Source organism: Lepisosteus platostomus, chromosome 13 (assembly GCF_059453375.1).
Source record: "Lepisosteus platostomus isolate fLepPlt1 chromosome 13, fLepPlt1.hap1, whole genome shotgun sequence".
NCBI classification, from domain to species: Eukaryota; Metazoa; Chordata; class Actinopteri; order Semionotiformes; family Lepisosteidae; genus Lepisosteus; species Lepisosteus platostomus.
In genome coordinates, this window is record NC_142623.1 from 29190775 (window position 1) to 29262863 (window position 72089).

The 72089-nt window shown below is 35.5% G+C and overlaps 1 protein-coding gene across 3 annotated transcripts; it reads right to left on the reverse strand.

Annotated features, from left to right (window-relative positions):
- Positions 1–11310: 11310 nt before the first annotated feature.
- gabrg2 (gamma-aminobutyric acid type A receptor subunit gamma2) lies at positions 11311–54429 on the reverse strand. Of its 3 annotated transcripts, XM_088604052.1 has the most exons (10): positions 53608–54306; positions 43354–43502; positions 39712–39779; positions 33027–33242; positions 32530–32617; positions 30781–30918; positions 19253–19405; positions 16751–16956; positions 15163–15186; positions 11311–12180 (listed from the first exon to the last, which is right to left on the reverse strand). In XM_088604052.1, the coding sequence occupies exons 1-10, from the start codon at positions 53721–53723 to the stop codon at positions 11902–11904; spliced, it is 1437 nt and encodes a 478-aa protein (XP_088460178.1). In that variant the 5' UTR covers positions 53724–54306; the 3' UTR covers positions 11311–11901. The 3 variants fall into 3 exon arrangements, with proteins under 3 accessions (XP_088460178.1, XP_088460180.1, XP_088460179.1); XM_088604054.1 differs by lacking the exon at positions 19253–19405 and having other exon boundaries at positions 53608–54429; XM_088604053.1 differs by lacking the exon at positions 15163–15186 and having other exon boundaries at positions 53608–54397.
- Positions 54430–72089: the final 17660 nt, after the last annotated feature.

A 72089-nucleotide genomic window follows, 5' to 3' on the forward strand; every position in this document is an offset into this window, starting at 1 on the left:
CAAGAAGATCCCTGGAGTTGTGCTGGAGTCAAGAGTCAGGAGAAAATCCTTCAGTGACAATAACTTGAAGCTGAGGCACCAGGGAGCCAATGTTAGTGTTTTGTTGGGAATCATCAGTTCTATTATCAAATGGATGCTGTCCAATATCACTGAACCATATTAGGTCCAGAACCTAACAGAAGTTAGTAATCTATTGTCTACAAAAAATAGCTGGTTTGCTTAAAAGTACAGTGCATTATGGAAAACAAGTGTATGATCTTGTATAAGTGTGGAAAAGAAAACAGCCTACTGATTTGGATGAGGGCCTTGGTTTGTTCAAATGTGGGTTTATGGTAAAATTAAAACCTCATCCTAGAACGATAATATGAGTACATTTTAATGGCAAAACAAAACAGAAAACTAAAAAATCATCAGCCCAATTTGATGCACATGAAACAGGATGAATGGAGTGTTATAAGGTTTGCTACTTACAATAGCATAACCATTTTCCTCTATCATTATTTGAGTGGGGATGGATGGAATTACAGGTAATGTATTCATTTGGATCACAGAAACTGTGGCCTGAGAAATAAAAACAGAATAGCTGCCCTTCCCTGAAGTGGTCAGGGGTTTCTAAAGATGTCTCTCGGAGAAAAAAAATCCACCAAATACAGGCATAATTTCCAGGCATCATGTCTAAAATATGCTAACTATTTTAAAATACTGATTCTCCAACATCCCAGAATCCTTCACAAGTGCACTAAGGCTCTTTATAAAAAGGCTTTATCCAGGATCGCTGTCTCATTGCATATTGAAAAGACCTCTATCACATCAATTACAGTAAACAAACCTTAATAGAACAGGGATCAAACAGTGATTTACTGAGCTTCTTTCTAGTTACTTTCAGGATCAAGGGAAGCTCAACAGAAGAAGTCAAGCCAGCAGACCTGGAGGTTTTGTTTAATATCCACTTTTTGACGTTATTGAACACGCTTTACACGGATGAATGTTGTTCAATGCTTTGGAACCTTTGGAAGTTATTTAGGCCACAGATTATTGTCTAGAATAAGATGTGCTGATATCCAAAGTAAATTATTCATTTTACATTGATACAAGAATTTCATTAATCAAATAAATACACAGCCTCCTGAACTGAGAACTAAATTCCTCTTAGGAATTTATAACTGTCTTTACGCATATACCAAGAGTCATTAAAAACACAACAAATTAGGATTGAAACCAATGGCATTTTCTGTGTTTTAATATGTGTCAGTATATACTACAGTATACAGTATGTGCAAATACTGCACATATACTGCAAATGAAAGATACACTTCCCTCAAGCTATATAAAATACAGTATTAATGACTTCAGATACAGTACCTAAAGAAGGTGAAGAAGAGTATACAGTAAAGCATACTGATTTAAAGTTAACAAAAAATCTAATATTTGGACTAATATGAAACCACGAACACATTTTGCAATTACAAGCATGGAGAAAATGCTAATTTATTTGTCAATAAATAAAAACAGAGCTGTTTCAATAAAACACAATGATGTCAATGAGTATATTGTTTAGTTCTGTACCTTTATTAGCATGCTAGTACACAATTAATACAGTATATGCTCGTGATTGCTGCTAGAATACTTGGAACACTTTGCCATATTATATTATGAAGACTGATAAACTGGGGCCATTTGAATACTTACAGTACTGTGTAAAATGAAACATGGATGTCAGTGAGTGTAGAAACCATTGATAATATAGTGAGAGAGAAAGGGTTTCCATCAGCCAACTGTCCTTTTCTCTATTGATTGCAATTTATATAACAATTTTGCATCTTTTTCAACAAACCAACACCAGATATTTTTATTGTATGAATACTCAATATCTACAGTAACCATCTACACAAACTGTACATCCATTGAATTTTTTTCATCCAATTCAGGGTCGAGGGGGAGCCAGTGCCTATCCTTACAATCAACGGGGGCAAGACAGGGTACACCCTGGATGGGACACCAGTCCATCACAGAATAGACATGCGCATACACTCACATCAGTGCTGATTTTCCTAGAAGCCAGTTAACCTTCCAATGGGGTGGAGTGGTGGCACTGTGTCTAAGGATCTGTGCCTGTAACTGGAAGGTTGCTGGTTCAAATCCTGTGGCTGGCTGAGGAATCTTACTCTGTTGGGCCCCTGAGCAAAACCCTTAACCCCAACTGCTCCAGGGGTGCTGTACAATGGCTGACCCTGTATTTTGACCCCAAGCTTCTCTCCCTGTCTGTGATTAATGGAGAGCAAGCTGGAGTTTGCAAAAAGATGAATTTCTAATGCAAGAAATCGTATACGGCTAATAAAGTGATCTTATCTTATACAGTATGTCTTTGTACTGTGGGGAGCACCCGGTTTCAATTTAAAACATATTCAAACACAGGAATAAGTTTTCTGGAGGAAATGCATGTGAATAGGAGGAGAACAAATGAGTTCCAAACAGATAGAACCCCAGGTCTGGAATTGAACCCATTGCCCCTGCACTGTGACACAGCAATATACTGCTGTGCCATTCTTACTCAAACTAAAATTACTTAAATTTTGGAAACAATGTCACTCAGGTGGCATTATGTTCAGTATATCTTCCAATTCTCTCCATTATGGTACATTTAAAAGTTTCACTCTTTACATTCTTAGCATCAAAAGAAACTTATTGGCAAATTTTAGCACGTGTGTTTTTTTAATAATGTATATAGATGTTGTATACTGATTAAATGTTTTGGTTTGATTTTGATTAATTACACATGACTGACTGTGACATGTAACTTTGTTACACTTAGTGCCTTTGAAACACTAAATCAGCACTACTGTAAATCATTCCCTCTTTTCCTTAAGTCTGAACATTTAGAAGATTATTTAATCTTGCTTTTTTCAGTATTAACTTTTTAGACATGAATAAAACAGAAGGATGAACTGAATATGTTCAGTAGAAGCTTGCACAGTCATGTTTACTAGGGAATAAAGGTTGAACTAGACGAAGCAGATCCTGTTTCCACTATAAGTCCCCTGTAAGTCTGGAGATAGTCTGACAAAAGCTTGAGAAAATTAATCTTGACTGTCCATTTACTGTACATGCCTGTTTTTATACAGAGGTTTTAAATCCTAAACTTTGTAACACAACCCACATTTTGAGCTCACCTTAAACAGACACATTTACAAACAGCACCTATGACATTTGTAGTGCATACATCTCTGTATGATTGATGACACTGTGGTTAAACTTTCCAATTTATCTGAGTGTGATTCTCATGGAGATAATACTAAGCTCTGCAGCAGATATTTTAAGAAGAATGGCATCCTTAGAATTGTTTTCACTCTTTCTTTTAAGTCATCATCGTCACTATGTGTCATGGCTACAGCTGCTAATGATGAAGGCTGCAATGGAAGAATACAATTTTTACATATTTATATTTATTTTATTAAAGATGCCCTGAACTCCATGCATGGAAGCACCAGTTCTTTGTCCCTTATCAAATCTTCTTTTTTTAATATTCTCCCAATTGACATTTTTAAAAGTACTGCAAAAAATGCCTCCTCCATTGCCAAGTCTAATTCAAATTATTGGTATCTGAGTGGAGTTTTAGTAAGAGCCTGCAGGGTTTAACTGGCACTCACCAGAAGTGCTGAATCTCTTTATTAATTCAAAAATTTGGAGGACAAAACTCTCCAAACTCCTTGATTGCCCATATTCTTCAGTCGTTAAACTCCTACATCATGCCCCAAAGATCTGAGGATAATGAACTGCAATATGTGGCAGAACATTGAGATAAGGCTGCTACATGTCTTGTAGACTTTCTGCTTCTTTAAAGATACAAAATAATGAGCTTTACCGTGCATGCTACCTTAAATAATGCATAACGGATGTCATTTTCCATCATTACTGACTGGTAAGATTGTAAAAGAAGTTTATTATATACAGTACACTTTAAATCTTTCGATGGAATTTCTTACATCTTCAGAGAATATCAATGTGATGAATTCGATTTCCTTTTACAGGGTATCAGGTGAATTAAAACCATTAGTCATTTTAATATTTACATCAATAAAATGTTGTAAAAACAATGTTTTTAAGTATCCTAGTCATATATTGATTTACAATTCCAAAGAGGACATACAGTCAAGCACAGTGTACAGTATGTTTTGTATACAGTATACAATATAGTTTGACAATTGAGGTAGTCACATCAAAATAATTAACAGTATAATAAATGGAAAACACACTTTTATGTATTTTACATACAACATGTATATGTTTTTCACACTGCCATTTAAATATAATCTCAAAATATTATTAATAAAGGTCAATGTACTGTACATCACCCTTAAGGAACTCTTAACATTTTGACAAAGCTGCTAATCTGACAGTGAAACTGTTGGCTTTAAATTGTAAAGCAGCACAGTGATGTGAAGCACTTATAATCCTTTGGGGACCCATAGTTTTTTAACAAAGAGAGCACAGATTTGTCAGATTTTGCCTGGTCACTGGATAAACAGTAGGCTGTGTGCAGCACTGTGGACCCCAGCAGGAGTCTTGTGAAGCTGGCAACACTGTGTAAAATGTGCGAAGTGAGGCCTAAGGGATCACTGCACAGTGTTCCTCGTTGGATGCCCTGTTAGGGCCTGTGAGGTCTTCTACACTCTTAAAAGTAAATGTCTATTCATTTTAGAGGCCTTCCAGTACAAGGCACTGTTTAGACAGAGCATGCTTCATGCTTCATAGTCTGCTCACAACAACAGGCAATATCCCTTTGGGGAGGAAGGCTGGGTTGGTCTACAGGTTCAATTAAAATGTATGTGGCCCAAAGTTTCTACAAGCCCTGTCAATGGATATTGTACAGTATGTGTAGTTTTCTAAAGTGGTGGACTGAGGTAATGGTGAGAATGCTCTCTTCATGAAAAGTAATAGAGGAAACAGAATCCAGTGACACATGAGGTTCAGTTACAGGTCTAGTGAACAAAGGGAAAGGTAGCATTCTGTGGAGGACACAACCTCCTTGCCCTGGGGAGAAACTGCCCAGCTGATGAGTGGTTCATGCCAGCAGTCTAAGTGTACCAACCATGTGTTGTTAGAATAGATGGAAGCCTCCCTTGGCCATGGAGGAGCTATGGAAGTTGTAAGATGGTCAACACAGGGCAAGGGACTGGTCCCAGTCATGAGCCACAATACTAATGCTGGGCACATACTAGGTGATGTGCCATAGTCACCTATTTATACTTGCAATATGCTTGTCAGTGACCCATGTGTTAAAGAAAGAAACCACACAGTGTTGGTCCAGAGACATATTAGAGGGTGAGAGTTGTTGCTTTTGTACAGGAGCGATAACAGGAGCTAGCACAGGACTGAATTGTCTGGGGGAGTCTGTCACAGGAGCAACCCTAGAGTGTTTGCTTCATTACCCTGTTCTGGCCAGTAAATACAGTACACCACCTCTGATTATCCCCACCGATCCTTCTGTTGCTTGTAGTTGTTTCTGAGAAAATGTATGCAGCTTGTCAAGGTCCCACTTCACATATTTAATATATACAGTATACTGTATATTTAATAACTTCACATATCACTAATAAATGAGATGGACCAACTCGTCTGCTGTCCTTTATAACCCTTCTTATGTGTTCTTATTGTGATGAAGGGCTGTGTCATGCCTTTGTTGAATGGATTCTTATGTGGTCTTTCATAATCATTCGTTGTTAACTCACCTGTTTGCTTCTGTTGATGCATGGGCTCACAATCATCTACTAGGACATTTTATTTGGTATATTTTCATTCTTCTCATTACAAGTAATTAATGTTGTTACTTGAACTATTATGAATTGTAATAATATAATTACATTGTATAACACTGTATCCCATCTGCTCCACCATTTTGTGTTGGGTTACATATCCTGACTCACCAATGGTTTAAACTGAGTCTTACCTGTACATCAAGAATACAAGAATAAATGGGGGTGCGGCTTAAGATACTGTATGTAACCTGTTACCCATGATGTAGCCATTAATATTGTCTGATCGTTGTGTTTGTACACATCTAGTCAGTGTAACCTTGTCTATGTGTTGTACTACAACATAGTTTTTATTTCTGGTAATTTTTAACTTTTAGTGGTGAATTGCTTGTAAAGCTACAGTTTGGCTACTTCTTGTCTTCATTTTTGATTATTTTTCTTGCACGAGAGCGCTTAGTAAATGGACACTTGTTTTGCGCTTCATTTTTGTTTTATCACTTCTGTCACTACCCCTTGACTAACTTCATGATGGTTTAGTCGCTTATGTATGCATTTACAATTGAAAGTATAAGGTGATACATCTAATCTACTTATCATTTTGATAATACTTAATATGAAGATACAATTTGGCTGCATTTGATACCAAGACCTGCATTCCTTTGACATGGTTCTCAGTTTTAAGCTGCATGACTCATACAGTACAGTATATTCTCAAAACTCACAGAGGATCCAACACATAAAACACTTCCTTAATTGCGTGCAAATTGTTTCTGTAGGCAAGTATAACTATACTGGGATTAAGTATCCAAAATCACTGCACAGATAGCCATCTTCAAACCCAAGAGATCCCTAAAGATCTTAACTATAACAGACATACAGTACATTTTTATTTATTTATGCATTAATAGATATGCATGTATTTAGGTTTTAGCATCATAGAAAGGTCAAATCAAAAGTAATTTTTGGTAATCATCAAACAGGGCATGAAGTTGGAATAGAATGTAGAATGGAGTAAACACTGTAGCTGTTGAGATACATTATGTAATTAACACATTTACAACTGAATAAAAGAAGAGTTCAATTATTATTTACAGAAGGAACAAACTTGTATCTTTTTTTGTGACTTTTTAAAAAAAACTTATATTTACTTATACTGTATTGATATATTTTCCAGACCACTTGACACAAGGTTTGCAATGTCTTGTATACTGTACATGCCCCTACGGTCTAACAGCTGTGTTAAGTGGTTTATTTCACATTATTTTTATGGTCCTATGTCTGAATAACATGTTTAATTGGTTTTATTTTTCTTAAAATGCTCAGGGAATTAATGGCTTCACCATATGCCCACTTTCCAATGGCCTGTGCATACTGATGTCTCGTTACTCTCAAGGAATTTGTATTCAGGTCCTGATTACTTTGCAGGATGCTCCAAGGAATTTAAATACAAACACATTCAATTTTAAACTGTGCCATATCTTGGAAATGTATTTTTACGCATAAATGAATTATGCACATTATTTCATATATTAAATTGGATAATGATAGAAATACAAAGCAATTACATTATTCCCAAATAAAAGTGCTATTTGTTTGCAACATCCGTCATTTTCCTTCATTTGTGTGATAAAACTACTGTAACAACATGTTACTTATTCATAGAAGTGACACAAAAGTCAATTCAGGAAGGTATCCACATAATAATCTGAAAACTAGCACAACATTGCATAATTTATGAAAGGCCTTTGCACTCTCAGGTTTTCTCTGAAGAGACTGCACCTCAGCAGATGAAATGTTACCTTTGATACCACATCCTGTATTCGCCAGGGGACTCTACTGCCATTCCTGCCCCTCCAGCTGCTTCTCTGTGTAGGGGACATGTTTGTGCCAGCAGAGTGCATTTTCTAGAGCTCTATGCTAAAACATCAAAAGCCTGGCATTTCAAAGACAAACAGTACCACTAATGTATGCATATGAAATACCCTTGTTCAGATTTATTAAAGTGAATTTGCCCAGATGTTTTGATATCCTCTTACCAAGGCTTAAAATAAACAATTTACTCCTCTTTAAAGTTATGGTTATCCTAACAATGCACTACCACTCTTTGGTTCAGCTGTGATTATAAAAAATTGTAATGGACACTGATATGAAGTGCATCATTATACTACTACTACAGTAGCAATATACTGTATGCTAGTGGGATCACAGATCATTGTGTTTAAGTGGACTGAAGTGTTTAAAATTTGCAAAGACATCTCCTTCTGTAAGTGTTGTAGTACTATTTTATTCCAGCGTATATTTCCAGATGGTTTGTCTTTTACTGTATATTAAGCAATGATATAAAATGCATTGCAGATATGTAATTGTACTGGTGACATACTGTATATATACAGTACACAACAAAAGAACAAAGCCCTTTAGCATGAGTCCAAGTTCACCAAAACAGGTTTTGTTAAATGCAATAATTTTATTGTAAAATTCAACAGTTGTGTGCAGTTCCCTTATGAAAAGGTTTTTTTAAGTACATACAATTACAATGAAGACCTGAACAATCATTTATCAGTGTCCTTTTATAGACTGTTCAAGAATTATACATTGATAGCAAACAGCTAACATATTCAGATTAAGAATTAGTCTTTTCTTTTTTTAACTAATTGCCCAACACTGTAATGACAGTGAGATATGTTCTATATATTTTTTTCTTCTGACAATAATATCTGTAACAGTAGAAATTATTTACATGTGCTCCACACTTAATGCTTTGAAAACTTCACAAGCCAATTTAATTTGCAAATGCAAAGGCTCAATTTTGTCCACTGAAAGTGTGCGATACTCCATCAGCAAACATCATCACAAGTACATTAGATTTTGGCACTTTAGGATCTACCCTTTACGTGTAAAATCCCACTTTAGGATCTACCCTTTATGCTTATAATCCCCTATGTTCTGAAAAATATAAAGCAATAATGGCTGAAACAAGCTAGAATACACTTAACTATTTACAAACATCAGTACAGAAGACACTCTTTAGCTGAGATTCTGAAAAAAAGATATTTTGTAAGACAGGACATTCCTGGGTTAAAGAGTGAACAATGGAATTGTAATATAAAGGACATTGATATACTATAAAGGGCCAACAGTGAAAGCCAGGGAGAATGTTTCCTGGTGAAGTTTCCTTCCTCATAATTACAGAATTTGTGTAAGATTTAAGTTAGTTTTCTAAAGATGATCCGACACATTTTTAGGAATATATGGGGCAAAAAATGGCACTGTACATGAGCTACAGTTTATGCAAGTCTTGAAATGATGTTGCAATAATGTAGTCTCTTGGACTGGGTCTCATGCATAAGGTAGTGACATCATGCCAAGAATTCTTCAAAAGCCATCACACAGATGAAGTCATACAGTATAAAGCCATGGACCTACACATTGCTAGAGATTTCATTAACAAAGACCTAACTAAGGATGGACGTAACTTCCATATTAAACAGTTCTATACAGTACGAACACAAGAGTGTTTTGGTTAATTGTTTGCTGACAGAACACACTGCAAAACAAATGCTTTTTAAACAAAATGATGAAATACTGGTCCATGTGCAAACAGTATTTCCCATGCAGACTACAACATTACAAAATACAAAATATAATAAGATTTCTTATCAAGCAACAAAAAATATATCTAGAGTTAAGTGATCCAGGACATTTTCTATTCCAATACCTCTGTGAATATTATAAAAGTAAAATCTATACATTGAGTATACACATCTATTTTCTGTGGAAATACAAAAACCTTCCATAAAAATCCTAATGTCTTTTTTAGGGATATATCGTTTAAATTTGAATTTGCAGTCGAAAGGTGAAAACAGTTGCGGAAATGCACAACAAAGGCACTAATATTTATGCCTTTTTGATTTTAAGCGTTCTCTCACCCTGCAATAATCTTAGGAAATGTGACTGAAGGTATTATAAACTCCAGAATTGTCCAGGAAAATAATTACTTAAAAACTAAATTTCTTTAGAAAAAAAATAGATTTGCCCTACACTTGTGTTCCATTATTTACAGTGATATACTATGTAGTTCTGTGATTGTTTTTCCATGGTATTTTCCTCAGGAAGAATGAGGTAAATATATCCATCCTGTTTCCTGCAGATATTTTCATATACTGTACCAATAAAACCAACAAAATTGACTAGATTTCATATGGGGGAATGATGTATAAAAAAACAACAAAGAAGACAGAGACAGATATTACACGTGAACAGGTTGTGAGTGTATGGAACAACCTACCCAGTCATGCTGTTTTCCTTCAAGATATGGCTAGATGAGATCATTTGATTAATTAGATTAATTAGTTTCTAACTACCAGATGTGTTAGATGGGCCCAATGGCTTCATCATGGTGTAACCCCTCTTAGGTTCTTATGTTCTAAAACGTAACTGTCCTTGTGATATTTAATTTCTATTTCTGGGCAGGAGTAATATGACAGTTTATCTTTCTATTATTTTGTTGCTAAGGTACACAGGCCACCTATGGCCATTCACTCAATCCCTTAAAGTAGAGACATGCAACGTGTATGTGATGCATTGGTATGCAACATGCCACAGTGAATGATCTTCAATTCTGCATGTTGAAAGATGGAGGCAAAAAAGAACATGCTTGTGGCAAGTTCATTTGAAGGACACAAACTGAATACAGGGAACTTTATCATTTATTTTTTGTTGTAAAAAAAACCCAACAACATTCTCTTTTTCTCTATGCAGTAACAGACCAAAAATATGATTTGATGCACCAGGATAATATTCTGAATTTCCTTGAAATACTGGAAAGCAAACATAAAAACACAGACTACAAGAGAAGTACCCTCACTTCTACATGATGCTGTCTACAAATTGTTTTGCTTTACCACTTTTAGCAGTCGAAATATGATCTCTCTCCATCTACAGCTGGCTTTAATCCCAGCGTAGATCTCATGCACATGGGATAGCTAAGCATTTTAAGTTTTTTTTCCAATTAAATCTTCTCCTTTTCTTTAAAAAAAAGAAAATTAAGTCCATTTTCATTTACAGTGTTTTTTCATAGACAACAGAATAAGACCGTAATACATATTTTCATTTTTGGCCTCATGGATGCATGCAATAAATGTAATCCACTACAGTATATTCAAATATTTACATTTGTGTTTTTACAATTGATCTGAGACCATATGTTTTTCTAGCCTCTTCAATACATTTAACAGCAACACTGTTCCTATGATTCTGTAATTCAAATTCGAATTTTTTAAATACACTTGCTGTGTAAATGTGCATCACACTTTTAAAGTGCTCATTCACATTACTTAAGTGGTATACATATTATATCCATTTTCTCTTCCTCTTCAGTGATGTATGGTTATTCATTCATTATCGTGCAATACATTATTTCAATCAGAAATACTATTTCAGAAGCCATAGTGTTCAGAAACACAGTGGGATCATAGATACGAATTGACACCCGGCTTCATTATACAAACAAATCAAGACAGTGAATGATTAAATGTTTTTGAAAAGATCTTCTTACTGTATATGCAATAATCAGTCTGACAGCCAGAAATTGTCTGCTGACTTCTGAAACTGGTTTTATGAACCTTGTTATGTGCATACCATGGCCACTGTCTGGACTAATTTGCTTCAGCACCTTTGAGAAGGGGTATCTGGGATAGGAAAAATCCCATTAAAGTATGCTTAAAACCCCAAAGAAAAATCTCTTGGCTATCATGTTAGAGCTGTATCATGATACAAAACAGTGCTGCCTCTGTTTTAGTTCTTGCAACCCTCAATTCAGGTTACAATACTCTAAACCCCAAGACATCAAGGTATTCATAGGACTGCACAACAGTCCAGCTGTGACTGTAAAATGTCCCAGAAACTCACTGTAGTCCTCTCTATTTTTTGGTTCATTTTAAGAACAAAAACCCATTCACTAACCTTTCTGTTGGAATATGCTACAACTTTTGCTTAATCAATCTGAACCGATGCTTCTTAAAAAAAAATGACACATAAAAAAAGAAAAACAAATACAGATGGCAAGCCTTTTTGTTGCGTTCATTTTCAGTAGGCCAAAAAAGATATGGTCTTGTAATTGTGCATTAAGGCCAGCTACATATTCAATCTAAAGATAGAGATATGAGACCCAGTATACTAGGTTAAACAAACCAAAAGCAGTAGGGAAGAAAATACGAGCATAGGAGTCTATTTTAGAGACGCGGATGTGCAATCGACCATGTCGCCAGGCTCCTGACCGACAATCTTCGAAACAGCAGAAGAAGCTGGTGCAGTCCTTGCCGTCTAGACACTCGTAGCCATACTCCTCATCTCTCTCCTGGAGGTGCGTAGCATTGTTCATCTGAATGGCTGTCGCAGAGCGAGGACGAATATCCACAGTGGGCGTCTGTTTAATTTCGCAAAGAGAGAAAAGATTACTGTCAGTGTCTTCTTCAAAAGCGGGCGTTCTTTTCTCATCTATCCCCCCCCCCCTTCAAAATGCAATTTGCACCCTAACTTGTGAATGGTAAACATGAACCAGGTAAAAGAAAAAAGATTCTTATTTCAAGACGTTTACAACTTACATGGTGATTATTTTCCCTTTCACAGCAAGTGATGCAAATTACACCTTTGGGTGAAATTAATCTGTCTTTTGAGCTGAAAAGAAATATTTACTTTTCTTTTCTTTAGCAAGTGGATGTTTGCTCTAGTGCTGGGCAACCCTTCTACACATTTTTAAGTGCTAGATAACAAATCAGGAAAACTGACAATAGTATGCTTCACAACTGCACTAACTACAGTATAACACTTAGGCATGGTTTCCTCTGTGGTTTTAATTGTTAAGGCTGGTATACAGTAAATTGAAGAAACTGGCATCACACCATCTCATCAATCTGTACACTTTGGGAGTTAACGTTTCAAGAGAATTAACACTTGTAATCTGGACATCATGAATTGGCGTGAGTGAATTGTTCTTTCTGTATTTCCTACTGTAACATTTCAAACTTTGCACATCCATTAATATTTTTAGCCTCTTTCAAATTAAACCCTCAAGATTAGTTGCTAAGCAACATTAGCAATTCTTAATGTTTCATGAATGCTTTACATTTCATTACATTTTTTCAAGATGAATGTTTTCCATCCACTCTTTTGTCTAATCACCTGATAAGCCCCATTTTCTGTATTATGCATTTAACTGTATGCATTTTTTACAGGTGGAAAAGTGAAGTAGTCCTCCATAAATTAGTTTGATTGACACAACTGCTTAGTTACATTTTGAAGGCATTTATAAAGGATACTGATGTAGGGTAGGACATAGAGATTTAAATTTATAACTTGCCAAAGAAAGAATAAAAGATGACTGTCTGATTCAACTAGACAGCAGGACCAGGCACCCAAGGCGTCACAACATATAGTAGGCCAGTGAAAATCAGTGGTCAGGTCAGAGATGTTGGAAGATTATCAGATATAGGTCTCATTCACTTAACTAAGAAATATGGCCTTTGCACAGATTGTGGCCAACAAGTAATGTACTGTATATAAGCCATAGGAAAGTTGTACTCTGTAGCTATCATGCTGTGGTAACTGCAACATGTTATAAAACTGTCAGTTTTTGGAAGCTTTGCCTCTACACAGCTGCAGAAATAAAACCAATTCTGTATATCACTGTCCTGAGAGTTATCTTCCCCACTACAACAAGATTTTAGTTTTACAAAGTAGACATCACTTCAATACAAAACAGATGCTGAACAAGTAATGCAGGCTTCTATATACAGGTACTCAATTATCTTCAGAAAATGTAAATGTTTTCACAATTGTACTCCCAAAACCTCACAAAGACCTCCATCTCAGGCAATGGTGCACCAAAACACAAATTCTACCAGCATCTTGTTCTATTACATATTCCTAATCTTGGCTGCTATGAGAACTGCGAGAAAGATGATGATCTGTTACTGACAAAACCCAGTATTTCAGATTGAGAGTGTTTTACAGGCTGGATATTATCCTCACAAATAAACTGTTTCAAAGTGAATGCCATTTGGATCCCTTTTGCTTCATATAATGCATAATGAAAATAAATGTATATTGATTGTTATTTTTTAAAATATTTGTCTTACATAGAATTGTGAATGTTTTATTTTCATGACAAATACAATAGGATTTCATTTAGTGAGCACCCAACAGTCAGAATTGATTCCTAACATTTACACAGGATAAAAATGTTTTATACTTCTCTTCATTATGCCCAGCACTAGCTCAAGGTGCACTTAAACTCCCTTTGAAAACTAAACATCACATCCCAGTTAAAATCTTCATGTGTTTATTTACACTTAGGATTTCTTTAGCACTCCGATTTAAAACACATCCTGGGATTTCAAGTTGCTTCTGCACAGCAGATATCACACAAATCAGTTCTCAAAGGGTTACACAGAAAGCGTGTGAAAAACCAAGCACATACTGTAGCACAAACAGACCAGCTGCATGTACTGTATTCACAAACAACACAGCATAATCTGCAGCTTTAACCGGATGAAAGTAGACAACCTTCAGAATGTAGCAGCAGTGAAGACAAGACACTCTACCTTCTGATGTAACCTGATTCAAAGACTGCTGGAATGTTTTTGAAAAACACTACAAAGTGAATGCTGGAATTAGTTCCTTTCAGGTCATTCTGAATAAATTTCAAATTTTCACTATGGGCAGTCTTTAAATACAATATTCATTTAGCTGCATGGGAAAGGATTAATTAATTTGTAATAATTTCTGGATATTTAAAAATATGTAACAAATATACATTTTTTACTTCCCCAGATACTTTGATTGTGGACACCGACTAAAGGTTGTACACTCGATTTTTGAAAAGTGACCTAAGCTAAACATGCAATCGAGAAAAGTTGGGATTCAGCACTTTGTATGGTTGTCTATTTCAATCTGTTAATGCTCTGCTGACTGTGCAGAAAGGATCAGTTTTAGAGCCTCCAAAAGACACAGACAGGTATGCTTTAAGATGAGCTATAGAGCAAGTGCTGTCACTGTTTGTGGCAAAATATGGAATAGTGGAGGATCCATGTAGTGATTAAATAAAATACTTTTACCTTTTACCAAAAGGATCCAATAAGTACTACAGTATGTTGACCAATTCTATGTTTAATTATAAATTATGCCATAATAAGATTAAGAACTGCTGAATTAACTCAAACTGGAAGCTTTTTCCACTTTACCAATAGAGAAATCATGCTTTTATTGTCTTTAGATACTTTGTCGTTAGTCATTTTAAAGCTTCTAAAATACAGCTTATAAAAAGAAGTGGAGTGTGTGCTTGGCTAAAGCAGCTGAATGCAGCAGACACATGCAGTCAGTTTTTTTTTTCCAGACACAAGCAATATACCTTTGAGGAAAACAGCCGAAGGAGCTTTTATCCAAACAGGAAACAAAGAAAATGTTACAAGAAAACAAAAAGAGAACAGATGTAAAACAAACAAAACTTAAAGACAACAGTTATTTCTGGATTAAGAAGTTAACAGAAGGTGAAAAGTAAGGATTGCACATGATCACGAGGAAAATGTAACAGGTACACTGGAATCTAATCAAAGTTTACTTTGAAGTCTTACTTCATAACTTAAACAGCTTTGCTATGACTCCTTCAGTCTTGTTTTGTGCACTGTAATTCTGTTAACTATTTACAGGTGAAGTAAACCTGTTTTTCTTTTTGCCACAGAATCTTTGCTTGGTTTTGAGTGGAAAGAAATATAGTAAACCTAGTTCTGGTTATGGTTTAATCAACTTGGTATCGCTAACACAATATTTCTATGTTAAAGATATACTGTAGTTCAGACATTTTTGTAAACAAGAATGGTTGGAAATGCTTCACTCTTTATACTGTATGAGAAGAAAATGTTCTGACACATTCATACTGACAAAATAAAAAAGAGCAATATAATTTCTGTGTTAAAAAAATGGAAAATAATATGAACAACTTTATTTTTACTTCTGACCATGGTTTGAAAAAGTTTTTTGACAGGGGGTTCTTTAGAGATTCACAGAGCATCCCACGTCAGTCACATCATTTTTATGGCCTGGGAAATGAAAAATCAGCAGAGGCAGATACTGGCTCAAAAAAGAAGGTGCTCATGATGGGAAAACATACATAGTACCAGACCTCCATCACTGTTCAGACCTTTAGACTTTGATTTGCAGTTAAGGGAAACAGATATTATATGATGAATTACAAAACACTACAAAAACATCGAATTAGACATGCTGGGCTTACATTAGAAAACAGAAAGGAAAAGAATTAAAGTGTTATGTTCTGAAAACCCAGTTAAACAACGAATCTACAATAATTTTACTGTAAGTGTATTCAAAGGAATTCTAATTGGACCAACTTTCTCCCTAAATAATAAAAACCTTATATTGAATACAGTTTAAGTTTCTTGTCAAAAGCAGTATTTCACAAACATTATAAGCAACTTTGTTCACTTAATTTCTAAATGTATTATCATTTTAATACATAAAAAGTAGAAAACCTGTCTTAATGAAAAAATCCAATTCAATAATATTAGAAAGCAGTAAATATGACAATTTCACATTTGTTCCATTTAAAGCAGTTTTTTTAAAGAAAAAAAGACATTGCTTTTAAAATACCAGGTTAAAATTGCACTGTCTCAAATGTATATCATTACATGATAATAATTTCTATAGCATCATTGTGTTACTGTTAAGAGACTTACTCAATACTCTCAATATGTAAAATACTGTATATAAAATGTATGACACTTGTATTTACAGTATGCCTCTAAATTTTGTATACAGTATAACACACAAATACATTATATTTATATATATACTTCAAATACTTTCTTATTCAACATTCTGTAATTGTTTTTTTGTTTTCCATTTTAATTTCTTATATAGTTTTAGAAATATCAACATGTACAGTGTACACGTACTAAATATTACTACACTTGGGTACTCACGGGATTTTTTTTCTTCTTGTCTTTGTCTTTGCTTGGTTTTCTGTTGCTGACAAAGTAGTGCAGCGTTCCATATTCAATCAAGGCAGCAAATACGAAAATAAAGCAAACAGACACAAACAAATCCATCGCAGTCACATAGGAAACTTTGGGCAGGGACTTGCGAGCAATGGTACTCAGAGTGGTCATTGTCAGAACAGTCGTGATACCTGTGGATGGACAAACAGTTCCAGTTAAATTCCAATGAAGGTTATACATTAACAGGGCAAAATTTCAATTACACGTCCTTAGGGAGTCTGAAGAGAGCTTAGAAGATGGCATGAGTGCAACTGATATTACTGTAGCTGCCTCAGAAAATAGCTTGTACTTTTTAAATAATGACATTTAGATGGAAACTAAAGGATTGGTCATTTCTAATGTCTCCAATAACCTTATCAGACTTCATTAATCTTGGGACAACTCTTTTTAACCTGAAATCACTGAGCTGAGGGTGTCAAGAGTGGTGCAGTGGTTAGCATTGCTGCTTCACAGCGCTGGGATTCTGGGTTCAGTTCTGGACCTGGGGTGCTATTAGGGTGGAGTTTATATGTTCTCCCTGTGGTCACATAGGTTTGTTCCTGTTGTTCTGGTTTCATCCTACAGTTAAAAAAACATACAGGTTAATTGGCTGTGAGTGTGTACTTGTCTGTGTCACATTAAGTGTCTATCCTGCTTTGTGCCCATTGCCTGCTGGGATAGGCTCTGGGTCCCCCATGGCCCTGTACTGGAAGAAGTGATTACAAAATGGACGGATGGATCATTGAGCTGCTTATGTACTGTATGAGATGCTTCTAAAATTATGGCCATTTAAATTTACATTCAATAATTGTTGCCTACTAGTATACAGTATTTTATTTTTTCTAAAAACGACAGACACATAAAGCAGAACTGGATTTACAACAGAATCCAAAACAATGTGATCAAGAGACATATTCAGTCAAAATTGCTATAGTGAAAAAGTTAGGAAGATTTAAAACACAAATTAACATTACACAATATATGCCTATCACTGCATACAACATTTGCATGCATTAGACAAACAGAATGGAAAGGATGGGGGATTTGTGTTTGAAAAAGGTTACAGCCTGGGATTTTCCCAAAGGGGTAAACTGACCAACTGCTGTGGTTGTCTTGATCCGTGTTTCAGTCACGTAAAGGTAAACCCAAGAGGAATTACTGGAGGCCATCTGGTGTTTACATGGTAATGTGTAAAAGAGAGTACGTGGCCATATCAGTTTTTTTTTTTTTAGAGAAAGTGATCTCCCCATTAGACAGCAAATGAAATTCAGTGAGGCAGTGGACAAACAGTTAGGACAAATTCCTTTTTTGGATAGCATTTGTTCAATTTGACACTTACTGTAGTTAAAAGGATGATTTTTGTCATGGAACATCCAAGATCATTTCCTAAAACTTGATTTGTTTTTAATGGAGGAATTGTGAATGCAACACCAGAAACCAGAATTCATGCCGTAATATTCATGTTATTGTGTGATTTGAGTCTGCCTGATAGCACTACGGATTAAAAATTGTTATGTCACAGTCATTAATCCTCCATGATAAGTCATTTACTCCCCTACAATCTTCAGAAGGAAATTACGCTATTTTTATTCAATGCTGATGTCTTCTGTCAGTTAATACCAAAATTATTAAGCAAAGACAAATTTAAAATGAAAATGAAACGGATAGAAAAACAACAACCAAACTCATAAGGTGACAGAAGAACTCAAAAACATTACAGAAACCATGACATAACTGTGCAGATATATTTTTCTAGCTTTCAGAAAACAATGACAATTTTTTCAAAGGTAAACTATATTTTACTCGGCAAAATATGTTATTGAAAATGTCATGCGACTACCAATTTATGTTTGCCAGAGTAGAAGAAAAATGAAAAGCACATTAAAATTGGATACCAAACTGAAGGCTCTCATTGTTATTACCTGAGAAAAAATAATTAAGCTAATGGCTTGTATTTTTAAAGAATATTTGAAAACTTGAGACAGTTCTAGTAAAGGGTTAAGATCCTCTGGGCTACAGGGATGCTAAAGTTCTTTGAAGAAAGTTCCCTTTGGAAACCAATATGGGTTTCGGAATCTTGAAACCCCTTAAATTCCATTAAGCAGCTTTGCCTTCGGCTAAGGGTACACTAGCATTTAAATGCTGAACAAGCAACTCCTGCTGTGTTGCATATTAATGTCTAATTAAAATATGCATAAAAAATATTTACCAGAGAGAGCTCAATCAAGGCTGACTTTATTATAAATCATCAAGGCTTTGTTCTCAAAGAGGGTCATCTCACACCAGTGGTATTCCAGCATCATTAAAAGAAAGATTAATTACCAGCAACTCAGTTCATAAATTCCACTGATGTCTATTGTAGGTTTGTTTGGATGTAGTTCATTGATTGTAAAAAATGAAGCATTTGGCAAAACATCAAAGAAAAACAGGCATAGCACAATGGTTTACCTAAGGATGTTCGGGCTGGTACTGCATCCTTATTAATCCAGAAGGATACCCAGGAAAGCACAACAATTAGAGTGCAGGGAATGTAGGTTTGAATGGTAAAGTAGCCCATCCTCCTGCTTAGCTCAAAGAAGACTGTCAACACAACATAATCTCCTGAAAGAAAGACAGAATGCAGTGGAAAGAAAATAAGAACAATCGGCTCTACAAGAAATCACAATCAAACCAGCCGCTCAACCTCCTGTCATAATTAAAGCAGTGTACATGAGTGTTCTATTTGCTGTAAGTGTTGACCTTGACGCTCACACTTTTATTCCAGATGTCTGTTCTTACTCCAATGCGCACACACGTGTCCTTTGTAAAGGGGAAGAACTAAAAGTTCTGCAAGAAAATAATTCTGCATCTAGGCAGCAAAGTTGTTCAAGTTGTTCAGTTGGGTAGGGGTATACCTCAGTTCACACATCTGACGACTTTGATCACATTGATGAGCAATGTGTGTTCTTTAATGATAATGGTGTGAGTGACATAAAATGACATTGGCTACAGCTGTGTTGCTACTGTCATGCAGCTGTAGAGTGAGCCTGGAAACATAATGAGATCCCAGTTTAAGAGAGAGAATGGTGTTAAATAAGACAAATGTAAGTAATGAAAAAGGGATTAAATTAAATACCTTTTTTAAAACCTAAAAGGAGAATTAAAAACATTTGGATGCCAGCACAAGTGCACGGTGTGTAGATTGCTTCTCTGGATTTCCTTAAAAGCCCTAACAATTTTAATATGACTTTCAGAATTCAATACTAAATAAATAAAAACTACATTTCATATCCTCTTCCTTGCTATATTGATGCCAGAGAAACTAGTGTAATTTTCATGCAGAGCTATAGCAAAACATCTGTTTTCATCAACGCTAAATTACTGGAGCCTGTATAAATGCACAAAGAGCCCTTGCCAACTGAAATGGCAGGTTAATGCACTTATTCAGCCTTGTCAGCAAGACTGCAGACATGCTGTATTGTTCGTTGCAATTAATAATATTGAGTATTTCCTACAGGGCCTATTGCCGTGCTGTAGACATCTCTCCTATAGCACTCCAGCAGTTTGCCAGAAGCCAGTGGATGTACTGTATCTAAAAAGAGTAATAGCTCCCACTCCACATAATGACTTAAGCTTTTATCCAGTAGGGGACATAAATTGTGGAGGCAAACATGTATTTGTGCGTGTATGTCTCTATATATCTATATATAAATGGCCAAACACAGGTGATAAATGAACATGACATCTCTTCCTGATATAGCAATGGATGAAATAGCATTTGAGAGAGAAACAAGTCTGTGAGGGCAGATGCTTATTAATAAAAAGGGAATTTTTTTTCTAAGCACCGTCACATGCTTTTTACTGTAACACAATTATTTATTTTTTGGCAAGACGGGACTATGAAAAGGTTGGCAGGGCAAAACATTTGTAAGTACTTATTTTGTTATAAGGTAGTAAAATACTCTATCATGAAGTTCTCAAAATGTTTTTTTCTTACTAAGTGTGACTTTTAATCTATGCCCATTCTTAGTCATTTATATCTTTTGGCAATGCAAAGCCTAATACAGGACGTTTATGTTCAAATAATAATAACACTAAGCTGAAGTAAGATTATTTATTCACATACTCATTATGAATCAAAAGAAAAAAGCAGTACAGCTTACAACTCATTTATTTTTTAGCAGATACAGTATATGCCCATACATATACTCCAGCAGTCATATCACCCTGCAACTCACAACTGGCAACCCACTGAAGCTAAGCAGGTGTGAGCCTTGTCAGTACCTGGATCAAAAAGACTTCCTGGGAAAAACTAAGGTTGCTGTTGGAAGAGGTGTTAGTGGGGCCAGCAGGGGTCCTAATGCCCCAGTATAGTGATGGGGATACTATACTGCGCCGTCATTCGTATAAGACATACAGTAAAACCGAGGTCCCGACTCTCTGCGGTCATTAAAAATCCCAGGGCGTTTCTCATAAAGAGTAGGGGTGTAACCCTGGCGTCCTGGCCAAATTTCTCTTTGGCCCTAACCAAACATGGCATTACATGGCAAACATGGCAGTCTTAGATAAGACTTTATTGATCCCGAAGGGAAATTATTTTTATTCTTAAATTTCATGTTCAGTAACATTATTTACTCTAAAAAGTAGCCTTTGTGATTGTAGTAGAACACTGTTTCAAAGTGGATGACATTTAATCCTTTTCACAAAAATGCATTACGGGAAAGACATTTTACTTTTACTACAGTCAATAATGATAACCTCTGTATGAGAACCATAACTATATCATAGTAGAACGACACCAACAAGAAAAAAAACGGACACATTAATCACTCAAATTTTATTAGCAGTATTTATAGATCACTGCTGGAAATAAATGCAGTTTCAAGCAGCTGTCAGAGACTCTTGCTCACTTTCTTTGAGTAAGTATTCCCAAGACTGCTTCCCACATTTCACTTTATCTGTGGTTAAACAGATTATCAGTATGTGTCAGTTTTTAAGACGAGAGAGAAGTGTGAGTGGACAAGCCTAATTATCCAGTTCCTTGTCTGGTCTTGAAAGTGGAATGTATAGCTCTGTCTCTCATTAAAGCTCAGTGACTGCATCATTTGGAAGATCTCTTCTATCGGTAGCTAAAATACAAGCAATATGTTTCTATGAAAAAATGGCGTAGGTGTAAAATAGGTGCTTCAAAACAAGTATTTTTTCTTCCTTCAAAAAATGTAAAGGGAAGATTTTTTATAAATAAAGAACCTAATATTTTATGCTGAATAAATCAAATTTTTCTCTAAACAATCACTTAAAACTACAAGACCCAAACCTTATTTAGAGTATTGTCAGAAGATTATTAACGAAGACAAATATGTTTTTTATCTTGGACCATTTAGTTTTTTCTAGTTATTATATTTTAGATCAGGACTCCATCATGCGTGACCAAGCTATAGTCCATAAATGAGTGCACATGTTTTCTTTCAGAAATATATGGAATACAATAAACAAGTTTTTATATACCATAATTGTACCTGTGACAGACTTGGAATGGATAGTTTATATCTCAATAGTTCCATTACTGTGAATTTAATCTTCACCACAAGCTGTATCTCTCCCAGAAGACTGTAATCCTGAATGAGGAATTTGATATTAAAAATGGAGTTTAGAATATTAATTTACAAGCAAGTTTAATAGTAACACCACCTTCATAGATCTTGAAGAAACATGCTTTTTCATAGCATCAGAAACCTAGCAAAGCTACCCTTAGTGATAAGTGTCCACTGGTGTACCACAACAGTCCATAAAATGTATGAGGTCTTAAGAAAGATCTCATTAAACATCTTTTGCCTGTTTGTTTGTTTCAGATCTTCTTTCAAATATTGGGCATCTGTGGTGCGAAAGAATCAAAGTTTGGACTTGTCACCAAATTTGCCTTTGTCCCAGTAAAGTAATAAAGTAACAAGCATGGTTATTTCACAAGCCTTGGAGCTTTCACTTCAAAGCCTAAAAAGCAATAATAATAATGTAATACTGTAAATACAGTAAACCAACATAATATTCATTGCTACTTTTTAGCTCTATCCCGAAACTGATACTCGACAGTGGGATAATGCCAATGAAATGTACAGTATAAATACTTATGCCTTACGTGTATACTGTATGTGTTTAATAGTGGCAGTCTAAATGTACGATGCAAAAAAGATTTTCTTTTGTTCACTTTTGGATTGAATACAGTGGTAGTTGACAGGATGCATTTCATAAAATAATACCATCACTGAGATAGTCATGTCAAATGCTTTCTTAAAGAAAAATAAATTTATGTTATATGGTAAATTAGGCTGGAAGGTCTCTATATTTGAGACCTTTCTATTTCTTTATATTTGAGATATATATATTCTTAAAATATATTCTTATTTATATATTCTTAAAATGAGTAGAATCAGCCATTTCTCATTTACAGTTAAAATATTACTGTACATGGCTGTGACATATCCAAACCTACATAAGGCTGCTACACCAGCTACGCCTGTGAAGCTCTTTATACGCTCTTTATATTTATTATTTAAGGCAGAAAAATACCTTAAAATACAGAAGAAAATAATGTGTTATTTTTATAATAAAAGGTAATTAAAGAGATTCTGTACTAGGCAGTAATTAAGGAATGTGAAGGAGGGAAAAGGGGAAAAAAAGAAGTAGAAAGAATATAAAAGGAAGAAGGAATAGTACAGATATTCGCAGTCACATTGATCACAGTGAATGGGCAATCTGAAGGCTTGGTCATTCAGACAATAAATAAGGCCATCTGAGGTACATTCTGAACAAACTGACCATTATAGTTGAGGAAAGGTTCACAAGTAAAACAGAATTTACCCATTGGTCCACAAATGTAACTATAAAGTATGTGACAAAATGTGACTACAGTATATATATTTTCCAATTTGAGAAACTGCAAGACAGTTTTAACTGGTTTATGAGAAGCTTATCTTCTGGGAATAATCTGAATGCCGATGAATGCTTCTTAATCCCGGATGTATCGAGAAAATAAAATAATCTGCATTTCAAAAGACAATCTCTGATTACAGAAGACATTTGAAAGGCAGAGAGAGCTCAGTAATCATACACTAACTAACCAAAAAAACCTCTTCATTTTTTATGCCTGTTTTTAGGGACTTCCCAATTCTTAGTTATGAAAGAGTATCCTACTCTTTTTTTCTAAAACAAATGCTTTTCTGACCACTATTTTATTTCGGGCTATATTTCTGCATTACCCCCAATGTCTCTATAAATAAAGTTGAGAAACATTTTCCAGTTCCCTTGGAGTATAAATAACATTTATTGTCAATCTGTTAAGTGAGATGGCAGACCGATTAACATCATCACTGGTAATTTAGGATGCCAAATGCATTGAACATAGAGTACAGTATAAAGAATATACTGTGTGTGTACTCTTCTGGCTTTCAGCCCAAGTAATGATGAGTATCAAAGCAATTTCATTCTGAGAAACGTTCACTGAAGTAATATGAATGAGGTAGGTACTTTAAAAAACAGTAACAAGTAGAAAAGAAATCTAAAATTCCTGATTCAAAATACAATGTCCATCTTTTATTACTTTCCTCATAGTTCTTCCAATGCTACTGGAATACAAATCATCACAATATTTATAGATAAGAATAGCAGAAGAGAAGCAGTGCAAAGGGTTTAATAGGTTATTTAAAGAACTGAGCACTTTTAAAAGAATTTGAAAAGGATCAAGACCCAGAGAAATAGTCCAATGAGCTGTAAATTCTAAGTATTCAAAATACTTAAAAACAGGGACAAACAGTACTTCAACAGAAACCAGAGGACACAAATTGTAACAAAGAGGAAGGAGAATTAAATCTAAGAAGAGAAAGCAGCTCTCTATACAAAAGGTTTGGGGAGTCTGAAACAAGTTACTCAGCCATACTGTTGAAACTCATACCCTGGTTTCTTCCAAGAAGCGACTTTCTTCCAAATAGCAAACAAAAAAAGCTGTGGGCTGAACTGATCCCTCTGTAAATGTTCTGATATGTTTTGTTCTAATTCTACATGAACATGAATAATTGTTGGAAAATAATGCTCAAAATACTTTATAAAGGAAGTATTGGTACAAAACTGATATACTGTAGCTAAAATTCCCCAAGAGAGAATCTTGTCTAACTTTACAAAGCTAGATTTTCAAGAAGGAGTAGTCTTTGATTGTACTAGGAAAAGACCTTGAATGCTAAATGTTTATTTCATTTGTGTTGCTATTCTATTTTATAATAGTAAAACAGAGGTAATCTATAACAGTGTATTTGATGTTTTATTTAATCACTTTAGAAGCTTTTGGAAGGTACAGAATCTTAAGGCTCAAGAGTAACCTTTTATTCTGCATTTAGAGGATGGTTTGTATATTGTGAATGATAGTGTGTACAGTATGTGCAGTATGCGCATGTGGTTTGGGGAACAGTTTTAATTGTCAGTCAATGAGCTTTTGAAGTGAGAAGTAGATCCACACACAGTGTGCAGTTCCATGATTAATAACACAGAATTTGTCGAATGGTACTTGTCAGTTAGAACAAGTGACAGGTCTCCAAGCTCCTTGATAAGGTCTTAACAAGACAGCAAGTGAGTTACCATATGCATTATAAAAGCAGCAGATATTATGACAGATTCGTCATTTGACAGATCTGCTTGCACCAGAGGTGTGCCATGTTTAGGTCTAAAAAGGAATGTATAGGCCACAGGATTAAGGTTTTTTTCTTTCCATTTGTGCTTAATGAATGTATTAATGACTAATGATATGGTCATCTATATCTCGATCTATATCTAGGTCATCTATAGCAAAACCAAAAAAGAACTGACAATTTAATTAAATCCAGCCCAATTCCTGGAATGCCAGATGTCTTCTGGTTTTCCAACCTGAGCAGTCAATTAAACAATTAACCTAATAATTTTAAATTAGACATAGTTTTTCTTTCTTCTTTTATAGTTGATTACATGAGATTCCCTTCATTAAAGGAACATCCATTCTTTTCTAAACTGCTTTATCCAGTATTGGGTCATGTTGGGGGGCAGAGCCTATCCTGGCAAGCAACAGGGACAAGGATGGATACATCCTGGATGGGATATCAGTCCATTGCAGGGCACACAAAGACACACAGAGACAAATACAGATATACTGTACTTATAGCAGGGCACGTTTTATAGAAGCAGTAGTGTGGGCCTATGGGAGGAGACCAGGAGGAAACCCACATGAACACGGGGCGAACACACAAAGTTCTTGCAGAGTACACTCCAGGAACTGAACCCAGGGCCCCAGTTATGTGAGGCAGCAATACTAACCACTATGCCACTGTGTGCCCAGTTTTCTAAAAATCAACTCAGATTACAAGCATTACAGTTATGCATTTAATGAAATAATTAAACAATGTAAATGAAAATGTGGATGGCACAAAAAAACAGAAGACACTAGGAATTGTAACAATTGAGATGGAGAGCCCTGATACAGGTGCTAAAGTAGTTCCTGTAACCAGTCATGTTTGCAGAATGAGTTCTTTTAGTCTACCATGGAAGAACTTACATTTCTATTAATCTTGGAGAACTGTAAAGATGTACAGTAGATACAGTACCATTACAAAACTGTGTAATGGGTTCCCAAATTATATAACCAAGTATGATTGGGTGTGCACATTCTAATATTAGGTGGTTTTGGATGTGTCATGGGGATATACTGTAGGGAGACTATTTTCAAGAGTAGGATGTGTATTGGTGCAGTGAAAGCTTCTGGTTAGATGTTTGTTTTGAGGAATATTTGTTTTGGCTATTCAGCAAAGTGTGCAATAAAAGCTTGGAACTTCGTCTTCCATCTGTGTTTAAGTGGTGTTTTCATGTCCATGACATAGATCTTTCACAATACCAAAATCTGAAGCACAGCAAATGCAGCATAAGTGGAAAATAAAATTAAAATATTTAGATAGGATTCAAATCTGGACAAGTACTATGGTATAAGTAGAAACTGGAGGAGCATTTAAACCCAAAGACAGGAGGCAGTTGTTTACATGAGGAGTTGAGATAGTATGGACCAAGCTACCTAGTCATATTGTTGATAGCTTTTAAAAACAGTTGAATGACATCCTCCAATCATTTACAGTGGCTTCTAACCTACCAGCAGACTATATGGGCTGAACATCCTCATCTTATGTATCATTATTGCGGTGACAAGTAGAAAACTGTGGCTAAGGATCTGTGCCTGTGACTGGAAGGTTGCCAGTTCAAATCCCACAGCCGGCAGAGGAATCCTACTCTGTTGGGCCCCTGAGCAAGGTCCTTAACCCCAACTGCTCCAGGGGCGCTGTACAATGGCTGATCCTGCGCTCTGACCCCAAGCTTCTCTCCTTGTCTATGTGTCTGTATCTCATGGAGAGCAAGCTGGGGTATGCAAAAAGGCAAATTCCTAATGCAAGAAATTGTATACGGACGATAAAGTTACGTTATGTTATGTTACAAACGTAAAAAAAAAACAGAAAATTATATAGAAATTAAAGATTGAACTGTTCTCTAGAATCTTTTTTACCATTTGATATCCTCAAGAGATTCTATCCACCCATGCTGTAGCTGTGAAACTTATCATGTAGCAACTTCATATGGCTGTACCAAATACCTGTCTTATGACTAATATTCTTCCCCTTATATAGTATTGATGCTCATCTGGGAGAGTTGTTAGAACTACCCAGTGGCAGGCATGATACTGCTCATGTGCTTTTTGTCACTTAAGTGGACTGCATTGGAACAAATTGAGTCATATGTTTTGCAGGAGCCTAAAGTCTACTGCCATCAATCTTTTTTAATAGAGACAATCTTGAGAATGTATTTAAGCACTGTGAACTAGACTGCTACCCGTAAAGATGCAGGCTAAAAAACAAAAACATATGAACAACTTCAGTCAAAGCAACAAAAAAAACCCTGTTTGGCGTAATGTGTTTTGCCATCCAAACATCTATCAGAACATCACAGAATTTTGCAAACAATTAATAACAAAGATGTATAGCATTCTATCTTTAAGATACCAGATACCAGATTAACATTAGATTCTACCAGATAACTGACATAGAGGGAAAAATTAACCAGCCCTTTACTTTGTTAATTTACTTAAGAGTAAGTCATAACAATGGTAAGCAGTCTGCATGGTATTTAAATAAACATAAAGGAAAATCAAGCACCCTCTCAAATCATGTGACGGGGACACTATACTGTAAACAGGCGCCGTCCTTCGGATGAGACGTAAAACCGAGGTCCTGACTCTCTGTGGTCATTAAAAATCCCAGGGCGCTTCTCGAAAAAAAGAGTAGGGGTGTAACCCCGGTGTCCTGGCCAAATTTCCAATTGGCCCTTACTAATCATGGCCTCCTAATAATCCCCCTCTATGAATTGGCTACATTACTCTGCTCTCCTCCCCACTGATAGCTGATGTGTGGTGAGCGTTCTGGCGCACTATGGCTGCCGTCGCATCATCCAGGTGGATGCTGCACATTGGTGGTGGTGGAGGGGAGTCCCCATTACCTGTAAAGCGCTTTGAGTGGAGTGTCCAGAAAAGCGCTATAGAAGTGTAAGCAATTATTATTATTATATTATCATCCTCCTTGATTTGCAGTTTGCCAGATGGATTATGCCATGAACTCTGTGGTTAAAAGAGGCCGCCTTGACCATAAAGGTTAGAAGGTAACTGACATTCCGGAGACTCAGCTGTAATTTCACATTACTAGTTCTCTCTCTTTTTACTCTAAAAACTAGTTGACCTTATGAAACCTTGATTTAAATACAATATCATTATATTAAATATATTATACCAAAAATATAATTAATACAATTCTTAAAATGTCAAGTAGACTCAAAGAAGTCACAATCTGTGTCCTTTTACTAATCTCTAGAGAGAACAGATGGTAAGCTGTAGATCACATTTTCCCTTAAAACAAAAAAGTAATTACAAATATAGTTTATAATTTATATATACTGTACATTAAAACCATGGGTTGAGTGCTGTTTGTCAAAGAAATATAATCTGTTAAATGACCGAATCATCTATTATTTCTTAGAAAAGGAGATTATGTTTGAATGACCAGAGTACCACTGGTTGCTCATAAACCAAGCTCCAGTATTACTTTTGTGATTGTATTTAAAAATATGACATATACCTAAAAGCTCCATTCTTCACATTCGCACCCCTTACTGTTAGAGCACATTACTACTGTATAGACAATAAATGAAGAATACTGCACACGTAGTATGATTACTTCTTTTAAAAGTTAAGCATTTCTAGGACCATGAGCAACAATTTATGATTATGCAGAATAGCCTTCTTGATTGTAATATATTCAACTCATGTTTAAGAAAACAATCCAACGTTTACATCACACTGGTGAAGGGTATGTATTCTTTATATTCCTCTTATGTTTCAATGGGCTTTACAGCTACCTTCTTAAAAATACATAAAGTAGTGCATGAGCTACTGAGCTATCAGTGTGATCTCACCACACTCCAGCACAATGAAATATGAACCCTGCTGATATCAGAGAGCCAAGTTTCTATACTAACTCGCAGTTCTATCAATAACCTTTACAACATACTTGCTGAAGGCCAAGGCTGTTATTTCTCTTTTTATTTCATGGCACATCAAACAGCAATGTCAATACATGTTCTGTAAACTCAAGCCATTGTTGAAAATTTTACCAGTCTTAGAGCTCTGTGAATTTGCCCCCCCTCCCCCCAACAAACAGCACAATGAAATCCACCACATTCATCAGTGCTGTGTTTGTATCGATTTGTACAATTGAAAACAGCATCTGAGATGCTTTCGTTCCCGTGAAATAGTGTCATCTTTTTTGGGTGGAGTCATGTGAGTGTTGTTGCTGTTGTAGGAGGGCTGAGTGATGACACACCCTGGAAAAAAAAGGCACTATATCTCGGAAATGAAAGCACCTCAGACACTACGTTCAATGGCACAAACCAGCACAGATGGAGCACAAATGGATGAGACCGGTTTTCCTGTGCCATTCCAGAGGGATGTTGACTGATGGCACATCCCCTAAAAATAAGGAGCTACATCTCATGAAAGAAAGGAAAACAAACACTTTCTACTGCACAAACCAGCACGAACAGAGCACTTATGAATGCGGTTGGTTTATGAGCTCAATAACTTATTTTCTTATTGAAATAAGAAGAAGTATCTGAAAAATAAAAAGCTAGTCTACCATCAAGTATGGGATTTTAATTTGTGGCTGGACAGTAGAATAATGTTTTAATTTAATACAGTATGAAACTCAACGACGGCATCAGGGTCCCTTAATGTCTCTTCGGTAAACACTCAATTAAAAGTAAGACACCACTGGATTGGAGAAACTGTGTTTATTGTGTGATGTGTGATTAAGCAACTGTTTTCTGCTTTTAAAAGCCATGGTACTGAGATTTCACTAAAAGCCTGAGAAAATCCCAAGAGGTCTAGCCAAGAAAGATCCTTTACTTCAATCAATAATAATTTAAGGCAAACAGGCCAAATACACATCTTTTGAAGATAGTGCTTTCTCTGAGACCCTGAGAGGATAGCTGCCATGTGTATGATAATGGCAACCTTACAGTATTGCATCTGAGAAATACTTCAAGATATTAAGAAAAACATGTTTTTAAAGTTGCATAAAGAACGTGATCTTGCATTGACGGATTTAATAAAAAATAAAAAAGTCATGCAATACTGGATGGTCTCAGAATCATGGGAATTTTTATTCCCCAAAAAAGCAGTTCATTAGTACACTAGAATGCCCACAAATGTTGGTAAACATTATTACAATGCATAGATGGTAGCCAAGATGTCAGCAGACTTAAGATTCACACACTTGCATGCAAAATACAACTTCTGCTCTACCGCAGTGCACCACTGTAGCTCTCTGAGATTTTTAAAATGCTGGAACATTAGGGACTAAAGGCATATTCTCACAAGCTGGGGTTGACTTTACCTGAAACTGTCTTCACAACTTCTGTGGTGTTTCTCAGCCCAACAAAAGAAAACTGGTAAAGCCTCCATGACCGGGTGTCTCCAACCTCAACCGAGCTCCTTTTCCACTTGTAGACAATTTCTTCTCTGGGGTAGCCATCTAGATGACAACAGGTTCACTCAGACACAACTCCGAAATACTGTTCATGATGCACATGCACATATAGCATATGCTACAAGAACTCGAATGTTCTGCGTTTCCAGATTGTAGTTGCCACAGAGCAAACATTTTTAGTCTTTAACCCTTTTTTAGTGAAATGTTTTACCCGTCACCATCACTTACTAAGCATGGTACTGTACATGCAGCACACAATGCAAAAAAGGAAAAGCATGTAAAGACAAAAGATTGATATTTAAATCTGTGTACATGAACATACATAATAGAATTGTTCTGCAAAGTTTAATTTACATTGGCTCAAAGTGAATGTCAGTCACCCTAGACAGATCAAAGACCTCCAAGCAGCACAAACTGTAAAACCTACAAGCTAGGCTGGCTGTAGTTTGCTTGAAACGTAATTCAAAACTTTTTGTTTTACTGATATATTTGAGCTTCTTGTATAATTGCCAGTGCTAGAACCTACTGTACCATACCTACACAGTCCTTCAATATGTCTGAATACTCTCTCTGAATGATCAGTTCCAGTCAAGGTTTCAGCTTCAAATATAATACACAAGCATATGGTTTCCTTGCCTCCAATTAAAAAAGCAGGAGAGGTGGAGAATATCAGTCAAGCAAAGAGAACCAGTGTGACTGAAAGAACATTAGAAAGGTCTGCAAAGGCGAGGAGTCCATTCGGAGAGTGCAAAGAAAGATAAAACGTACTTGTGATACGAACAATATTTCAGCACATTTTATGGATTAGGAAAGGTTGTTGATTTTTTGCCACTCAGAAAGGGTTTTAAAGTCCTTTGCTTCTAAAAAGTGCTTTTTAATGAAAGAAAAAGTATCTAAAGATAAGCACAAAGCAAAATATTACTAATAATGTGAATCCCTCACACTGAACTCTTTTCTTACGCAAGTCTAATTGATTCTTTTCCTGTAGAGCCTGTAGACATCGTAATACAAGTTGGATTATTTTTCAAGATGCCAATTTTGTGACAGCTTTACCTTTCCCTGGGCTCTTTAGTCTGCTGCAACTTGATGCTTTCAGAATATATATACATATATTACATACAGGTACATACATTTAATTTCAAAATATGTCACTGTTTTCTTGTGACAACATTTGGAGGAGTTAAACAATTTTCCAAATGACACAACAGCATTCTCTATATACTCTCACTTAAATGGCAACCTTAAAGTACACTGCAGTTAGTTCTCCAAAAAATATCTATCATCAAAACAATACACCCTCTAATTTATTTGGTATTTACACTTACTTTAAACTTTCAGACTTTCCTTTCAGGAAGGAGTGTGCATTTTGTTTTCTCTAGAGCAGAAAGGTTTGGACACTGACACAGAAATCCATACATTAGGATTCCACCACCACCTCCACTACCTCCCAGTGAGTCTTTCCTATCTCATTCCATTAATTATAGGGCCAAGGAAAAGCCAGTTCAGTTTTTCATTCAACTCTCATGGACAGGGGATACATTATTTCAAAGTATTTAATCCATCTGAATACCATTTGTGTTACAATGGAGAACCTCCTCTATTTACAGTGTATCAGAGCTGGATTTGAATATGTAATGACCATATGGCAGAACTTACAGCTTGAAAACTCCAGGGGGCAGGAATGTTCATCCATGGGGAAGTTGTTCAGTTTTAGCTGGCACTCAGCATCAATAGTCAACCTACAGTTAGGAAATTTATAAGCAGATAAACCATAACCCATTTCAATTACTTTAAATTACATTTTAAACCTTTGTCTTGTCTATGCACTACTGTAATGAGGTACATTTTAAAAAACAATCAATATTTCAATACTTATTAAGTACAATCGTATCGTCTTCTCTCGGTAAAACTCCTGAGATTTGAATTTCAATTGCCAAAAAGGAAGATTAACTAAAGGTGGATGTCGAAAAAATATCTGTCTTGGATGCTGATGATGAAAAAACATGATGATGTCTCTTAAAAATGCAAATTGCAACCTTTTGATTGACTCATATGTGCTTCATTTAGCCAATTGTAAATTCCATGAAATGCCCCATACTGTAAGTGATCATACATAATCCTTTCAGTAAGTAAAAAACGATGGCTTGCCTTAGGGTGTAAAGTATTCTCCCATCATTCCAAATCCTAAGCATGCGGTTTGGTGTTGTTATCCAGTGAGCATCAGCCTTCTTTGAGTTACGAAAGAAAGTGTCAGGTATCCAAATCTTGCCAACCATGTTACTGTTGAGTCGAAGGACTTTCATTGTGCTATTGAATTTCAGCCGTCTGTCATACCAGGTTTGCGCAAAAAATATATCAATTGTATACTCCTGTTAAGAAGAAAAAGAAGAGATCTAAACCAAATCATGCAACCAAAATATACCCAAAAAAGGTAAAAGGGAGCCTATACGCCCAACTCATCCACAAATTTGATAAATACACCAAATATATCAAGGGCCAATCTTTTTTTATTTTAACTTGAATTTAAAATGGCCTTTTTATACAGAAACAAGAATTGTCGAGAAACTAGAAGAGTTTGAATACTAACGCACAGCATTTTCTAAAAAGCATAGCTTTGAGGGCCATGAACCTTTTGTCCTTGTCAAACAGACCCGGTGGAGTGAACCATTTTGAGCCTTTAAACCACAGCAGTTAAAAGGTTTAAAATTAATTAATTTAAAACATCAAAATAAAAAAAAAATTAAATTAACAGGCTTCTTCATTGACCCTAAGCACCGTCTTAACCTTATAATTGCCTTGTACCCAGAGACAATCAGTGAAACACATCAAAATAATCTCTAATAATTACTATGCTAAAACTCATCAAAAAGCATTTACTATCATTCAATATTTGCACATTAGCAATAAGAAAGAAGTTTGAACATATTGTATATATACTCTTGAGTCTCCGTGCAGAAAAAATGCAATTAATCTGTATGCACGTAACAAATTAAACTTTTCAAGAGCTTAACCAAAACAGTTTTTTTTACAAAAAATGGAAATAAAGCAGAGGGTCTCAAATGTAAGATTTATCAGTCAAACAGATTCAGTAGAAATAGATTCAAGTTTATTCCATTTTTAGAACTTGGTGCAGTACATTCATGATTTCATCTGCACCCTGTGGAGCCTCATTTGAAACCTAAAATCCATCTAAAATGAAGGAATAAAAGTCCACTCTATCAATAGAGCATCTTTCTGCTGTGTGCCTTTAATGTTAAATACTGTATTTTAAAGATTCTACTTGCGTTGGAGAGACTATATAAATGCATTACAGTAAATTTAATACATGCACAGGACAAAAGCAGACACTGCTTTGCTAACTACAGAGAAACATTGTAAAAACATTTTTTCTTTATTAACTTTACTGTTTTAATTTTCTCCAGTCTGACAGCAGGGAAGAACAAATGAAATCAAATGAGAGACAATCAACGCTCCAGGAAACTGTGATTCATTTATCTAGATTAAACATATTTAAATTGCAAATGTCACAGCTGCATTGCATTCTTTACCAAAACTTGCTTAAAGGCTAGTATAAATAAACACAAAAGCTTCACAACAGACTAGACTACATTTATTTTGCTTCCTCAAACCTACAAATAAACATTGTTAAAGCAAAGAGCGTACTGTATGAGCCTTGCTGGTATTTCCCAGTCTGAGTTGTCCGTAAAAATAATAGTATTAGAAACAAAAGGTTTTTCATAGGGTACTGTAGATACAGTACATTAGATGATAGGGAATTGATTAATCAAAGTTCAATAGGTGCTTATTCATCTATACAGATGCAGCCATTCAAAATGCGCGGTTAAAAGCCGCGGTACAGTAACCTACCCACAAGCCACCGCAGGGCACCGCGGTAAGTGATTGGCTGGCCAAAATGACCAACAGGGGCACTCGTGGTGCATTGGTTGGTAGTGAAAAGATTTAATCATTTAATGTCTTTACTGTGCACATTTTAATCCACTTAGTTTTGAATATTTATATGGAATTTTACCACTAAAGGGAAATTTTAGTAGCTGAGCATAAAAAGAAGAGGAGCATAACGCATCTGAAGGTCATAAACGATATTAATTTAGGAACATAAACATTACTGTATGTATATAAACTGTACTGTGTATGGCTGGTCTTGATAGTTTAAAGAAAAAATACACACCAGTCTTCCATTTCTCCCTAAACATTTTAAGCATGAAAGTTTTATGAAACGGTACCCAAATATGCGATTGCTGTATAGAATGAATTTTAATTTTAAAAAATTATTTAACACGAAAATTAAGCTGTTTACATCTTCCGCCTGAGAACAGTCACCCGTTGCTACCCAACGCAGAAACACAGCCACTAACTAGCAAAGAGAGGACATTAGCTAGCCAATATGATAAAGAAATAAATGATTATTTTGTTTATTTCTTTTGCACATTTATTTGAACATTTCCATCGATTGTACAAGCACTTGGAAACTGTCCAATCCCTAGTTCATCAGGCATTTTACCGGTCTTGCGCCGGTCTGCGTCTTCTAGGATAAAATGCCAGCGAACTCTTGTTTTTATGTCCACTATAACAGACAATCTCCTTTGCTTTTAACCAAGCGTTTAATAATTTCCTAAAATGAAAATGATTTACTTTATTTCCCTCACGGGATCAATAAAAGTATCTATCATCTGTCTGAACTATGGGACAGAATTCTGGGGTCTCCCAATACCAGAGATTATGGTAGGGCTTCAGAATGGTGATTGGCTGACACCATCTGACACCCCTCTGATTGGAGAAAAAAGACGTGCTGGTTTGCTATACAGTACTGTACCAGGAAGAGGATTTATTTCTATTCGAAACTTGTATTTTAAAATTTTAAGAAGTAAAAACCTTACAGCGTACATAGATTTCTAAACTGATCAGGATCGTTATCTTTGTCTTATGCATAATAATGTTCACCGCTCTGTCCAGCAAATTAATAATAAACCTTATTTTATATAGCATTTTAAACGAATAAGTAATTAGATTGCTCATAAACCTAATCACTTGCTTTTTCTTTTTATTTAGGCTCAGATTTCAACTATAGATCGTATTATTAATAACCATAATAACAACCAACCAACAAAAACAACCATATAAACATAATACCAACCAAAAACATAGATAACAACCACAATACAAAATCAAATATATCAAACCATTATACTCTCGCAACTTCCTTCAATTATCATAATCCCGCCCCTTATGCAAAACCAAACCCTCCTCCCATCCCAGTTTATCGTCTTTATCATAAACAAAATCCACCTCAATTTTCAACATAAAGCATTACACAAAATCAATACCTCAACACTCCATACCCAACAACGATAATTCACAAACAGCCAGAACATGTAACTCCACATTCCCAAACAGACCTCATTTCCATAGCCCCTTATGCAAAACCAACATCCCTCCCCTGTTCTCTCTCTCCCCTGGCGTTTGTAATCGTTTTTATTTTCAAATAAATGTTTGCAAAGTCATGTATTTTAAAAATCTTAAGATTTTTATATTTATGTCTTTATTTAGTGGTTTCATTAGTGACAAAGGCTAAACTTTCTTGGAAAAATGTCTTTTATGTAAACCATGTTTGCTATTAATTCATTCAGGGCTAAAATATGTTCATTGTCGTCTAATGAAAGAAGGGTTCCTTTCGCCGTAGTTGGGTTGAAATTAGAAGCTTGCCAGGCCCGGATTGTTACACCAACACCTTAGCATGTTAAAGCGATTTCATTGAGGAGCCTAGCCTTTAACTAGTAAGTACTGTACTTACTGGGTTTTTGAGGGGGGGTGGTGTCTTTCTTTGGAAATGTCGCCTGCTTCTACTTTGAAAATACTTGTGAAACCGGTTTAATTAGTCACAGCCAGCACTCCCGCAGAGAGGGGGGTTGTACTTGCAGTGTATACAGTAGATGGGAAAGCCAGAGCCGACCTCTACGCCGCCCACGTGTTATGCTCTTCGTTAATGTCTAAGCCGGAACACATCATTATATCTCATTTTGTATTTCTTAAAAAAAAAAATCGTTTGCCCAGCCTAACAATAGTATTATTGTTATTGTTTTTAACCTGTAAAGCGCTTTGAGGAGCCACCTTTAAAGGCGCCATATACAATAAAGTTCATTTTTATTACTATTGTTAATTTGCTGGACAGAGAGGTGAACATTATTACACAGAAGACAAAGATAGCGATTTACGTTGCATTGTGCATTGTGCTGCTGTAATACAGTTTTAAATAATTAATAGTCTAAACAGTATCAGCTTTATTTATGGGTTTTAAATAAAGGCGATTTAAACGCGATTTAAATCAATATAAATGTTAATATTGTAACGCCTAGGTGACTATTCATTGTAATTAAAATGACTTAAATTTGATCATGTTGTGATATTTAGAAATATAAATTTGTTTGGTGCGAGTGAGGTTTTAATTAATCTCTGACTAAGGAAACGTTTAATTTTTTCAAAGAAATGTTTGTTAAAAAAAAACAGTAGGATTTGATCACAGACCATGTGACATGGGAGTCAGGAACCTAACCCACAGCGCCACGGGCAAAGTCACGTGCAGAGTACTGAAAAAGCACTACAGAAACATTATCAACAGACAATGTACAGCGTGTACTATTCTTGTGTTGCGGTACATGAATATAATTATATCATTATTAATTTCTTTAGATACGCGATTCCATATTATATTCCCTTTTAATCAAATTCTAAAAGTATGCTTGTTGACTTCGGTATCACGTTAGTTAAAGACTTCGATGCTTAATGTTTAGGGAGAAATGGAATACTGGTGTGTATTTTTTCTTTAAAGTACCGAGACCAGCCATATACTGTATGTTTAAGTTCCAAAATTAATATCGTTTATGGCCTTCACACGCGTTGCAGTATGCTCCTATTCTTTTTATGCTCAGCTACTAAGATTTCCCTTCAGTGGTAAAATTCCATATAAATGTTCAATACTTAAACAGGCACAGTTAAGACATTAAATATACATATACATACTGTATACAGTACAGTTTGCATACAGTAATATGTTTATGTTCCTAAATCAATCTCTTTTATGAGCATGTGAAAGGCATGGTGAATCAGTTCTCAAAAATTACTGTACTTTGCATGATTGGAAACAAATGCGTGATTGCGAAATGCTGTGGTGTTACTTTTACAAAGACGGTCAATGAAAAAAAGAACGTGGACAAAGGCAATACTTTGTTTACAGCTTGTCCAAGGTCATTCATTATTAATACTATTGGTAATATCTTCGTTAAAGACTTTGATGGCAACAGCTCAAACATGAGAGGTTGAGCTTTACTAGCTCCACCTTGCGGAAATTCCGGATACTATTATTTTAATTGCGGTATTATAGGAGAATTTACGGTAACTCGCGGTAGACCGCGTAAAGCGCACCGCAAAATAATGTGGTATCGCCCGCGCATTTTGAATGGCTGCATCTGTACATTCATCTACAGTGGTTTTACTCTAGTACATTAATGTAGAATGCTTAACAATTGCTAAAAAATTCCTGGTAAGATCACCCAAAAATAAACTGTTATTTTTCTGTTCAGGAAGAGCAAGAACATACAGTAAGTATTAGCGTAAGAATAAACACAAAGACAAAAAAGGAAAACCATACCACACTCTATGTCCCAAAATCTAAATTTTACAATAAAAGACAACATTCAAAAGACAGCATTGACTGACAGGATCTACAGTATAGTGATTCTTCATTGTACTTCTTTGTATTTTTGTACTTGTATATCTTTGCAATGCTTGTTACTATAATTATTTCAAAGGCCAAACAGCTTAAAAGGCAAAACTTAGATCAAAGTAATTAACAGCAACAGGATTAATGTCATGGGTCTCTAACCTTGTAATGATAATAGTATATTTGGACTTAACTTAAGATGGCCTTTTCCACACTATAACATTTACAGTATCTGAAGGGGAATGAAATGAATACACTGAAACACTGGAATAGGTTTTGTAACCCCATAGTCATACGAACAAAGCAATGAGCTGGTCACCTGACACTACACTACTAATCTTTTCAGCTCTGCTCTTTTTTTTTACATGGGTTAAATCAAGTGTGTCCAGACTGTAAATAGAATTCTCATGAAGATCATTTCATAGAGTCCAACATATACTGAAGATCCACCTATCCATTCAACCATTACCAAAAGCCAATTATAGCATTAAGAGTCACGACAACCCAAAGCCTATCCCGAAATGACTGTGTGCAATGTGGATAAACTATAGATATTTTACTAAAGACAACGCATAAACATTCTTCATAAAGAATAAGCCTCTTTAACAAGGCATAGAATGTTAAACATCAATATTAAATGTTTGTATTCATTTTACTGTTTTAAGTATTTTTTAACTTTAAATATTGAGTACAGTATCTTCCAATAATAATATGGATCCTGTAAAACATACTTGTAACTTAACCTACCTTTAGACTTTCAGGTATATTTATGATTTTTGATTTTCTAAATATAAATAATAGAATATATCTTTTATTATTATTTGTATAAAATATCTATTTATTAGTAATAACATAATGTATAGAATAATATGTTCATTTTCTAGTTGTGTTAATTGCAATCCAGACCACAGCTATAGTATTTTTTCCAGGAAATGGGTACATACAGTACGGTTTGAAATACTACTGTATATTCTTGTATGATATTCAGTTAAAACAATTACAATACAATTCATATCAAGCAAAAATATTCTAACTTTAGATAAAGCAAACAAAATGTGTTCATATATTATTAATAGTAATATTTGAAAGGCTTTACTTACCATATTAATAGCATTTACGGGACCAATGCTGTTTACAAACATGTCAGTATGGATTACAGTTGGCTTAACTGTAAAAAGAGTAGCACAATGTTATGTTATATTGTACGACAAACTTTCATAAAACATAAGAACTCAAGAAAGGTTACAAATGAGAAGGAGGCCAGTTAGGTAAGCAATCTAAAGGCTATAGTACAGTACATTAACCTGGACATTTACGCAGGAAAAATATAAGACTGACTGAAATTATAACTGCATACAGTCATGTGACAAAGAAAGCAAACCCTCTTTCAATTCAATGGTTTTACATATCAGGGCATTAATATCAATCATCTGGTCCTCACCAACTTCTATAATTAGACAAATCTAGCCTCAGATAATAGACAACACTTAACAGATTTCACTATGTCATTATTTATTCAACAAAAAGTAAGCCAAAATGCAGAAACCATGTAGGTAAAATTACTTACTGCTTCCATAAGAATTAAGAAGGTAATTCCCAGCATTCCAGATGCTGCTAATCAAATAAGTTGATCATCAGGAACTGTGACCACCTCTATAAAAGCAGAACTTTGGGCAGTTTGGTTGTCTGGAGCATTCAGGTGTGTGTTAACACCATGCCAAGGAGAAAAGATATCAGCAATGAACTCAGAGAAACAATTGTTGCTGCTCATCAATCTGGGAAGGGTTATAAGGTCATTTCCAAACAATTTGAAATCCATCATTCTACAGTGAGAAGAATTATTTACAAATGAAGAACATTCAAGACAGTTGACAATCTTCCCAGGAGCGGGCATCCCAGCAAATTCACCCCAAGGTCAGACCGTTTAATACTCAGAGAAATCGCAAAGAACCCAAGAGTTACATCTAGGGATCTACAGGCCTCGGTTAACATGTTAAATGTTAAAGTTCATGACTGTATGATCAGAAAAAGACCGAACAAGTATGGCTTTCATGGAATGGTAGCCAGGAGAAAGCCCCTTCTCTCCAAAAAGAACGTGGCAGCATGGCTTAGGTTTGCAAAGTTGCATCTGAACAAACCACAAGATTTTTGGAACAATATCCTTTGGACAAACGAGACCAAAGTGTAGATGTTTGGTCATTATGCACAACACCATGTTTGGTAAAAACCAAGCACAGAGTATCACCACAAACACCTCATACCAACCGTCAAGCACGGTGGTGGAGGGGTGATGATTTGGGCTTGTTTTGCAGCCACAGGACCTTTGCATCTTGCAATCATCAAGTCGACCATGAACTCCTCTTTATACCAAAGTATTTTAGGACAATGATCCAAAGCACACCAGCAAATCTACAACTGAATGGCTGAAAAAGAAAAGAATCAATTTGTTGGAGTGGCCAAGTCAATGGCGGGACCATATAAGAGCTGTGCATAAACGAATGCCCTCAAAGATCAATGAACTGAAGCAATGTTGCAAAGAAGAGTGGGCCAAAATTCCTCCAAAATGATGTGAGAGACTGATAAACTCATACAGAAAACTTTACTTCAAGTTATTGCTGCTAAAGGTGGTTGTACAAGCTACTGAATCATGGGGTGTACGTAGCTTTTGCATGTTGCACAAGACTTCTGCATGTTGGCTTATTTTTTTTAAAAATCTGTTATGTGTTGTTTGTCACTTGAGGTTAGATTTACCTAATTCTAGGACATGGTAAGGACCAGATGATTTTTTGTTATGTCCTGATATATTAAAACCATAGAATCGAAAGAGGGTGTACAGTACTTTCTTTTTCACACGACTGTATGTTTTATTTAATCAACGCATCTTCCACATTTGTCATGTTTTGGCATTTTTTCTCCTTGTTTACAATGCTCTGTAAACTGAATGCTGTGGCTACATAAATGATGGTTTGTTTTATAAGCAAAAGTACAGGGAAGTGAGAAAACAGAATTAATTTAGAGCTCAGCTGGAAAAGATACAGTATCTTAGCTTGAGTCTAATTAGTTCATCTGTTTTAAATTCAAGCAAAGCATTGCTATAAGAACTGATCAGTTTTACAATGACATAGAACAGAGTGACCACTACACTCAGGGGTTTTGTTCCTGCTTGTTTAAGTCTGACTGGTATAAGGAATGTCATTGAAATGATGAAAATTCTGTGTCAGACAGACTGTGAGCTGTGTCATGTCAGCCATGCCACTATGAATTAGCATCACAATTCTGAGGAGGTACAGTATGTGGTTAAGGAAAAAAGATGTTGTTGTTTTTTTTATTGTCATGGAACAAGCCTAAGGGGTTATATTAACTGAATCAGAAAAGATGCCCTGATGGACACTGTAAAATTCAGTAAGTGCAGTTAAGTATTCGCCAGTATTAAGAAATGTGTATAAATTGTAGGATGGAGAAAAGCAGTGATAGGACAAGTCATCAAATGTACTTTCTATGACATTTTCAAACTGCCACTCCAGCATCAGCTGGAGAAGTCACAGTATATGTGGCTCAACCTTCCATGTCGTGTATATTAAAGCTTTTCCTTTTAGTTTGCATTTTTTCTCATAACCTCATCTGCCTGCATCTTACAGCAACAGAAAGTGAAGTAGGGAATGATTGAAGCTTCCAGAGCTTTACATTTCACTGCCACCTGTCAATAATCTCTGACTGCAGGGTGGTTTAAGCCATTTTCAGTGGTGCATTTAAATCTAGATGAAGAACAGGAAATAAGGCCTATTTCTTCTGCCCAGACCTATTCAGAAATTTAATAATGTCTGTATTTTGTTTTCTAATAATAACATTTCACACTGTAGTGGTATGCATTTGTTTTTTCTTTTTTTCCCATTTCATTCAGCTCCAGTGATGCACATTACTGGAAAATGAGATAGATGATGCAATAAGGGAGGCACCAATACACAGTGCAATTGAACAGATTTTGACAGGACAGCCATAAAACTGAATTAAAACAAAGAAGAAACAATTTGATAGCAGGGTTAAGGCCATTAAATCATTTTTTTCTGGGTCAGTGTTTGCAAGCTTAATGTTATTGAAAAGGCTGCACCTCAAAAATATTTTACTTCATTTCATAGTAAAGACTACACACCACTAAATGATCTTGCAATATTATTTATTAAAATGGGAAAAAAATACATTGGATGCCCAGAATTAGATGCCTCCTCAATAAGGCTCCACACTAGTCTCTTGCTGCACTTAATTTGTATTTTCTATATAGCAGCCTTGGTACCTAAATCCAGATTTACCGCAGACATCACTGTGTTTCCAGACTATGAGTAAATAAGTACAGTACATGTGACAGCCTTGACCTTTATTTGTAAACTTCTGGAGAAAATGCTGTACCACAATGTACAGCAGAACGTTTACTGCAAAATAATATTTTTTTAACAATCAAGTGGTGTAAATAACAACCAAGATACTATCACCTGACATAACATCTGTATATACTGTATACAGTATAACCCTGCACACATACTGTACATATGAGAATAAAAACAGACTTGACACTTAACTGAGCTTTCTAGTTAACCAATGTGTGGTATTGTTTTAAAATAATACAAATAGATGCATTAAGCTTCAATTTATTTAAGATATAACAAATGACGATGATGAAGGTGGTGATGGTGTTAATAGCAACAAGTAACATTCCAATAATAATGTAAGCAAAGACGGAAACACACCTCCTATATCTGGCCTTAGCTTGTTGTCGTATCCATCTAGCAAGCTGTTTAAAATGTGTGTGACATCGCTTTCATATACTTTTGGAGTCAGCACCCAGGTTTTGTTGGACACTAAATCTTCATCTTCCTCATCTTCTTTTTGGAGAGATCTAAAAAAAGAGATGTATTAATAAAATAAAGAAGACCTAATGAGAAAGAAGACTTCTGAGTTTTTCAGGAATCAATTTCAAAATGACTCCATTACCAATATAAACATTTGATAAACTACAGTACATTTAGCCCCGGGTAAAAAAATGCAAATCTGCCTCCTATTGCTAGTACTGCAGCAACACATACTGTAAGAATAAACTTAATTTTTCAAAAAGTGACAAATATACAGTCTGTGGAACCAACTTAAACTAACTGGAATTGTCTCTTGGCCTAACCAAACTTTCAAATACATCTACAGGCAAGCACACATATAAAACATCTCTAACCAATTAAAGGAACAGGTAGAGATTTATTCCATTCTGAAAGGAAAAGAAAAGAGAAACAACATTATGTCTCTTTTATTTTCCTTTCAGCATGGAATAAATCTTTATCTGTTCTTTTGAAGCCTACACATACTGACACAGTTACAGTACCTACTTGAACATCTCTAACGGTATGTATGGTTAGTATGTATTCTGTAACCTGAAAGGTTACACATACTGTAAGTACAGTAACTAGAGACACTTACAGTACACATTCCATCCATACTCACAGCTACTAGCCATTACTAGTTTTAAATTATTGTGGGATTATGGGATTGTGGGTCGTTAGGATCATAGTTGGTAGCTACAGGCTTGTTTTTTGCTGTTTTTGGTTCTTTTCGATGGTGTACAGTATCTTTGTTTATGTAAAAGGTGTGTTCATAATCTATCTAGAAATGTTAATCAAAGGAAATGTTCATTAAAAAATGTGTTTACAATATTTTTAATGAACAGTTTTCAACTTTGTGTGATATTGAAGCACTTGTAAAGTATATATAGCAGCACCTGTATAACTGAGTAAACTGTTCCAAAATATAACCACACTGCACTATTTTTCAATTAAAGTAAATTAAAACAGACTCCATTTTTCTTAATACAATCATGAACAACATTGTAGCATGTGCTGCATAATGGATCTCAAACAATCAGAGTAGTAAGTAAAAAAATATATGAACTCTATGTTGTGTACTGTCTTTATAATCAATATAAAGTAGCAATTCAATGCATAATCCATAAATATGACATTTATAAAGGCTGGTGCCTTTTCTTATTTTACAGTACAAAACATTACAAAACAAAGTTATTCAGTATTTATTTGAGCAACCCCAATTTAATAAATCAAAACTATACTTTTAATCATATGTTCATCACTCTATTCATACAAGAATATACTGTATCTGCCTTTTTCAGATTAGATGCTAATCATGAATTTGTATCTCAATGGGCCTAACGGGATCTTTGTCGAAGAGGTAGAGAATCCCAACTCAAAATGCAGCACAGTCCAGTTGTAGCATAAATTCACATTTAAGTACAGTTTTGGGCAATGTGTTTTCTGTTAAACTTTGATAATTTTGGGAAGCCTACTGTTTTCAAGACATAACAAAATCTATAACTCCTTGGCACTAGAAATGACACACCTCCCAAAACAATTGCCTCTTTATGTTGTAAAGGATGGTGGCCATCTTGAGCAAGCATGAAAGTTAAACAAAATAGACTAATCAGTGAATACATCACAATATATAATTGTACTACATTCACTAGAAATGCATTCATTGCATAATGTAATGAAATGCAGAGCCTGAGTCATACTAGTATTATTAATTCAAAGAATACAATCACCAAATCTTATTTATTGTCTTCAGAAATGCAATGCATATGAAAATAAGTAGCATAAAGTAAAACAAATACAGCATATAATTAGTAAATTTGAGTCTGCAATGAAAAGCAACAGTCGGGTTTTGGACTGTACTGTAGGTACATACGTGGGTTTGAATCCTTGTTGCGACACTGCTGTTATACCCTTAAGCAAGGTATTTCACCCAGATATCTCCAGAAAAATCCCCAGTTGTATAACAGGTGAAAATATAAGTTGAAGGTTTTTTAATATGGAAAGCTTAGGCAAACTAGACATGAAAATGGTTTGTGAGTGCTTAGAGGTAGCATAATTATACCAGCTTTGTGAACATTAAGGGAGAATACTGCAGTATCAGAGAATACTGATTTTTTACTGATGTAATAATAGATTTTATTGCATCAATATGTGGCAAATATGGGTTGGATCAATTCATCTAATGTACAATTTTCCTGGTAAATTACCAAGGGAGCTGTTTTTTTTTAATAACTGCCCTTTAAACTGCAGTTTCAAAAAGATAGTTCCTACTAAACAGCAACAAAATGGAGGAGTGTTACTGACAAATACAAAAAGCATATGATCTGAGCATATTCTAACACAAAGATAATATGAATGGTGTATGATATGATTATTAATTAATAAAAACACTTCCAAATTCTGGAGGGTACAGAAAGAAGCTGTGTACTGTACATAACACACCAAGCTTTCAAATTGAGCTCTGCATAAGACAGCCAGTCAACAATATTATGTGGTTGCTGATGTTGTTTTGACATGTCAGGGTCAAGCAACCTAACAGAAAACTTATTCTCCTACATTACATTCTGGAGAGAACATAAGTAGTGCTCTTAGGTCAAGGAACAGTACATTCTCATTGTTAGTTTATTTCTCTTATATGATTTGAAAATCACTTTTTTCATTTAGCTATAGGTACTGTATTACCTGTTGTAACAGGTCAACAGCCAGTCAACAATGATTTTCAAAAAAATGAATCCTGATCACAGCATAATTTTTAATGAAGAGAATCTGTAACTATTTTATTGTGTGCTCATAAATTCTAGTCTGTTCACATAACCTGCATGGCTTTCATGTTGCCATAATCAACTGAGCCTTTAGTGTGCCTCAAATAAAGCACTAACAGTAGAACCAGAGACATTTCTAGTCCTTACCTTGTGATTTGAGACTTTTCTGTTGGAATATTCATTCTTACAGTATGAAACGAATACAAATTAGAGCACATAGATTATCTATCATCAAATAAAAAGTCACAAATATTTTCCAATGATAGTTGCAGAAGGTAATCATTCTCTTTACTATATCATATTATGCATATATAGCTAACTATAGGAAGTAATGACAGCAAATATAATTTCTTATGAAGTTTTCCTTTAAATCCTTATATTTGTTGTCATAAGGAAATATGCATCACAACAATGTCATGTAAATACTGAGAAAGTTGTTAAGGTAAATCAGTGGTGTTGAAAATGAAGCAACACTATCTGAAATATCACGTCAAGAACAATGAACCATCTTCTTCACCTGCTCTGACATAATTGCTAATATAATGTACTGCAAATGTGCATACTGTACCAGAATATCCTCCCACATAAAGACTGTTTAGTAATACCAATCATTACATGGATAGAATGTAATCATAACCACATAAAATGCATTTCTTTAAAACTATTTTGAAATTCAAAGATAAACAAAGGGGACATACTGATCTATGTATAAATATTAAAACACCTTCCCTAAATGTCTGTATTTTTAAAACTCCATTGTATCAATATTTAAGCCTTCTGCTTCAGAATCAATTCTTAGTGCTTGGGATTCAATCTGCACTGCATAAGAGGTTGTTTTCAATGGAGGCAATTCTATGAATATGACAAAACTATCTTTCCATCGTAATTAGCAAGATTCTTTCCTTTCTTTTGTGCTTCAGGTTGATATATTTTTTTCAATTTTCTTTTCTCCATTGTAGCCTGGATTTTCAAATGCAAGCAAATGTCTTTCCCCAACTTGCACACCAATGTGTAAAAAGCCCAGTGCAAGAATAACATATATAGAAATATTTTTTACAGCCATGTACTATTAGCCTTTGAAAAGCAATGTTTGAGGAGTATGACTATAAGGCAGAGATGAGTCACCCTTGTGAGAACTGCTCTCTTGGATCATTATAGTATGTTAAGATCCAGTGTGTTGTCTTCAGTACTTTAGTCAGTTCCCACCAGTCGAGGACATGGTAAAGTACAGTATGCATGTTCCATTGAATATTTTTCTATTTATAAAGTAAAGACATGCATGTGCTGTATGCATGTACTATACTAGATTACTTAATAAATCCACCCAACCAGCAATTCACTTAGTTGTTAAGTTTGGATTCCATAAGAAAACCCTAAAGGGCTAAGACAAATAAGATCTAGACTAATTCCCAGGATGAGCTGCAAGACCTGTAAGGACAGGTAAAAGAAACTAATTTAATTAACTCTATAAAAAAGCAAAGGTCAGGGAAGACCTACAGTAATTAAGTATTTAAAAATAGACAAGATCAAAGTAAACTAAAACAGGTATCTGGAGGTCATTTTAGGACACAGAACTAGGGGGAAACAGCTGAAGTCAAAGAATTTAACAGATAGAGGGTGCACACTTTATTAATTGAGTGCCACTGTAATGCATCATTTTAGTTACTATGAAAATGTGAATCACCAAGAAGTGTTCTAATATCTTATCTTAGAATCCTTTTTTTGTAGACTGTCAATAGTCCATAGGTCACAGTCATGAATTCAAGCAGGAACGGTACATAACAAAAGTAAAAAACAGCAAATGTAATGGAACAATAAATAAGAGACTCTTTTGTTAAATATACAGTACATAATAAAATCGATACACTTCATGCAACTCTTTAATTATTCCTTATTTACCTTCCTCATGGATATTTAAAACATTACAAATGGAGTATGATTTGTCCGTTGTGTTAGAGACATAATATAGATATTTTAAGTCGTAAATTACAATTTTTTAATATTATTTGATTGAAGGACAAATATGGTAACTTCTTACCACATTACACTTCATTTGTATGTTACAAAACAAAAACTTCAGTGGTTACTTGGTCAGAATTATTCTTCAGCACCAGTTAAACTGTTGTTATTTTCAGGGTTAATTCTGCAAAACAACAAAATCTTTTGAGTTACAGCAAGATTTGAAAACCGACTTACACACTGGCTGTGAGCTTTACATGTGTCTTAATAGGTACATAGTTGCTCTATGTTTTCCAGCAGCTGAAATTAAAACTGCTTTAATCATTTGAGATTTAAATAGACTGCGATGTAATCAATATGTTTTGTGATGATGACATTTTAGACCAAAGCCACATTTTTCTTTTTCTTTTATGTTGGTATTTATGATCAATAAGACCTTAATGACTTTCTATTTTTCTGTATTCTGCATGTTATTCATGGATCTAAATCCATTCTTTTAGTATTGATAATTTCATTCTTGCCAGATATTACAAAATTTAAGCAATACGAAGCAGGACATCCTCAATTGAAAAACAAACATTGTAAAAAACACAATAGATCAAGTACAGTAGCTCTTTTAAGGTGGGAGTATGGCTGAAAGAAAAACGTTCACTCGGAAATTAAATTAAATCTGTTGCTTGACTAAATAGTTGGTAGATGTGGAAGAAAACATCGCCTGGCACAGGTTAATGTTTCATTGAAGAGGTGGCTACTGTATGTTTCTCAGCAATAAATGGGCTTATCAACCTCATGACCACTGATCATGATAGAAAACAGACTTAAGCAGACTGCTTTAACTTAAATATGTGTAAATATTATGCAAGGATTAATCTTTCCTGTAATATTTACACATATTTCCTTAAGGCTTTCTCATGTACTTGCAGAGCCAAAAATGAAATTTCAGAATAATAAATAAAGAAGAAACCAGGCCACAGAGGCTAAAACAAAGGATTATTTTTTTTAAAGAAGAAAAGCAAATATAATAATGTATGAATTTTATCAATGAATTAACAATTGGAGCAATTACTATGCACGCCCCACATATCAGAATAAATGATTTTATCAAAGTACATTAATACGTTCCTAAACATTAGGTCCCAGAAAAACATGCGATGAAAGTAGAATAACATTAAAATTTATATGAAAAGGAACAATCCAGACTGATTTTCCGGGGCCATAAGAGTGGAATTAAAAAAAAAAGTTAAATTAAAAGTTTTCATATGAAAGTGTAAAGGCCTTTATACTTTTGAATCACAGTGCCCTGAGGATCCCACTCTAGGGTTTTTACTTGGACTTTCTAATCCATTTCATTATGAGATTTACTGGTGTTATCAGTGGATAATTGAGTCAACTTCATAGTAAAGGAGTTAATTATGCAGTTGACTCAATTACAGCTGACCAGAATGTTTTTGGGACATTTGGTATTTGTCTCCTATACTGTAAGTCATTGAGTAAGTGTGGTGTTGTGGTTGCTACTGTGGTTACCTTACAGCTGCAGGGTGCTGGGTTTAAGTCTGGCCTTAGTCACCTGTCTGTCTACAACTAGTGTGTTCTCCTTGTACTTCAATTTATTCAGACCTTCGCAATATTTTATTTGCAGCTTTAAACTGTCCTTCCCCGAGAAGGATTTCCATTAGGGAGGGAGCTAGACACTCCCAACCACATCACTCTAGACTGTCACAGATGGGTGTATCTATCATGAATTGCTAATACTCTAAATCAGAATCAGCCATGGCCTGCACAAGTCCTCAAATCAAGGCTTTTCTATGATTTTCCAATAAATGGGTAGGAGATGTGAGTACACATGCATATAAAAGGGAAAAAAAAAGTTCTGAAATCACGTTTTGAGTCCTGTGGCTTAAGTAATACTGATATTCGACTTAGAAGAGAAAAGCTTGGAGTACTTTAGTTTATGTGCATAAAAACGTGTTTTGATGTATTAATTGTCCTTGCTAAGGGATCTGTGCCATTCTCATTATATTGTCCCTCAGACATAACACCCACAGGTAAGACCCCAGACAGCATTTAGATTCTCATGATGAACCTTGGTCCTGCTGGCAAGTCATTTGGATATCATATCATTGAAAATGCAATTCCACAATTAGAAAGCATATGTTTTCTCTGGGAACTAATGCCACCTATAGTCTTTCACATGAAGCTATGGCCTTCAGCCCATTCTGAAATATGCCCAACCTCTGCAAAATAATAATAAAATATTTTAAAGCTGATTTACTCTGACGATATTCTTCTACAGTTTATTAACTAATTTCTACACCCCAGGATTTGATGATTTTTATGCTTACCCATGCCCATATTTGCATTTTTATTCTTTGTTGCCTAATATGATTACAAAATACCACACCAAAACACCACAATGCTATATGCAAATTCAGTACAGTTACACCTGTACTATTACAGAAATTATTAAACTAAAGAAAACTTTAAATTAAAGGAAACTTTTCCATAATAATAATTCAATTCTACCAATCTTTTGTCCTTAAGCTGCTAATTCCTGTTAATAACCCATCCTGAAACTGCAGGGTGCAAGGTGAGACTGCACCATAGATGGGATACCAGTCTATATCTATCAGTCTATATGGGGGCAACATGCAAACTCCAGACCTTGGTGAACTGATCCAAGTGCTGTAAGGAGAATGCACTACCCACCTCACTGCCATCACAAAATAAAAGTCCAAAACAGAAACATATTTACAACATATTTATAAGAATACAGTAAATAAAGTCCTACAAATTACAAATAATTCATATTAAAATTATGTAAATGTACTAGTAGAAACTAATGTTGCATTCCATAACACCCTTGTCTGAGTTTTGAGCACACGAGTCTGTGGAAACAAACCAGACTCAATCTAACAACATCCCTGTGAAAATGTAATAAATACCATTTTTTGTTAGTTGGGTAGTATAATGTAAAAAACAATAGTGAGTTAATACTACTTTAGAAGAAGGATTAAATCTATACATAGTGTCCAAGAATTAGAAAAAAAAAACATACCTAAATTAAAGCATAACTAGGATGTTGATATTTGTTCACAAACCTCCTCAACAACTGACAAAGCTTATACAGAATAAGTATACAGCTTCCTGACTCCTAAATTTCATTTAGCACAGGTAAAATTCAAGAAATACTGTAATATGCACAGTCTTGGCCTAAGGTTGCACAAAAGTATTGTGAAGTGATCATTGATATGACAGAAGAGAAGAATGAAATACTTTTTGAATTTAGGTGATTCATTTTAGAAGAAAATTCTTAACAACACTGCAAAAATCAAATGACTAAAATTTGTTGACATGGCCAATACAGACATTTGTTAAAAGGTTATTGAAAACTGAACAGCAGAGACCATGCTCTATATTGTATATATCTGTGGTATAATTAATTTTCTAAAAGCTATTCTAAGATTTTATACTTTTTATCGAATAAATGTTCTAAGCTAAAATGTATCTTCTACCTGTATTCTCAAGCCAGGCAACCTGTCCAATTGAATGTCAAAGGCTTTTTGTCAGTAAGAGACTTACATACAGTAAGTTCTTACATATTGTACAGTAAGACACCTGAAGAAGGCTCCACAACCGAAACGTTGTTTTCCTTCAGCTTGTAATAAACCTATTACTTGTTCCTCTACATACAGTACTATTTTCAAAACATATACAGTATAATGCTTCTATTGATAATACTGAAAATACTGATACTTAGTTTGAACAGATCCATACAGTATCTTAGAAAAAAGGGTTCCACTTTTTAATGAAGCCTCAGATGCCAGTTCTAATTTTTTGGAGCTAAAAATAAGTGCGTGATTCATTGTATCACAAGTACAGCTAATCTGAATCTCATACAATTAGACCCAGCGGTTGTAAAAATCAATATTAGCATATCTAAAGAGAGGAAAATGAAGGCAAAATCTCACATCATGTAAGAGTCAAAGATTTCAGAGTTACCTGGATAGATTATAAATGTTCTGCCACTATTTTTTCATGTTAATTATTAAACTGAAAGCCTGCTTTTTAAATTTACGTGTCCGTGTGTTTATGAGGCGCACATTCAAACATCGTATAGATCTACAGGATTCTTCAAAGAACTGGAATATTTATATATTGACATTTAGGTTATTGCGTGACGGGTGGTAATCTTCCATTTATAACAATGTTTATGCTGCGAAAGATACTATCAAGTCTTGCTACCACTTTTCATCTAGGCCAAGCTTTTCCGTATGGCCGCGTTTTCCACTACGTTAAGCTGAATAAAACAAAAAAACTGATCAATCACCATTTTATCTTTATGCATAAGGCAATAGAAAGCATACACGGAAAATTCTGAGCTAAATTCATTTTCTACTCTACTCATTTTGTTAAAGGTGCAGGTTTGGTTATATTTCATGTTGTAAAACTAATACTCCCTACAGCCAAACTTTAATTGGCATATCTCAAACGATGTATCAACGCATAATACTAATACTACTACTACTACTACTACTACTACTACTAATAATAATAATAATAATAATAATAATAATAATAATAATAATAATACAATCCCATCCAAAAACAACTGATTATTGCAAACATTTTACCGTTAAAAAATATTAACATTAATAAATGATTAATCTGTTTACATTTATGTGAAACCCATAATCGATAACCATACTGTAACTTAGATGCTTCTCGCTTGAAATGGTCAAGTGGTGACACACAGCACCGGCATTTCATTGAAGTTTCACAGGAAGTGCACACTCGTCAATTCATTTGGAAACAAAGCTGACGTTAAGCCTACTGTATCAATGTAAAAAACAGCTTTGTTTCAGAAAAGCCGTGCGCTATTCTTGAGAAAAAGAAAATCTTAGTACTCATATTTTCATCTCTTATCTACACATTTGTCTGCCAACTTAGATAAATGCCCTTTGCACTAGTGATTTTGATAACATTCACATATAATTTAGACAAAGAAATTATAATAATCAGTCACTAACAGAAGAAATGAGTGTCAAACGAGCCTTCATTTCATATCAATATTAGGCTGTATAATCGAAAAAAATATATCGGTATAACGCCTGGATGGAAATACACATCTGTAAATAAACCCTATTCTATTGTTTCCGAATACATTTTTACTACAGTGGCTCTATATCACAATGAATTCAGGATCGTGACGACTGGATTTTACAAAAATGTAGCTTTTCATACTGAAATCATCACAGTTCACATAGCGACACATCTGCACTGTCTTAAGAAAGCTCAAGAACGATCCAAGACAAAAAACAATTACCATAAAATACACGTACATTCTTCACCTTCTTTTAAAATAAGTCACAGAGTGAACAGTATTTAATAACACCTTTATGTATTTTTTACTTACCTGGAAGGAAGATTGGCGATTAGAAAAACCCAAATAATTATCTTCAGAGAGTAAACAGGCTTCGTCACCGCAGTCGAATATTTATATGTTAAATTTGGAGGAGCCATGATCACCATCTTCTTTTTTCCTCTCTTTATTGCAGATGGACGAGTCCCTTTATTTACTGTCTACCTTCTCTCTGATACATTACACACATAGCAGGTTGCATTAGCATTCGGGTTTGAAAATGAAATCTGCAGCGGTGCTGCGGAAGCAGTCAGACCTGATCAAATCAAAGCAAGCTTCCCAGATCTTAAGAAATAATTGCAAAAAAAAATTACATAAATGCAACAGCCCAGGAAAACCTTAAAATCCAGCAGCTAGCAAATATATTGGAGCTTCTGACTGAATGCAGATTAACTCTGGGGTCAAAGAGGAATTGATGCACGTTGCTGCAGCATAGATCAACACATGCGTGGTTTCATCGCGCAGCGAAAAAAAAATAAACCTTACTTCGCTTCTCTTTTTAATGCACGAATGGTGCTCAGTTGCAAGGTTTTAAACAGAAAATGCTAAAAATGCACAGAGGCGGTTCTGTTAAGCTATTGTTCCATGCTTTGCAGAGCGCTTGGTGCTCAATATAGATAGAAGCAGCACGAACCCAGCCTGGGAAGTACTGGTTTGGCGACGAGAAAGCGTGACAAATCACAGCGGTCTATGTAATGTATAGGCTCTACAGGATATGAGATGTATGAAATGGAAGAAAACGTTTTTAAAGTGCAAATTAATCGATGAGCAAATAGTTCTGTATATATACACAAATTGTTAAATGTGATGATGGAATTATTCAACAAAAACTACTGAAGTATTCATAATTCAGCCCTTCATAAAACTGAATCTGAATGGTGTGTAGTCGTTCACTCTCGATTTTTATACAAATGTACTTATACTACATAAATTCGAAAACTGATCAGATGCTTTTAAATGTTTCATTCTGCGCGCGTTAATAATACAATATATAATATGTTTTGTTTGAGACAGACCATGAACTTATTTGATTGCGTTCCGTTATTTTGCAATTTCTCCACTTGTATCTCCTTCCTGATGTACTGTACGCGACATTATTATCGCAACCCCCAAAGTAAGCTAATAGTTAAAGACCATTTCCGCTTTACGATTATAAAGATACCATATTGCAATTCGATGTTATGCAATGTTTGAATATAATAACACACAACTGGATTTCGCTAAAATGTGCTCTCACAGTTCACTGATGCGTTCCTGCATTTGATGGGATGCAAAGTTATTAACATCTGAAACATTCCGTGTGACAAGGTGTGCGAATCCCCTGTGACGCACGGACTAGCATTCTTCTACATCTTTACCTTCAAGAGAAGTCGCATTTCATACAGTTACGTACTGTAGTTCATAGCTGTTTACTAAAAAACATGTACAACAAGCCTGTTGTTTATTCGTCCTCTTTCTCAGGAATCAGAGTTCCTTCTTTTTTTCCATTTGTTTTAGAGTTATACAGTACATTTGTCTGTTTTTTTATAGACAGGACTTTCAGAACCATAGTCAGCTCCTTTGGTCTACAATAAGAAATCACTTAAACTAGAAATCAGTTATCATTCGGCCAGACTGTAAATGAAGTCTCTAGGTCACATCTTGTTTTTCTTGGTCATAAAATGTGTCACATCATAATCCAAACATTTCAGTTAGAATAACTAATCTTCTAAAAAACAACGTCTTTCGTGAACTGCTAAGATTTGTCAGAATGAGATGCCTGTGTTGGGGATAAGGATGGTGATGGAGTGTATAGCAAGGTCAAAGTAGGAAAACAGGAAATGGGCAATATACTGTGTTTATTAAATGTAGCACATGAACTATATCTCCAATTATTGATGTCACAATTAATGTTTGTGTAAGACTTGGTTTAGAGAATACGAAATGCAAATTATTTGTTTCCATCTGAGGTTAAAGTGCCATAATGCCCTTGCTGTTACTCCCCAAAATTGTACCTTAGGGAGGATAGAGAGAATAAAAAATGAAGCAGATTCTAGTACAACTGCCATTTATGCCTTGAAAGACTCAGACTTGAAAATGGACTTACATAATAGATACCGTATGAAAATGTCTGTTGTGTCAGCCAATCTGCTATTATTTATGCATTTCTATGTTTACTAGCTTACTTAGAAAGATGCCAGCATTCAGAACAGTATTCTGCAGTAAATATGGGTAAAAGGGGAAAAATAAATACAAATCGCAAGTGCAGGCAATAATAAAATTACATTTAACCCGCAATAAAGGTAAGCACATTAACAATGACACAGAAAGTGCAATCAAAATGTTGCACAAAAACACAAAAAAATCAGAAGTCCAAAAAACTATGAAGCAAACAGTACATAGATACTAGAGATGAACAGCAGCAATGTAAAAACACATTGGCATGTGTTCCATATTACTTGAGAATAAGTGCAACAGGCAAATGTTATCATCCAACTGAGAATTAAAGATATACTTTATAGTGCACACAGTATTAGAGTTATTGAGATTAAAGAAAAAGTAGTTGAGAGCTGAGAAGTTACTGTGAGGTGTTCAGAGACTAAAGAATTCTGAATTCCAGGGGCAGTTTAATTCCAGGTGTGAAAGAGAAGAATGAATTAATAAACAGAGAGGGAGTGTACAATAGGTGTAGTGTCAGAAGGAGAGAAACGGGCAGGGAAAGAATGTATATCTTATTAATTGTCATAAATTTAAATGTAATTTGTAATGTGATTAACTATAAAATGTAATAAATGGCAACAGAATCACAGCATATAAACCTGGTGACATAAAATCAAGATTAATGTTCTTAATGCTGGATCATTCTAACAGTCCTGACTTCTGAAGACACATACTGAGAATATCAGAGTGATGTTTTTGTAGTAGGATATATGACAACCACATGCAGGGATGCAGCTAGTACATCATGACCTCATGCTGTCCCTGTATATATCAGGTTCTGGACAGGGTGCAGTGAAATGTGATTCCATTCATCTTGGAATCACAAACCTATTTGTTGTAGGAAGACCAGGATTACTGTATGGTGGTGATCTGTCTGGTGGCCCCCTCAGATATTCAGCAGAGCACAGATCAGGGACATACAGTACACAGCAGCAGTCTCACAAAAAAGTCAGTCCTTGCACAGCATGCAGACAGAACTACAGTAGGAAATGGAAATGTCTCAGTGTTGCAGAAGGAATGAAGGGGATGAGGTTACTGAATACTGTCTATGTAGATCCTGCCAATGAGATTGTCCTTAATCACCATCAAAAGTGCTATAGATACACTTGCTAGAGATACCTGCCCACACCATAAAATAAAGATCACCCCCAGCATCTGACTGACCAGTACACCTGTTATTGGAAGAGGTGTTAGTGGGACCACCAGGGAGCGCTCACCCTGCAGTCTGTGTGGGTCCTAATACCCCAGTATAGTGACAGGGACACCATACTGTAAACAGGCACCGTCCTTCGGATGAGACATAAAACCGAGGTCCTGACTCTCTGTGGTCATTAAAAATCCCAGAGCATTTCTCGAAAAGAGTTGGGGTATAACCTTTTTCCCATTGGCCCTTACCAATCTTGGCCTAATAATAATCCCCTTCTATGAATTGGCTTCATTACTCTGTTCTCCTCCCCACTAATAGCTGATGTGTGGTGAGCGTTCTGGCGCACTATGGCTGCCGTCGCATCATCCAGGTGGATGCTGCACATTGGTGGTGGTGGAGGGGAGTCCCCATTACCTGTAAAGCGCTTTGAGTGGAGTGTCCAGAAAAGCGCTATATAAGTGTAAGCAATTATTATTTTTATTATTATTATTGGCTTCACATACAGTAGAGTTGTTGACTGAAGCCGATAATGATGTTCAGTGCAGTTGGAGGATTACCCATGAGGGGGTCAGAGAGCCGTTTGTTGTTTCCTTTAATATGAGTCTTATAGTTGTCACACAAATGAGCTTTGCCAATTTTCCTCACTTTGGCCAATGCCTACAGTAAATAACCTGAACCCATTTGATAGTGCCATTCAACCAACTTTCTGTTCAGTGATTGGTGGAAGTAAGTGTTGCCATCTTACTGTATAAAACATGCATGGAACAAAAATGTTAACACCTGCATCACTGATTTTATATAACTAGAAAATAAGATATTTTAAGATGTCTTACTGTATATGTTTTCAATACATTATTTAATTATCAGAAAATTCTGTATGCCTGTAAAGAGTTGTGGCTACCCCAAGCCTTTCCTAGAAACACAGGGGCTCAAGATACTAGACTTTGAAAAAGATGTTAGCCTGTTGCAGGGCACACACACATAAGCACACATACAGTAAACAATTTAGAGACACATGTTAACCTTGCCATGTTTTCATGAAGTGGATGGAAACTGGAGTGTTTGGAGAGAACCCCAACACACAAATCCACACAGTGTGCTAAATCCAGTCTCTGGGCAACACTACTATTCACGACGAACCAATGGCAGTTTTGATTTAGAATTTAAAATATACATTTCCAGCAATAAGTGGTTTCTTTTGTCTCTTCCCTTTGGGACTGAAATGCATTATGCAGTTGAATAAATAGGTTTCATAAATAAGAAATATATTTTATGGCAATGTACAGTAGACCACAGATGTCAAAAATAAATTAACATACTGTAGTTATGGATATCGTTATGCTTCAAAAGAATGAGTAGGAAAGCTTTTGAGAAGATAATAATAGTTCAGCCCAATTATATTAAAGCTGAGCAGCCATCGGCCCTGATATACAGTTCTAGTCACAATATACAGATATCTCTTTCATACAGAGATACTAATCTAAAACATACCGGTGCTGTGATTAAACAGAATAATTCAGCAAATAGGTGCTGCATGCTGTGTATTTCATGTGCCAAAAATTTTAAGTGCTGTTAGGGAGTGAGGCTTAGTCCAGAAGCAAAGAAACAATAGAAATGAGAGAGAAAATTGCTTTCCATTCAGATATTTAGCTTATATTACTATACATTTTCATTTCTTTGTCATGCTTCCACATTGTTTTTTTCTATGCCTGGTATGCTACAGATTTGTTTTTTTTAAGTCTCATTAGCATTCAAACTTCTTTTTAAAATGCTTTTGTGGACTTAGTGGAGCACAGATTGGCATTGTTGCATCTATGTTATTGATGGACCATGTTCAATTTGTAATTTTCAGAAAATATAGTCCACTTAAATGTTAAGTTAATTAAAATGTATACTTATCTATCTGAAGTCAGTTATAACTTGGCAGTTATTGTAAGGAGGCAATTTAAAAAATGTCATATGTGTAACGAGATATGTTATGTGCTAAAATGAGATGCAATACCCACAAGGGCACTCTGTTCTCACAAATTCAAAGTCTCATACACATTCTCCTCATTTTTTTAATTTGTACACAAAAACTGTGTATCCCCACATAAGAATAGTCTCCCTGTCACCTCCCACACCCCATATGCTCAATTTTCTTCAGATCTCTCTGGGACACATACAGTATCTGATACAAGGAAATCATTCATATGGTACAGTATTTTCCAAGAGTTTCATTTTAAAGGTAGTACAGTATGAGAATAGGATTGCTATACTCAATTCTTTATTCTCGTGTTCTCTTCAATATGCAGCAGATTTTTTGTATTTATTACCTTGCCTATCTCACACGTCTTTTATTAGTCTAAAACTTCGATTTGTGTCACATGTATTCATTTTACACATATACAGTGCAAGCAGGTTGACCTTTGAATTTAAGTGCCTGTTGTTGTCCAGTACACAGGTTAAGTATGGTATTTCTTATACTAAAAGGAACATTTTTCTTGGGAGCAAATTTCCAGAGTTAGACAGAAGTGACATTATTTATTGCCATCCTTTCCAGCAACCTACTGAACAGTTTATTCACACACATTCACAAAGACACATACACAACTGCATTATATTGTGCAGGTTCCGATTAAGGCAGTTGTAAAACCAAATTGCTAAATTGATGTTTTCTGTATTCAGAGGTCCTTCAATACAACAATATTTTACTGTACTCTCAATCTTTAATTACAAGCACACGTCATATTCTCCAGGATGGAAACAATATAATGGGGGTTCAATAGTGAGAGTACATGCCAGATCATTCCTATACTTGGAAACTTTTAAATATATCAGCTTTTAGTGTTCTACTTCACATTGCCATGCATTACAGATCATATATGTTTCTTATCCATTAAAAAAACTATCATTTTTTCTAAAGCTTCAAATGCTTGGAATACACAAGTCAATTCATCTTGCTTGGAGGTTTGTTTGCAATGGCAGTTTAACAAGAATTGAAGTTGCACTACAAGAATGTTCAGTCATTTTCAACCACACAGATACAGTATATGAGGTAGGAAATAAGTGTCTAATAAAAAAAATAAAGGTGTACTATTTACACTTTTATTTTTTAAAAAAAATGGTAACCTGCATATTGAACTGAAAAAAAAACACACCAAAGAGTACATTTGAAAAAAAAAAGACATTTTAATTAAATGAAGGGTTAAGAGTGGCTGCAGACTTATTGACTGACTTTTAGGTAAACCTTAGTACTAATCTTATTGAATGTGCTCTTCCTTAATGAGTTCCCAGAGTTGTCACATGGGAGGTGGGACCTATTCTGCTTCTGCCAATCAAGGGCACATAATTTACCTAATCCCTTGAACAAAATGTATCCTCCTCGATGAAGAAATGTTTCTGAAAAAGCAACTTTTTTAAAAGTAAATTCTCAATGTACAGTAGTAAATCAGTGCCTAAACAATCTCAAGGTTTATTGTTCACAATCTAAAAAGAATGACAATATTTGGGACAAATTCCAAGTTAAAGCACATGGTCTGTGCAGATTACTTCTGCTCCTGTGTTTATTAAGTGTTGTCGGGAGATTAATGAGATTTTTTTTTTCCATTCAGTTCAGTATTGCATAAGTGCTATGGCACTCGGAGTCCCCAAGTGCAGATTAAAATGATAAACAAAGAGCATTGGAACACATTGTTATGATTGCTTGAAGGATATTGGAAGAGATTGGTTCTAATGTTGGTACCAATCTGGTAAAATACCTTCATACAGTAGCTGTGTGGTCTTTGTATCACGCATAACCGTAAAGGTACAGTAAATATCACATGGCTATTAACTTTCACAGTATCATTATATGAGTAATAGATATGTATTTATTGTCTTACATTGTTGTTTTATGATTGTATTTATTATGACATTATTTATACTATGAATTTGCAAACCTTGGCATCTCCCCCAGTTAAAGAGATAATTGAAAGACAAATAAATAACTATTGATTTATATTAGAAATATACCGTATGAAGCCAGTCATAGAATAAATGTAAGGCACAACAGAAAACAAATAAAATCTGAAAGCACAAAACTGGTTCCATTGTATTTTTTGGTCATGCTGAAAGGGAAAATGTGATAATTACGTGGTTTTCAGCATTTATCTAATGTATGATTTTGTAGGCCAGAAAACACAAAATTGGTTACATCTCAGAATGTATTTAGTACTACAGTATATAGTATAGGACTATAAAGTATTTGGATCTTTTGCCAGTAGAAATACTATATATTTACAATAGTAGCATGAAGTCATATACTGTAAGTATCAAATAACGTTCTATCATTTGCAAAATATGTACTGTATCACTCATGCTGCAACTAAGTGACAAGATCATAACAGGCCCAAAATGTTTTTTAAGAAGTCCACCGGGCCCACTTTGCTATTGTTTTGCGGGAACTTAAAGAGTTGAATCAAGTCTCCTTGTAGTGTTTTCAGTTCAAGACTAAAAAGATTCAGTTCCTTCAGCCTGTCAGTGTAGGGCATTCCTTTAAATTGCAGAAAGTATCTGGTCCCTCTTCTCTGGACTGATTCCAGAATAGCAATATAATTCTAACATAACATCCCTAGATTTAAATTATTTTAAACTATATACTGTATATATATATATTATGTTGCATATGTTAAAATCTATATAACACATTGTTTGCCTTTTTTATTTGCTTGCCTTAATTGTCTAGGTGAGCCAAAATAAACACTTCATTATTTTTTATAAGTAGCCTCTTCAAGTTTCAAGATTTCCCATTTTGTAAATCTCTGCACTTGTCTTTATTAAATTTAATCTATACCAGAGATTTGCCCAGTCTTTAAATATTTTTTTAACAAAACTATGACAAAAAGTAGCAGTGTTATTACAGTATGTTTCCTTAGAAGTAATCTAAATTCGGCTAAATATACATTTCTGGATAAACCCATCACTCAGGGTGCTGTTATTTTCTGTGATTCAGTGGAATTAACACACTGTGTGCCATAGTTTCTATTTTATAAAGATTGGCATCCAGTAAACAGTTGTGTTAGTTTCCTGCCATGTGTTGCATGCAGCTGACTGACAGATGCACCAGGCTTATGATTACCAGAGGCTGCTGAGTCATTTTGTTTGGCTGTAGTATTTCCCCCAGCTGATTCTGGTCATGTCATAATAAGCTTTCATCCATTGTATACATATTCTACTTAAACAGGCTCTGGGGACAAGGTTGGTACTTTTCATAACAGTATTACTACTAGCAAAACAAGCAAATGTCTCTTGTTGATTGCATATTAATCAGAATGAAGAATAAATTCCTTGCTTACTTCTATGTAGTACCCTTATGCCATTACAGTCATCAGGAAAATTGTATGCTCAGCCAAATGTGAATCACTCCTGCTACAAAGTAGTGAAAATACCTCAACAATCTTTTTGTGGTGAAATATTAAATTAAATCATCACTATGTACATTATGGGTTTCATTTGATCGATGTAATCCAGACTGGCACGAACCATTTCTAGCTAGAGGAAACTATGAATATTAAGGTTACATAAACCTACTAACTCCGAAAGGAACTCTTGTGTGATTTTGAATTAAACACATAACAGATGGCTCGATTGTAACAATTTTCATAGTGTTGAAATTAGTATTCAATGAATAGATTATTTTGTAAATCATATGTTGATATAATTTCTTTAATTTTAAAATGAAGCAACTACCTGTTGCACACTCTCACAATTTTAAACATTAAAAAGATGTTATCGGGTATGATCTCCCTGTACATTAGCATAGTGTTGGTGTTGTTAAAGTATAGATCTGATCAACATCTGCTTGGGGATATTCCAGCTGGTCTTAATGGGAAACTGCATCTACAGTAGCTGGTAAAGGCTGGCTGGCCTCATATTCATGGCATTAGTGAGTTGGTCCCACACATGTTCTGTTGGACTCATGTCAGGTGATTAAACTGGCCACAGGAATACAAATCATCAGACCAGACCAGATGGTCTGCAAATGTAAAAAACAAACAAACTGGTGTCTCAAAGACATCACCATTGCATTGCTGAGCAATAGGGCTTCCCCCAATCTGCATCTAAAGCACTCTTGTGTTAAAGACTTCCCTGCCAATTGATTTGAACAAAACAGTTAAGTCTTCTTAGTGATCACTACAGTGGCTCCATTCAAGTCATCTTCAATCATGTCTATCGAGGAGAAGAAAAACCATTACAGAAATTCCATTATGCACTCTTCTGCCTGCTCAGATATTCCCCGGCCCACAAATAATGATGATGATTTCATCTTTAAGATACCTACATGTCCCCCCCAATGGCTTATAAGCTGTCAGATAATTTCCATTCATTTAGTACAGTATAAATGCACAGGTTAATTTTTTATAGATTTTCTTATGGTATACTGTAGCTGTTGCAGTCTGAAAGCAAGTCTGAAAGCAAGTCTGAAAGCAAGTATATTATTTTATATTTCCCTCACACCTGAAGAAGGCTCTACGGCCAAAACGTTGTGTTTTCTTTCTTCTCTTTTTAGCATGGAATAAACGTATTATTTGTTCCTTTGCAGCCTGCGCATGCTGACACAGCTACTCACCTGTATTAATTTATATGGCTGAAATTTGTATCCAATTGGGAATTTTAATGGAGCAATCTGGGTGTACCCAGTACCTTACACAATGGTATAACAGCAGTGTCTTAGCTGGACTTACAAATTACAACCTTCCAGGTACAAGTCTAGAACCTTAACCACTGCTCCATACTGCTGCCTGCTTACTGTATACAGCTGGATGTTATTATTCCTTGGCACGTTTGGGAATGCACTGCTTCACAGGATCAGGATGAGGCATTTACCTGGTTTGTCAGAACTAGTAGGTAGACTTTTAAAACATTTTTGTATCAGACTTTTGGCAGTTCTAACTCAGCTGAAATACCAAAAACAGAGCATCTGGTGTTTTAAAGGAAATAACATGACTTGAACTTGGTACAGTATTTTGTTGGAACAATGCTACTCAATTAGTTAAAAAACCTGCTCTCTATTTAAAATGCAAATATATAATGTACTGTACCTAACAAGTAATTTACACTATTGACTGGAACTTAGATTTGTGCTTTTTAATTTGTGAATCAGAACATATTAAACAGATAGATAGCTGAAAAGGAGTGCTTGTTGAAATGCAAAATGAAGAAACATTTAAAAAAAATAATAAACATCTAAATCTATAGATTAAATATCCAAGAGTGCATCTGAATTCACACGTTCTCTTTAGTGAGATTCTTAATAATGGGTGCTACTGTTTATTATTCAGGGCAGTTGTTCAGCTGTGGATTACTGCTAAAGCATCAGATTCAAACACAAGAAATTGCACATACATCTACTTTGCTCTATTTCTTTCTTTGCTGCTGTTGCAGATATTCCTGGCTTATGCACATGGGAACTCAGATTGAAAAAGGAAACCAAAATCCGGCCTCCATCACTGTTAAAACCACAGATGTCAGGTTAAGGAGCAATGAAAAAATGTCTCTTCATAAATTCTTTATCTTTTTCACTGCAAAATATAGCTTTTTCTGTTATCTGGTTAAACATTCCACTATTAGTCCTATTTATTTTTATTTTCACAGCATTTTGTTCTGCTGTTAAGAACACAGTGCCTTGATAAAATGCTGATACCGTACTTGCTAAGATATTCCATTATTGTAAGTCTGACATACTTATTAACAGTGAATATGGAAATGAGAATCAAACCACCTGGGCTGACATACAGTAGCTTTAAAACAAGGTTACTTGGTTATGCTAACAATTGCCGATTATGCTCTTCATACACCCTTGCATAAGTATTTTCATAAGAGGTGCAATGACAGCACTAAAAAGGCAGCTTAATTTGTTTTGTTGACATAATGAGGTAATGGGGTGTTAAGATGGAATCAGAGGATGACTGCAAAATATGACAGACCAATAACTCTGTGGTATATAATGAGAAAGAAAAGCTTTGAAAGTGTGATTGCTATCCTGTTATTAATTTTGCCCAGAATGTTGCAATGCCTTGAGTGGCACAGGTATCAATTTGAAATAAAAGCTGCTTCTAAGAGATTCTAATTACTCTTTATATAACTGTAACTCTACTTCTGTATATTCAGGTAATATTTCATTCATTATAATCATGTTTTGTATTATATATTATATATGTAACTATATATATCTGGATAATAAGATATAGGGCAGTGGCCTTAAAAATGTTAGGCACCATGCAACAGCAGATAAAGATGAAAATAATCAGACTGATTAGCAGAGAAATAGGTTCATTGAGAGGTTGGTTACAGTGAAAGCTATAAGACTAGAAGTTGGAAACATTTTTGTTTAGAGTCTTGCAAAGTGGTTAAGGGCTTTTATTTCGGTTGGTTTATAATTATACTGTATATTATAGAATACTGTATATAACTCTAAAAAGGGGAGCAATGGGTCAGGTTCTCGTTACAACCCCCAGTCAGTACACTGCATATCTGGGGAAGCTTGTGATCTGACTAGCAGATTAAATTCTAATAAAAGCTTTAGGAGAGGAGTCTCAAAGAATCCTAGTCCAAGTCCCAGGCCAAGAAGATAAACAAAAAGCTCAACGGACCAGCTTTCTGAGAATTCCAGCTAAATATTAAGGGCTTGTCAGCAGCTAAGCGCAACCTTAATGTCTTGCTCCCCAACACACTGCTGATATCATCTGTCTGCAGGAAACCCACATTGGACCAGAAAAGGCAGGCAGATACTCAGTCAAAGGTTATGACCTCTTAAGCTAAGATCCACATGCAAAACATGGCCATGACACAATATCGGTTGCTGGTTTCCACATCGTTTATAGCCAACGTTTATAAACAACCCGTTAAAGACTAGGAATATCAAGTGCTGCCTTTCCTTCCCAGCCTTCTATGTGGGAGACTTTAACACTTATCATCCAGACTGGGGATACCCAGCACCTGACACTGATGGTGAGGTACTTTTGGACTGGACATCAAGAAATGACCTGGACCTTACTCATGACCCCAAACAACAGGGGACATTCTACTTAGCCAGATAGAACAGGGACTATTCTCCTGACCTGTCTTGGGTGAGCTCTGTGAATGGAATACACTTTGCTACACAGAGCCTTGTCCTAGATTGTTTCCCACACAGACAGCACTCTTCTATACTCATCCACACAGGCCTATGCATCCCAATAGTCAACAGTCCAAAAAAGATGAGGTGTAACCTAAGATTAGCAGATTGGAGAAAGTAGAGTGAAACCCTTAAATGCAGCATTCCAACAATTCCAATGCAAAATATCAATGTGGATATATTGTAGCATACAGCAGGCTCTGTGATGCTATGTACAAAGCCACCTGCTCTGCAATCCCAAGAGCCTACCAACCTGTCTACAACCCATGCCTGGATGAAGAGAGTGCAACCCTTCTTAAGGCATATTGAAGCTAGACATCTGTCTGGCAACACAAGACCCCAATTTAACACCTTGGACCCAGTCCTAAATAAGGACGTATCAGAATCTGAACAGTATTATAACATATGGAGAATCAAACCAAGTCCCACCAAAACAGTATCCAGTCTATTCCACTTCCACAATGCAAAAGCTACAAAAACGCTCAACATACAGATAAACAAGCAGAAATTGCAGCACCATCATTTTCCAACTTACCTTGGAATGATGCTTCAGAATTCAATATTCACACTGTCTTTGTCAGTAGAAGATCACTGTGCCTCTATCTGATCAAGATCATCTCATACTCACATCCAGTTGAGAACCACAATACGAACAGTATCATCACTGGAACCCTACTGTACGTTCCACCCCACTCCCCTGGCTCCTTGTCCTAGCAAACATCACTCTGAAAGACATCCAGTGAAAATGCTCAAAAAGGTGCAAAACACTCCTCACCTGCCACTACATGAGGGCACATTTAACCCAAAAGGACATGTCTGCCTTCAAGAAAACCAGTCTGGAAAAAGTCTCCCCATCAAGAAGTTAAATCAGACTCCACCTGGGCTCAAGATGGGAATGGGAATCACTAGACTTAATAAACAAGCATCTCATCACCCAACAGCATGCCCTACCCAACAACCCCCAGCTTTCACCGTCTAAGAAAATAGTGGTCCAATCTGTAACATTTTAGGACTGGTCTTGGCTGATATCTTGCCAGCCTCTATAGATGGAGGATCAGACAAGACCTCTGTGTGAGATGTGCTGCATAGTTTGTTCCTCCCCACAGCACTGCCCACTCCACAGGCTCAGTGGGGGAATACTCTCTCTCAACACTGCCGGACCAGAAGTTGTCGTGTGGCTTGGGGACTTTGCATTTGCTAAATAAACTCTGTGCATCTGAGGCTAAACATAGAAGATGAGGACACCCATGATATATGTCATAAATACGAGGATATCAGTCTTCAAAAATGAAGCTTGTTCAAGGTTATACAGTATTATGTTTTAAAATGAACACAACATAAAACAGAATTAAATTGTGACAAAGAAGAGCAACAATAATGCTGAGATTATTATGAGGAAACATAACCTATTCTCTAAAATCGAAACTATTGCTGTTTCTCAGTGTTAGAATGCAGAACCCTTACCATTACTGAAAGGTGTATCTCTCTGTACAGTACTAAATATACAGTACATGTATCTGGGAGTCCTGCCAAATAACAGAACAAACTCACTCCAAACTGAAATTATGTCAAGACCCAAAAAAACGTTAACCTAGTTGAATCAAGACAAAAATGATGCTGTTTTATTGCACAGTGTATAGTATAAGATAACAATATTAATGTTGTTTAACAATAAAAAAGAATAATTCCTTACACTTATATAGCACTTGTCTGGACACTCCACTCAAAATGCTTTACAGGTAATGGGGACTCTCCTCCACCACCACTAATGTGTGGCCTCACCTGGATGATGTGATAGCAGCCAGAGTGCGCCAGTTTGCTCACCACACATCAGCTATCAGTGGGGAGGAGAACAGAGTGCTGAAGCCAGTTCATAGATGGGGATTATTAAGAGGACTTGACTGGTAAAGGCTAATGGGAAATTTGGCCAGGACGGCTGGGTAACATCTTTATTCTTTTCAAGAGACACCCTGGGATTTTAAATGACCACAGAGAGTTAGGATCTTGGTTTTATGTCTCATCTGAAGGACGGCACCTTTTTACAATATAGTGTCCCCATCACTATACTGGAGCATAAGGACCCACACTTACCACAGGGTGAGCACCCCCTGCTGGTCCCACAAACACCTCTTGCAGTAGCAGCCTTGGTTTTTCTCTGGAGGTCTTTCATCCAGGTACTGACCACACTCACACTTGCTGAGCTTTGGTGTGTTGCCAGTGAGTCCGAGGGGGATATGGCTGCTGGAATACACCCCTTTTCAAAAACAATTTTAATATAAAGATGTAAATCAATACAGATAAATGCATTTCCTGAATTACCTGGACACCTATCACAAAATTTAGGAATGTGCTTCATTGAAAAGGTTGGACATCATAGGCTGCATGAATGCTTTAGTACACTGTTCAAAAGCAGCCTGATGATGTACTGTATAAGAAATTTCTAAAGAATGTTAAAATTAAAATTAAATATTTTACACCATACATCTACAGTATGTATCTCTTGACTTAGAGGGGACTGCATTGCCTGACACTTATTGTTAGCCTATCTTAAAGCTTCCAGGTTTCAGGCTGAATGCAAAAGGAGGTTTCAATTATATAGAGTACAGTAGCTGAACACACACTGCCTGCATTAGCCAAGCCAGTATGAAGTCTTTCACTGCTCAGTAAGGTGAAAAAAACAATAATTTTAAGCAGTAAATAATAGCTCTTAGAAACAGTTTGCGAAAAGCTTTGGTGATTCATAAATTAATTAATTCCAGACTACTCCAAGCATTGCATTGAGCTACTGCATTCAGCAGTTTAAGATACAGATGTGGCTTTGACCTGCCCAGCTGAGGGGGTAAAATCAAGCCAATAAGAAGTCTAACAGACCCCCATAAGCAATGTCCTGCTACAGTACATACTGTACAGTACTTTAGGTGATCTTGGAATGGGGTGTCGGATGTAAAATGAAGAATGACAAAGAAAGGTTTTTTTTTTTACCAATGTCTTTATTTAGTTGGGCTTAGTGGAGGGTTAGCCCTTCCCTCCCATAAATAACTGATTAAAAATTGTAACATTCCCCTTTCATTTAAATCAACATCTTAAGTTTTCCTGCATAACTAAAGAACCATTTGTAACGTCTTTGCTTGGTCCTACAGTCAACAAATCAAGGTTTACCATGGGTACAGACTAAATATCACATACAATATTTTTGCAAAAAAAAAGACCATTCTTTTTTTAGGGCTTTCTTTCTACATTGACTGTTACCAAAACTTGTGAGGATGAATAACAAGTCAACCAGCAATTAGAATAATGAATATGCTTAGATGTAATTCTATTAGAAATGCATTGACTTTCAGAGGCCTCAGAGAATGTAAACAGTTGAGATCTGAAAAATACAAAACAAATGTAATAGAAGGATGGTATTTATGCATAGGAAGACCTTTTATTTTAATTTCGAGGATGTGATAAAAAATAATACTGTCATAGCTTGCAGCAAAAATAAAAAATGAAAAGATGGACACTTACTGTATACACATGCTCATTAGTCAGAATACTTTTAAGAAAGTGGTCATAGGCATACAAAAATTCCATTCAACTATCACAAATCTAATTACAGTGACAAATACCATTTTGTATTGTGCACTTCGGTGACTTATGTTCAGAGACTGGAGGCAAAAATCTAACACAAGGATTTAATGTATACTGTACATAAATTGACAATTTAATCTATTACATAAAGAAAATCTAATAATATTTCATATTATTTCTTATAGTGCTTTAAAATGAAAAAGAATTTTGCTTACAATGAGTAAACTCTGAAGTAGCACTTACAGTACAGTTGTCATGTCTGAGCTATTACATTAATCATTTACCTTTGATATTACAACAACAGTAGACTTGTAAGCAATCTATCGTATTCTAATGCCATAGGATATTGCCTATACAACGTTACAATAATATATTGTAAGTTGTTTAAAAATATTGCAAATACCGTATATATACAGTATACAGTATATCAATAATTGTAATTCAAATGTCAGGGTGTTTGTTTGAGAAGGTATAATTGTTTTTGGTAGATCATACCAGATTTTTGTAGTCCTCATCTTACATCTCTAAAGGCCTAGAGTCAATGAAGTGTGCTGCAGAATTTGCTTGCTTAGATAAAAACTGATATTGTGTACGTCTTTAGGGAGATTTCTTTAAAAAATGAAGCAATCAGGACTAAAATATATCAGTGACTGGTGTGTTTTGTCATTTTAATTCAAGTGATAGAAGTGTGAGATTTATGTATACCCCTTTGGAATCATTGTTTCCTGTAACGCTTACGGCCGACAAGCACTGTGTGTAAGAGCCGGCGTACCAGAGCGGGTGACGTCACCGCCCTTCCCTGTGATAGCAGGACCACAGCTACTGGGCTGTAGAGAGATCTCTCTTTAGCTCACGGGGCTAGGTCGCTGCAGAGAGACGCGGAAGTCCCGGGTTCGAGCCTCCAGTCGGGATGGGGCCGACCAGATGCAGCAAGGGCGCCCGCCGGAGCCCCCGTTGCGTTACAGTTTCCAATAGTGTGGTACTGTACATAGATCCATTTTAAGTACATACTCCTGTATATCAAACAAGATTACAGTGTTGTATTTTAAGAAAACTTGAAGATAGAACTAAGAATAACCATTTTCCTCTGTATGCATAACAAATATTGACTATATAGGAAATGATAAATATTTGGGTATAACACAAGAGTCACATAATCCTTGATTTATAACGGCATGATCTCTGAAGTATGGGTCCCCTCTGAAATTTGATGACGTGCAGTAGCTATGATTATCAGTAATAGATCCATTAGACACCCGTCTGAAGACAGGAATCAAGCATTGATACTGTACATTATTGCTTCAACACTGTTTTCATCATTGCTTACTATAAATCCCAGATGGAGTGGACTTACAGTACAGTACATTACCAAATGGAAAGAAAATGATCTCCATAAAGAATACAGTATATCTTAAGATGCTTTAAAAGCATGAAGAACCCAACGCAGAGAAAGACAGAAACACAGCATTAAGTCAGAAACTGCATAAATGCAACAAAAGTACATTTAGGTCAGCCTCATAAACAAAATTTCCATAATCGCCCAGAGTCATAATGCCAATGTCTTTAGCAGTCTTACTTATTGATTCTTAAGGAAATATACAGGTAATGCAATGATCCAATGTCGATATTGAAAACACTCTCTGAAAAGAAAAATAATGTCTTTTTGATTTGTATATCCACTCATCATAGCACGTTTTCATCATGCTCACAGTAATGATCCCTGTACCCACACAAAGGAAATAAGGAATTGCTCAAATTGTTTTGTTGATATGCCGTTTGACTAATTGGTACTGATGCTATCTTTGGAACCACCCATCCACCAAGCCATTAGCTTTTGCTCACTATCGTATCTACAGCAATGTACAGGAAGTTCAGTGCCGATTGAAGGGGAGGTCATTGTGAGACTGAGGGTGCCTGGAATGTCATAGGTTCACTAGTTTGCTGGGAGCCAAGAGGGTTCTAGCTGAGGACCCTAACAAAGTTTGCCCAGTGCTGTATTTTGGGGAATCAGACTCAGTCAGCTAATACTGTAGCATGACCCAAACTCAAACATGTGGATCATAAAATCTCAACTGCTGTCCAGTGAGAACCACCTGAATAATGCACTATAATATGCAATAGAACAAACTTTGCACAATGAAAGCATTGAATAAAAAAGTCTTGTGAAAGTGTGCCAAACCTTCATTAAGAATGGAAAGCCTGTTAAAATGTTGTAACATACACTTTTGGAATGAGGCCATGCAGTGTTTCACTCGACCATTTTAAAGATGTCTCATATTATTCAAAGAGTAATTACTGTGCAAAGAAAATTTGGCACAAACAGTAGCTTTTACAATAGATAAAACCTATGCCCTGTGCAACCTCATCACCTGAGCCTTAGTCAGAATTAGATTTAGGTTTCTCTTCAGAAAGGACAGTCAA

What these genes read in the sequence shown, in the direction of transcription:
- gabrg2 (XM_088604052.1), bottom strand. Translation starts at nt 53,723, where the DNA reads ATGGTGATCATGGCTCCTCCAAATTTAACATATAAATATTCGACTGCG. An exon ending in ATCGCCAATCTTCCTTCCAG is followed by an intron (nt 43,503 to 53,607) that starts GTAAGTAAAAAA and finishes CTCTTTTTTTAG; the next exon opens with ATCTCTCCAAAAAGAAGATG. An exon ending in ATGGGAGAATACTTTACACC is followed by an intron (nt 32,618 to 33,026) that starts CTAAGGCAAGCC and finishes AAATTTCCTAAC; the next exon opens with TGTAGGTTGACTATTGATGC.